Raw genomic sequence first — 71,460 nt, forward strand, 5'->3', positions numbered from 1 at the left:
GTTCAGGGCATTAAGTGTTAGCCAAAGCCCACAGAATGTGCACCAGAGTGAGCCCTAATGGAAGCTATGGATTGAGCAATAACGAGGTATCAATAGTGCTTCATCAGGGGTGACACATGTATCCACCTAAAGATGTTAAGAATGGGGTCAACTTTGAGGTGGAGTGGGGGCATGGGCAATATACGTAACCTTAACACTTGTACCCCCATAATATGCTAAAATAAAATAAAATAAAGAATGGGGTCAACTGACTGGGAAGAGGGGGGTCTGCACCATGAACTCAGTATTCTGTAACCCTACCAGTGCTCTAAAAAATAAACTCTAGTCTTTAAAAATATTTTAACTGCATATGATTATAATTTTATAAAAATTATATGTGAATGTACAAAAATTCTAAAATTAAAGGCTGAATAACAGAATTACAGATCATTCTCGCTTGTTCCTTATACCCTTCTTCATTCGACCCATCTTCAAAGGCACATGTGCTGGCTTATCCTCAGGAGCACATCGCTTTGGGAGTCCCCTTCGGTGCCCACCACGCCCTGTCCACTGTGGAGCTCGGCCCTTCCTGTGCCAGGTGGCTGCGGCTCCTTGGCCGCTGGACCTGAGAGCCGCATAGCCGGGCTCAGCCTCAGGAGAGAGGAGGAGGCCGAGCAGGTCCTGCACGCTGGTCTCAGGGCTGCAGAGGGACAGGGACGGCCGCTCCAGCCCCTCTGCTGCAGACGCTGCGTCTCTCTCTCCTCCAGGCGAGCTGAAACCGAGCACACTTTGCCTCTTTCCTGATCAGGATTTTTGTTCTCACTCTTCCCCACTGCCATGTGAAACTTCACACTCTTCCTCCTAACACCATTTCATCCTAGGTCTTGTCAGCATAACATGCCTTGATGTTTCGTGCCCAGAAAACACTGAACCCACCGTGTCCTCGGTTACAGTGTAAAGAGTAGCGAACTAATGGACAAGAAATAGGGTCTCCCCCGAATCGCCCCCTTTCCTTCACTCACTCACGCAGTCAGCCCGTCCTGGGCACCGCGGTGGCTGGGCTGCAGGCGCCCCACTGAGGGGGGCAGACGACTCCCTGCTCCACTGGGGAAACGCGCTCACCCAGCACGCACGCTGTGCAGACCGCAGGAAAGGGACAAGGATGCCAGGGCAGGGCAGCCAGGGAATGGGGTGAAGAGTGGGAGGGAGCCCCTTTGCTTTCAGAAGCCAGTTGTGGTATCTCATTACAGCAGCCCAGACGGATTAAGACAGAAAATCCATAGCAAGAAGTGGGAGAGCTGCTGTAACAAGTACCCCAAATGTGAGAGCGACTTTGAACCTGGGCCACAGGCAGAGGTTGGAAGAGTCGTGAGGAGCCCGCTAGGAAAAGCCGACACGACTGGGAACAGACCTTTAAAGGCAACTCTGGTGGGAGTTCAAAAAGGAGAGAGGGGGCTGTGAGAAAGCCTCAGTTTTCCTAGAGAACACGTGAGTGACGTGGACGCCACGTGGGCAGAAACACGGTCAGTAAGGCGCTTCTGACAGGGCCTCAGACCAAAATGAGAAAGGCGTTACTGGAAACTGGGTTCAGGCTGGGAGTCAGTCAGCAGGGCGTGCGTGAGAGAAGAACCCATGGGGTAGGACTCTGGGAGTGGCTTTTGTCATATAACTCACACTAGTTGGTCCAATTCTAAACAGGACAGGACTGGAGAGCAGAGCTGGGGGCTTAGACTGTGCACAGGACGGAGCTCCCAAACTCTCACGGGTGAGGGCATCCCCACTGCCTCGGGGACTTTTTCAACACGCCCCTAAAACTAAAGAAATACTTTAAAATTCTGTTTTACGTGATTAGGACCAGACAATACACCTATACAACCTAGAAATACAATGGCAATTTCACCAAATAACACACAGAAATTGAACCAAAAAACAATGTTTGTTTCCTATGCAGATAAGGACAAGAGTTTCACTACTGTGATCTGCCTACCTGTTGGACATATACAAATTCTAAGTTCCTAAAATCTGATTGGACTTAGCCATGCCCATTTCCTGTTTCACACAGATTTCTGCAGGCTTTATTGATTTGGTCACAGCAACTGTTGAAAACACAAATAAGAAAAATGGGATGAAATCCAAAACAATATTGCTTAGTCTAATGTTGAAAGTATAACATACCTGGAACTGGCACTACCTGTCCTGTCCAACAGATGTCACTACACACCCCTCAAATGTTTCGGTTTCCCTAGAGCGAGTCTGCTCCTGGTGAGTTTGGGAAACCTTGGGAAACCACAGACTGGAAACCACAGCAGGAGGCTGTCCAGGAGAGAAGACAAAAGACAAGGAGACTCATGGAGGATGAGGCGTCCGTGGAGAGCACGAAGAAGCTCCTTGGGGATGAGGGAAGGTCCTCCCACCTCACAGGTCAAGATGTTGTGTTGGCCAAAAGCAGATGGAGGCTCCCTGGTGGCTCCGCAGTGCAGCCCTGTGGGACAGACTTTTTTTCTATTGATCCAATAAAACTCAGTTGGTTCACTGCAGAGCCGAGGGCAACAGGAGAAATATCAGAATGAGGAACTGTCTGGGTATTTCAGAGAAGTCACGCAGTGAGATTGCACCAACTGGAGTGGAGAAGCCTTTGTCCACTGGGATTTGTAAGCCTTGCAGTGAGAGGTAAGTGGACAGGATGGGAAGGACGTGACCACTGTCACGATGAGACCAGTCACTGGTGTGTGTGTGTATGTGTGCATCAGAGAGAGAGAGGGGAGAGAGAGAGTGAGACAGAGAGAGAGAGACAGAGAGAGAGACAGAGAGAGAGAGATGACCTGTGGGAAAGACAGTGGATTTCTGGACGGTTGTACTGCCAGGGGGATCCTGCCCTGTCTTACCTTTCAACATTCCTTCCTCACTGTAGTGAGATTCTCTTCATTGCTTTGGGCTTCTCAATGGTCCTGCTAACTCTATAATATAAAACCAGCACTAACGGAAAACATAAGATTTAACCAAAGACTGGACCTAACATAACTTCAGGGCCTGGTGCTCCCAGGTGTTGGGTGGCTGTGTGAGTCACCCTCTACTGACCTCCCGTATCAGCATAAGGGCTCAGGGTCCATGGGGAAAGTTTCCTAAAACCTTCCTGAACACAGACCCCACTCCAGATGGCTCCTCTGGTACATGTTCCATCTGGATTCTGGCTCCTGCTCCTGGCCAGTCCCATCTCCCCCTGCCCACAGGACCAGTTCTGTGCAGACGAGAACAGGACCCAAGTCAAGGAACGGTGGTCTCTGCCTACAGAAGGGCTGCCATGGTTCTTGCCTCCTGGTGTTCACGCCCCTGTGTGGTGTGTCCCACACTGAACTCCCAAGACCTGTGTAAACGTTAGGATACAATGGAAATGCTGGAATATGACGCCCAAGGCTAGATCTCAAAAGATGATGAGTTTCCACCTTGCTCCTTGGATCTCATTCTGGGGAAACCCAGCTGTCCTGTATTAAGGACACTCAAGTAGCCCTATGGAGAATTCCACGTGACAGAGAGCTGCACTCTCCAGCCCACAGCCATGGGAAGGAGCCAGCTTGGAGGAGATCTTGCAGCCCCACCAACCTTCAGAGGACTGCAGTTCCGGCCCGCATCCTGGCTGCAGCCTCATGGGACACAGAGAGCCAACACCAGCCAGCTATCCTGCTCCGGCCTCTGGACCACAGAAGCCATGTCAGAAAATAAGTGCTCATTGTTGTTTTACATCACTAAATTGTAGAGAAATGTTTTAGGCAACAACAGCTAATTAATAGAGATTTTAGTAGCTGGAAGTTGGTGCAGGTGGAACAAATTATGGGGTGTTTTGGCACTGAGTAGTAGGTGGCAGCTAGAAGGTCATTTGGGAGAGTGCCAGGTGAAGCCTGCCGAGCCTTGAGAAAACTGTCAGAGAAGCCGCACGGCCTTTGGGGAGGCAGCAGGCGGGGGCTCCAGGGAAGAGTGGGGTCCCCACACCTGAGCACGGGCTGTCCCTCTGCCCCACTCAGAGCCAAGCCTGCCACATGCTGCATATTCTGGGAAGAAGGTCTCATGTACCTTGTCCCTCAGAGATCTAGGGAAGACTCCGTGAAGAAGGCAACAGGAGACTCAGGAGAACTGAAATGTGGTTGGCTCGTGGATTGTCACCCTCAAAGGGAGAGCAAAGATGAAAGGTCTGGTCGAGTCCCTAATCTGAGGAGATGCCATCCTCAGCCCCTGCAGCCTGGGAGAGAGGCAGTCAATTTCATCTGGGAAGGTTGGCGGGACTTGAAGGAAGATGACACCAGACCTGTGCCCGATGATATATTCCTACTCGACTGGATGGAGCACATAGCGCAGACAGAGGCAGAGCAGGAGCCAGGACCGCGATGCACACTGGTGTGGGACCCGCATGTGGCCCATGGAAGGGGGAGCCCGGGCCCCCAAGGGCAGTGTCACCTGTGAGGAAGAGGCCAGGAGGGTTCAGGGGAGGAGAATATGGGTGGTTAGTCTAACTGTAGAGACGGACTCCCAGAGACAGCTCTCTGGGAAGTCTCTTTCTACAATTCATTCCCTGCAAAGGCAGGGAGGGGACACAGGGTGAGAGACAGGGAGAGATGTTGGACCTGTTTGAATATACCTGGCTTTGTAAATGTGACGTCAGGAGTGTGTCAATATTATTACCTGATTATAAAGCAAAATTAAATTTTGGTAAAAGTGATCCCTGAAAATCAAAAGTAAAATGAAACACGTGGGCCTGTCTGCACATTGATGTCTTTGGACAACCACACAGACAGGAAGGGGTGCTTGGAGTTCCCAGACACAACTCAGCTACATTTCGCATCCTTGCCACTGTCGCTGTGTTCCTCCTGGGGATCTAGTCTGATAATTTGTAAAATACCTATTATTGGGCATATTCTGTGACTAATTCCTGTCACATAGGTTTTCAATTATATTTATTTTGATTACATGGGGATAAACCAACTTGTAATCAGTTTTGTGAATTCTGTTTTCTTTAATAAAATAGGAATGTGTATGTATAAATGTTTATTTTTAAAACAAATGTGAAACCATGTGTACTCTGCAGCAGCTACCTTATATCTCAGAATAACATACTTGAAGATCTTCCCACACAGGCCCATACAGATTCACTTTCTTTATTAACCGGAATGACATTCCATAAAATGACTGTCTCACAATATTTGTAACCAGTTTTCATTGAAGAGAAAGATTGTTTCCAGTTAGTTACTTTTTTTTTTTTTTTTTTTTTGAGACAGAGTCTCGCTTTGTTGCCCAGGCTAGAGTGAGTGCCGTGGCGTCAGCCTAGCTCACAGCAACCTCAAACTCCTGGGCTCAAGTGATCCTTCTGCCTCAGCCTCCTGGGTAGCTGGGACTACAGGCATGCACCACCATGCCCGGCCAATTTTTTTTTTTTATATATATATCAGTTGGCCAATTAATTTCTTTCTATTTATAGTAGAGACGGGGTCTCACTCTTGCTCAGGCTGGTTTTGAACTCCTGACCTTGAGCAATCCGCCCGCCTCGGCCTCCCAAGAGCTAGGATTACAGGCGTGAGCCACCGCGCCCGGCCGCAGTTAGTTACTTTTACAAAAACAAAATGCTACAATAACCATTCTTGGGAAAACACCTATATGACTGTGTAGAATAAAATCTTAGATACAATATTACTCTGCCAATTGATACAATTTAAACATTTATCATTTCACCCAATTGCAACATTGGCTAAACAGTGGTAAACTGTTAACACCCAGCTCTGGCAGAGAACAGTGAAACATGGACCAATAGAGGGAGTGAAAACTGGTACAAATTTTCTAATAGACAATATGACAGGATTTGCATTCCTGAGCATAAAATATCAAAGTCTAAAAATCAGAATAGATACAGTGTTGATGTTGGTTTGCAGTGGTGTGAAGTCTCCCTGAAAGGACAAGGAGTGAGCCAGTCAACGTTCCCTCTTGGGTGTGGGGCCAATGAGTGATCCAGGCAGGAGCGAGAGAAACTATCACAGAGCTCCTTTTCCATGGCTTTGACATGAGGTAGGTGACTATAGTAAGGTGAGGGAGTCAAGAAGCCTGGGGCCAGGCACCCCGGGTGGTGGTGGGCTGGGCTGACCAGGTGGGGTTGGCGCCAGGAGGGCCCAGGGTCTCGGAACCAGGACCCGGGCGCCTGAGAGCAGTGCGGGTGCCTTCGCCTTTTTCCAGGGATATTGACTGGACTTCCGCAGGCAGCGACCTTTGAGGTGTGTGCTCACTTCCACCACTAATGCCTTTCGCAGAAGGCTCTCCTGGGTTGCAGTACCCGCCAACTCCGGTCCCCGGAATCTCTAGGCACCTGGCTCGCGGTGCCCACTGAGTTGCTCTGCCGGGGCCCCAGTGACCCAGGCAGCGAAGGGGGCGCCAGATATCCCCTACCTCCGGGTGGGGGGGGCAGGGAGTGCGCACCTCTGGCAGGGTCACAGCGGTGGGAACTGCCTGTGGCAGGCGGGCAGCACAGGCCTGGGGGCACTTTCTGTGCCAGGAGGTGACAGGAAATGGGGGCCACAGGCAGAGCTCCCTCCTTCCACCTGAGGAACTTAGAAAGGCTCAGGGGTGGTGGAGGCGCCTGTCGTGGAGCATCTGGAGGCTGCCCCCAACAGGCATGGGGAGGAAAGGAGGTGGGCAGGAGGCCAAGAGACACACCCACTGCCCGGAAACTCGGAGGTAGTGAGACACACTCCCAGCCCTCACACGCCACACTCCACACTCTCGCCCACTGCTCCAGAAGTCATCTCTACACATTCCGCCCTGGCAAAATCACAGGGTTCCAATTCCAGGCATCCTCTGGGGCCTGGTGACAGTGATTCTAGTAGGAGTGAAGGAGTGTCGCCTCCAATTTGATTTGCATATCCCTGCTGGCCACTGATGTTGAGCAACTTCACTGGGCTCATTGCCCATTTGTATACTTCTTTGGAGAAATGTCTGTTCAAACTCTTTGCACATACTTATCTTTGTATATTCAGTTGTAAGAGTTCTGTATATATTCTGAATACCTGTCCCCACCAGACAGGTGGTTTACAAATGTTTTTTCCCATTCTGTAAGTTGGCTTTTCACTTTCCTTTTCTCTCTTTATTTCTTTTCTTTCCTTTCTTTTTTTTTTAAAGAAAACGATTTCTTAATTTTCTGTAAAATGAGGAAAATGGCAGAGTCTAGTGGTAAAGAACCAATTTTCCTAATGACAAGCAGAAATACGGAGCTTCAGGCTCCACTTGGATGCAGCCCATCTCAGATGAAGACGAGGTCATTGGCCTTAACCTAGTGATCTCCACCCACCAGCAGGCGGTGGCAGAAGGCAGAGCACCCTGGGCCTACATCCAGAGGGTTCTGCCAAGCCCTCTCCTGTACCACAAACATCAAAGGGCATTCTTGTGTCCCTCCCTGCCACCACTGGCCTGAGACAGAATATAGGTTTCAGTTCCTAAAACGAGTTAAGTTTTAAACAGATAGAAAGTCTATATACATATTTTTTTCAGGCCATTCCCCCTGTTGTTTTTTGTTGATTTTTTTTTTTTTTTGCTTTTAGATTTTCTTTACTCCTCCCACAGATGAATTCACAAATATAAAAACTGATGTACATTTACATTCTGAAGTATAAACCTCCAACAGTCAAGTAATTATACAGTTGATTTTGTCACATGCAAAGTAGATATGTAATATTTACTTGCTATGGAAAGCAGAGTACAAGTTCAAGGGACAAATAATCATTAAACACCGATTAGGTTTAAGAAATGCTGTTGTAAAAATGTACAATAGTACATATGCTTTTGGTAATTACACACTTTTTTTAAAAAGTAAATACAGCTTTTAGATATAAATCTTTCAAAGGTTTTCTTTGAAGAGCTGTGAGGTGACTATGGTATTTCAGATTTGATGACCAGTAATTTGTTAGTAACCTTCTCAAAAAACCAAGCCGGGAGAGGATTATTTACCTTTTTTGTTGTTGCTGTTCCCTCCATGTGGTCAGGTTCATTCTTAAGGAAGGCCTGACGCACAAAGACGATGCATTTCACAAAACTCCTAACACAGGCCTGTGAGCTGTCAACTAAAGACACCACCTCTGATGCGGATAGTTTCAATCAATCCATGTTCTACCAACTTTATACCTTCTAGATCATCTTCTATGATGCTAATCAAATGGCTAAGGCCTTCTTGTTGTTGTTTCAAGTGCTGCTTGATTTCTCATAACAGATCTGCATCTATATAATATCTTTCTTCTGATTTGACTGCCCCAAATGATTCTGCATCCTGATTTGGGACATCACTTCATTTAGTCTGCCCTTGAACTGAGTCGGTGCATTTATTTACACTGGATCGTATCTAGCTGAACTCGCAACTGCTCTTCATCAGCCTGGATGGCATAACCACTCTTCCTTTGAATTTCCTGTTTAATCAGGACCTATAAGGTTCTATGGGAAAGATCCAGGAGTTTCCTCTTGTATTCTGCAATTTTGGCCACGGTTGCAGTTTGATTCTTTTGTAGCTCACTAGTATCTTCAGATATGATATCTAATCTAGTTTGATGCTGCTTAGTCATCTGATCTTGAACCTTCAGTCTTCGGAGCAGCTCTTTGAAACCCACCATTTCAGAATCGGGGTTATCCAGCTTGGCTTGTTCCCAGATGATAGGATCAACACCAGCAGGAGGATTCTGTAAAAGCTGTTTGATTTGTGCTGGAGAAAGTTTTGTTCTAGTAATGGAAAGGGTTATGCCAAGTTGCTGCAGTTGGGTTTTCACATTGGCTTGCTCAAAATGGGCATATAATGGTGTAGCTGAGGCTGGGCATGGTGGCTTAATCCTGTAATCCTAGCACTCTGGGAGGTGCAGGCAGGCAGATTGCTCGAGGTCAGGAGTTTGAAACCAACCTGAGCAAGAGCGAGACCCCGTCTCTACTATAAATAGAAAGAAATTAATTGGCCAACTAATATATATAGAAAAAATTAGCCGGGCATGGTGGCGCATGCCTGTAGTCCCAGCTACTCAGGAGGCTGAGGCAGGAGGATCGCTTGAGCCCAGGAGTGTGAGGTTGCTGTGAGCTAAGCTGATGCCATGGCACTCACTCTAGCCTGGGCAACAAAGTGAGACTCTGTCTCAAATTAAAAAAAAAAAAAAAAAGTTGTAGCTGAAACTCTTCTCGAAGTACCATTTGGAGAACACTCAACAACATAAATGACAACTTCTGTCCTTAAATCGGCAAAAGGAATTTTCTTGTGTGAATTCCACTGGTGGAATGTTATTGTTAAACTATCCTTTGTCTGTTCCCCAAAAGGCCTGCAGTTGATTCCATTTTGCCCAAATAGTGTCTCTCTCATCTCCCAATAGCATTGGAGCAGAAAGAGCACTCGCAGTATTTATCAGTTGGTTGGACTGGGTAGGAGCTTGTGTAGGCTGACTGTAGAGACCACCTCATGTAGTTTGCTGTTGTTGCTTGTATTAAATACTCCAAATCCCAGGCCAGTTCCCAAACCAGTACCTAAAACAGTACTTGCTCCTGTTGTTGTGCCAAACCCAGTACCAAATCCAAAACCTTTGTTCTTAGTACCACCAAAGAGTCCAGTAGTGCCTGTGTTAGCTGGGGCAGAAAAGCTGAATGCTGAGCCTGCTGAGCCATAGATGTTGTTCCAAATTCTTCAATATATTCTTCAAACTGGTTTAAACTCAGCTGTTAGGCTGATATTCACATTGTTGCGGGAGCCTCGATGGCCACAGCGATGCCCCAGGTGCTCGAGGCAGCCTGAAAATTGAAGGCCATGTTAGAGAGCAAAGGGCCGACGCCCATTCCCCCTGTTACATATTGCCTACTGTCAAGTTCACCCTCCATATCCATGTGAGGAGGGGTAATGTAGGCATCTAGCTTCTTCCTGCTGAATTTGGGGCAGTTTTGTAGATGGAAGCTTTATACTTATGTGTGCCACTGCAAAGCTCTGGCGGTATATTTATAACAACAGATTAGCAGGTGAAAAAAGTCATAAGTAACAAGTAAAACAGTGAGGATGGACAAGGTGAAATGGACTGTCCCTTGCACACAGTGTGTGATACAGGGCTGGGCTAGGAAGAAATGGGACCTCTGAGCACACGGTATTTAGCTGTCCCCATCGGTGATCTGAGAGAGCAGCTTCTGTAAATTCAGAAATCATATATGGAAATACTTGCACTGAACTAGGTGAAGGATGACAAACCCAGCAGCAAGACAAATCTACAGAACACGCAACAGCCCAGGGGAATTTTCAGTAAGGAATTGTCCTTCCATCCTATAAACAGAACAAATAACCAAACAAAGATTAGTAAAAATGTCAACATTTTCCCCCTTTTCCTTAAACAGGTACTTACAGATTGCCTAAAAGCCCTCCACTGGGGCTCTTCTTTCATGGGAAACCCCTTTGCTTTCGTATCATGGACCAAGGTTTGCATGTGTGATCATTTCAAACACAGTGTGCTGCTTAGATACACTCATAGGGTCCCTTTCACTTCTCTGTCACCCAGGACAGGGAGCTGAAGGAGGAAAACTCATGCAGAGTGCGGTTAGCACCTGATCCACTCATTGGACATGTGTTTTTACTCTATTTCTTTTTTACTCACGGTTGTGTTACCATACTTACCTTGGGGTGGTATTAGGAAGGGTGTCTCATAAACTGTTCTTAGAGGCTTAACTTAAGCCTGTCTCTGAGGGCTATCCTCATCTGGAGGGGGACAAGTGGCAATACCCTAACCCACTGTCCTGCATCAATTCCAGGATGTATGCGATTTCTATTCTAGATATAAGGCTTTGCTTATTTGTAGGGTTGCATCTGATTCCAAAGAAGGTCTATTATCACTCTGTATGGAGGAGCCTATGAACATCTTGGTGACCTGCAGGATCATTGAGGCCACCCTGTCCAGTCCTGGAGACTTTTCTCTAGGTTTACCAGATACCCACTGGGGGTCCACTCAAAGAAGTTGATGGGAGACCGTAGGACATTGTGCAGCAAATCAAGGTGTAGACAGTAAGAAGCAAATTGTCCCCTGATGGGCACTGCCATGGAGCAGCCAAACACAGTGATACCTTGAGTTGTCAAGCTGTCTCTGCAACTTCCTGTCCTCGGCCCCCCTCACCAGCATGTCATATTCCATGTGCTTGGACTCTTTCCCTAGACTGCAGATGCCCATCATCCCACTGTCCTTCGAGACTTGGTCCTACTCCGTGCTGCTGAACATGCACAGGAATTCAGTGAAGGCCCAGTCCTGGGCCAGCAGCTCCTGGTGGTCGTGGGAGCCCATCTCACAGTGAGTTCCTCCAGATGGATTCTAGTAACTTTAGACTCTCCTGTTCAGGTAGGATAAGCCTCTACCCAGCCTGAAAAGGTTGTTTCTAATACAACTTTAGGTATCTGAGTGAAATGCGCATCATTGAAAAGATGCCCCCCCCCAATATGTTGGCTCTTCGTGGAGCAGGTTGCCTTTCTGTCCTTGGACGGCCCCAAGTACATAAATAGTTTATTGCAAGGAGGGTCCTCCCAAATAAGGACCCCAAATCCATTAAGGCATTACATCCACAATGTGTGCACTCACGTAGGTGCCTCATAAGAGGCCAAACAGAGGCTTTGGGTAGGAGTATGAATCTGGGGGAATTCTGTCTCCACTTAGCTGTGTCATCCCAGATGTCAGAGTCTCAGTCTTTAGTTTTAAAGGATCTAAATCTAGCCAGGATGTCAAGGCCCTGAGGAAGAGATCACTTCTTGCAGCCTCCTTAGCAGCTCTGCCATGGCCTGATTTTTTTTTTCCAGCATGCTGGCCACCTGCTTCATCTCAGCCATGGTCTTATCAGGATCATTATTTCAGTGGAGACCACTTTTCTTCCAAATGGCACTATGAGCATGCACCATCATAAAAATACATTCAGAGTCCCTATAAATGTTTAGTCCTTATAAATATTTACTTTTGCCCTCTGGATAACTAAACAGTTCTTGTTAAAATGAGCTCAGCTTTCTGGGTTGAGGTCCCAGGTGGTGATGCCAACTGCCATGACCACCACATATCCAGCGCTTCCTTCTCCATAAAGCTGCTCCCGTCAGTGAAAAGATCCCAGTAGTGCTCTGGCATCAGCTGCTCTGACAGATCCATCCCGCTGAGACACACAGCCCCCAGAACCTCTGAAGAGCAGGCTGCAAAGGCGCATTCTCTTGGGCTGGCAAAAGGGCGGCAGGGTTGAAGACAGACAATAGACACAGTCTTTCACAACACTTCACGGGTAGCTTTTACTACCAGTAAGCAAAGAGGCCGTCTTCTCAAATATTGTTCAGCGGCTTTGAGAAGTATGTAACTGGCTTGGGATGTCTCCCAGCGTCTATACCAAGACTCTAAGGCTCATTCTTTGTTTTTCATATTGTTTAGGAGTCAGGCAAACCCAAAGTCAGGGCAGTCATAAGCTGTCCCCTCGAGAGCTCCATACAAGGGCTGTACCATTAGTCCAAAATCTGGGATCCAGATGCATTCCTAGGAAGCCCAGGTAAGTAACCTGTGTGTAAAACTGTCCAATTGCAGGTACCACAAGTCCCACTAAGCTCCCATAAAAAGGGAAAGAGAGCCCTTTTAAACCATGAGGCCACTCCAGTCCTGGGATCCTGCCACTAAAATGTACCTGAGTGTCATTCACAGTCATTTGAGCAATATCACTAGTGGCATGTGGATTCTGCACATATCTGTACTCATTGTTATGGGGAATTTAAAATCTCTCTGTAAGGCCTGCGTGGTGGCTCACGCCTGTAATCCTAGCACTCTGGGAGGCCGAGGGGGGAGGATCACTCAAGGTCAGGAGTTCAAAGCCAGCCTGAGCAAGAGCCTGATCCTGTCTCTACTAAAAATAGAAAGAAATTAATTGGGCAACTAAAAATATATATACAAAAAAAAATTAGCCGGGCATGGTGGCGCACACCTGTAGTCCCAGCTACTCAGGAGGCCGAGGCAGTAGGATCGCTTGAACCCAAGAGTTTGAGGTTGCTGTGAGCTAGGTTGATGCCATGGCACTCTAGTCCCAGCAACAGAGTAAGATTCTGACTCAAAAAATTAATTAATTAAATCTCTCTGTTCATCCTGGGGTCCTGTCAGCCCATATGGCCTTACTCACTTTTGGTAGCTGTTTTCTTGCAAATGCTATAATGACATGCAGGCCCCCTGAGGCCCGAACTTCAAAGCACAATAATAATCTCCTGTAGATTTCACCAGGTCCTGGTGTTCCTCTAGCAGGAGCTTGGCAGCAGCCCCAGAGGTGAGCTTTTGCAGCTTCTGAAACAACTCTCATGCTCTTGCTGCTTGCACAGGCCCACCTCCTGTGCTCACAAGACAAGCTCCTCAGTGCCACTTACCTGTGGCTGCCTCACTGCCACCTGGCCCCTCCCCACTGCCACCTGTCTAGGTTACAGAGGGGGGGGGCTGGTGCCAGGGGGTCCTCAGGGCTTCTGCAGGTGAAGAGCCGCCCCACCTTCTCTACTGCTTCTGTCCTGGCACCCATCAAATCCCCGCGGTCGATTTCGCCCGAGGGTGCTGTGGGAAATATTTGGGTGGAAGCTACTAGTGAGGCAGGAGCCTCAGCCCCCTCCTTTGTCATCTGAGCCCTGAACCTGAAAAAAAAATTTTTTCTCTCCTAGGAGTTCTTTGCAATTTGGGCAATGTTCTTTCTAATGTCCTTTTCTATATATAAAAATCACACCGATTGTACATAAATTGTTCTGCTCAGGTATGGATGCCCTGTGGCCAAACTGAGCTTCCAGGTCGGAGAGACCATTCTGGGAACTGAACAGTTTGAGTCTCCTCCTCCCCCACCCACTAATGCTGCCACGGGCTGGTGCACAGGCTGGGAGCAGCAGCTCCAGCACAGTGACAGCAGCTGCCACATAGGCCTCGCCAGCCACACCGTGGGCACAGCACACGTGAACCCCTGCATTGTTGGGCAGGGGCGGACCAGGAGCGGGCCATGCCAGGGAGCTCAGCCACTCTGAGTGTGTCAGTTGCTGCCTGCCCTTCTCCCACAGGACAATGGGCAGTGGCACCCCCAGGACTATGCATTTGAGCTCAGCCTTGGAGATGCCACCTTCACAGGCCCTGGAAGCACAGGACGCACTGGGGACTCTCCGATTCCCTGAGCCCACCTTGATCAAGTCAGCTGCAGACAGCCCTGAGCAGCGCTGCCATGGGAGGGCTGGTGGCAGGGGCCCAGGCCACCATGAGAGCCCTGGAGGTGGGCCACATTAGCAACAGTGTGCGGGGACCAGCAGCTCTCCACTGGCCCCCTGGTCTTGGCTGGGGTCCTTGCCTTTGGCCCAGGAATCTGCACGGGGGTGGGAGGTGGTAAGGAAGGCACCACTTCCAGGCCCACCTGAGGACCTCCCGCAGGAGCCCCATAGCACCCCAACTGCTTCAGTCACTGGCAAGATCCTGTCTCAGGCCAGGCCAGGGGCAGCTGGTTGTCAGGTCCTCCAGCCCTGACAACCGCCCCACTGCCCCGCCCTCCTCCCCTCCTCCCTCCCTCACCTCCCACCCCCATTTCCCTGCTGTGCTTGCCAGTCCCCCTCCCTCCAGGGGAATCTGACTGTTTAACTAAAAAGGCCTTCATTATGATTGTGTTAGGTGATTAAATATGAAATATCTGACCTTGAATCAAACTTAAAGACATTTCATACCCAATAATCCGACAAAGACGGGATCTGTCCCATTTCCCTGATATTTGACAAAAAAATTCCAGTTATAACACAGTATAATTCAAGGTTTCACTTAACAGATGCTTCTGCTCACACTTCAGCACATACATTGGATTTCAATAAAAACCATTGTCTTTAGACATAGGTTTATACTTATAAGTTGACCATTTAGGCAGAATTTATCCCAAGGGACTTTTAGATGGAACTTTCTTATGTTGCAACCAAACTCACAGGTAACAAACACAAACACTGCAGGGAATTCCCAACACAAAATGGCACACCTATCAAACAAATGGAAATCCAAAGGGGAAAGATGCCACCCCAAATGGTACCACAGATGCCCTGTCACAGGGCTGGAAGGTTCAAGGATGCACTTTCACACTGTCAAATAATTAGTTAGTGACAGAGTCAAGACTAAACCAAGTTTTCTAACCCCAAAGATGCACTTCCTTCTAAAGCAAAATTCTCAGGTAGGAAAAGATCTGACAGAATCCTGTCCCACCAGCCTGCTGAAGCCTGAGTTCCCCCCAAGCATGCGGCCACCTGGTCACTGCACTAGAGGTATCTCCTAGTCAACAGCTCTTGCAGAGACTTCCTTCCCCATGACCTTGAGGTCACCTGTGATGAGGTGCCTGGTGATTCTACCCCGTGAGCATTACTGATGGCACAAAGGGTGAACCTACGACTGATGCTAAGCCAGTCAGATGATTTCTAGGTTCTGGAATCTGGATGCAGAGACTGAGTCAGCAGAGAAGCCCAGCTGCAAAGCCAGGTGTGCTCAGGGGCTGAACATGCCATGGACAGCAGCCCAGATGGGCCCTGGGAAGGCAGAGGATTGGGCAGAGAAGCGACCAGGCAGAGCAATGTATAGAGACACAAAAACACAGCCAGAGAGACAGGGAGAGAGAGAGAGAGAAGAGTGGTCCAATAGCTCCCAAGTTGCACAAGGCAGTTGTTTCCCTTCCAAACTGCATCCTCAAATGGCCCCAAGGTCCTTCCAAGAAACCTCCTGTCACCTAGGTTCCTTCATGGGGCTAGTGTTCCTTGCAATTGGATGATCTCCTCTTATCTTAGTTAACAATGTTTGGGTTGCAAAAATTGTAACCCACTCCAACTGGTGAAAGAGAAAGGAAGCAGTGTCATAAACACATAAAGCATGTCCTGGCCCAGTGCAGGGAGCCCCATGGGGCTCAGGAGGGCCCGTGTCTACACTAGCCTTTCCCAGCCTCCCATCTCTTCTCTCTCTGCCCTTGGCTTTGGGAGTGCTACAGAGACTGGCATTCACTACCCTCCATGCACAAGACCTCCCACAGAGGCTGGGTTTCTATGACGGCAGCTGCCAGAGTGGGATCAACAGACCAGAGAGTGGGATCAACACCTGTTCCCCAGACCGAAGTTCTGGGCAGATTTCCCAATGAGTCCTGTCTCCACTGCAATCCCAGTGGCTGAGGTTAGGGCTGCAGGATCATGAGATACGCACCAGGCTTCCCCACCCTGCCAGTCCTGAGAGAAGGCTGTAGTACAGGACAGGGAAGAAACTGCACGACTTGTCTTCCACACTACTCAAGGCAATTTCCAGCCACATTCATTAATTAACTCAAATTGGTTAAAACCATCAACAAAAGCTCTTCATAACAGCTTCCCTCTATTTTACAGTGATAGAAACTCAATCCTTAATACTTCACACGACCCAGACCATTCCTCTTTGGGCAGCTCTAACTACGAATTAGAAACGTTAGCCTCATGTGTAGCCATATCTACCTCTCTAATATGGAAGTATTATTTTATCTGTTAATCTTGGGGTATTCCAGAGCAAAGATATGTTTTCTACTATAGGACATCCTTTTAAAAATGTAAAATAAAGCTATCATGGGAGTTACACTAGCTGAAAATGCTGGGGTTTTCCAAATTTTTATTTTATTTACTTATCTATTTATTTACTTTTACTTATTTATTCTTATTTATTTTTTGAGACAAGGTCTCACTCTGTCACTCAGGCTAGAGTACAGTGGCACCATCATATCTCATTGCAAGCTCAACCTCTTTCCTCAGCCTCCTGAGGAGCTGGGACTACAGGTGTGGGGCACCACACCCCACAAATTTTTTCTATTTTTCCCAAAGACAGGGTCATGCTGTGTTGTTCACACTGGTCTCAAATTCCTAGCCTCATGTGATCCTCCGACTCAGCCTCCCAAAGTGCTAGGACTACAGGTGTGAGCTGCCATACTGGGACTATTGATTTTTTAATTAACAAAAATTGTACATATTTGTATACAATATATGATGTTCCCTTATACAATGACTGTCTTCTGATGTGATTCAAGTCCCCTCTACAATACACTGTTCTCCTTTTACAACTCAATAAATGTGGCACTCAGAACTAAGTGCAGGCCAGCCGTGGTGGCTCACCCCTGTAATCCTAGCACTCTGGGAGGGGGAAGTGGGCGGATCACTCAAGTTCAGAAGTTGGAAACCAGCCTGAGCAAGAGCAAGACCCCGTCGCTACTAAAAATACAAGGAAATTAATTGGCCAACTAAAAATAATAGAAAAAATTAGTCGGGCATGGTGGTACATGCCTGTAGTCCCAGCTACTCAGGAGGCTGAGGCAGAAGGATTGCTTGAGCCCAGGAGTTTGAGGTTTCTGTGAGCTAGGCTGATGCTAGGCACTCTAGCCTGGGCAATAGAGATTCTGTCTCAAAAAAAAAAAAGAAAAAGAAAAAAAAAAGAACCAAGTGCAATAATATTAGCTCCATTTGGGGCAGTAACACCCCACACATTAAACAAAAATTTGGTTTGATGCTCATTAAAATTCCTAAATATCTCTTTGTTCTTCTCCTCCTTAAGACTTGCTTTCTCCTTTTCTACCTGTGAAAGGAAGAAAAGAAGAAAGGCAGGAAGGAAGTAAGTGTGGGAACAATTCCAAAGGATGAAGTGAGAACAATGGAACATGTGCAAGGCAGTGCTCCCATGAAAGCCACAAGTATTATTCAGCAGCATAGTCGATTAATTATAGAAACAAAAACGTTATTATTTTACCTAAAGATGTTCCCACAAACAGATATCTCGTCTGTAACCCAGGGACACAATGGACTTATCTGAACTGTGACTGTGTTCTTCCAAGTGATATTGCCAAAATAGAATTCAGAGCCACTGAGATCCTTTTCATGTCCTGGAAGAAATTTTTTTTTTTTGAGACAGAGTCTTGCTTTGTTGCCTAGGCTAGAGTGAGTGCCGTGGCGTCAGCCTAGCTCACAGCAACCTCAAACTCCTGGGCTCAAGCGATCCTTCTGTCTCAGCCTCCCAAGTAGCTGGGACTACAGGCATGTGCCACCATGCCCGGCTAATTTTTTCTATATATATTAGTTGGCCAATTAGTTTCTTTCTATTTATAGTAGAGACGGGGTCTCGCTCTTGCTCAGGCTGGTTTCGAATTCCTGACCTCGAGCAATCCGCCCGCCTCGGCCTCCCAGAGAGCTAGGATTACAGGCGTGAGCCACCGCGCCCGGCCCTGGAAGAAAATTTTTAACATTATAATAAGACAAATTGCATTCAAGACTCTTTCCTTGGCTGGCGCGGTGGCTCAAGCCTGTAATCCTAGTGCTCTGGGAGGCCCAGGCGGGCAGATTGCTCGAGGTCAGGAGTTCGAAACCAGCCTGAGCAAGATTGAGAACCCCTCTCTACTATAAATAGAAAGAAATTAATTGGCCAACTAATACATATGGAAAAAGTTAGCCAGGCATGGTGGCACATGCCTGTAGTCCCAGCTACTTGGGAGGCTGAGGCAGGAGGATTGCTTGAGCTCAGGAGATTGAGGTTGCTGTGAGCTAGGCTGACGCCACGGTACTCACTCTTCCTGGGCAACAAAGCGAGGCTCTGTCTCAAAAAAAAAAAAAAAGAAAGAAAAAGTAAGACTCTTTCCTTTAGTAAATTATTTTATATATACTGATATACTATATACTGTATACTATATATACACTGATATTTATAAATACCGATATATTATATATATTATATATATGCATATATAATATATATACATATACATATATATATATATATATACTCTGATAAATAAAGATTTCCATTTTCCACAAATCTCAGTGACTTTGGGATTTTGTTTATACCCCATAGAAAGTCAATGGAATTTCATGTCTTCCATGTCAGGCAGTAATAAACCTAGGGACCCTGCGAGACTTCCTGTGGAAACACAGTGTAAATCCCCAGCAATCTGCCTGCCGGTCTCACACCCTGGATGCAAACGCATGTTCTGTGCTTAGGGACTGTGATGTTTTCTGGGTTTGCCCCCACACGGTTCCCCCCTCGGCGTGACTTCACTTGTCCTCAGCCCTGACTACACCTGCTCCCAGTGGAAGTGAGTCCTCACTACAGAGCAGGGCTTACCTTGAAAAGTTATTTTATTCTCCCATGCACAGATAATCAGTATCCAGGATATATAGAGAACTCCTCCAAAGAAATTAAGATACTTCTAATTTTCTTAAGATATAAGCAAATGCTATCAAGAGTTCACAGATGGTGAGGAAGCTTGTGAAAGTGTGCCTCAGCACATCCCAAATAATTATCATGACACAAAATGAAAGAGCAGTGGTATGTCTTACACACACTCATGCTAATAATACAGTTTTCAATTAATCTAATCAAATGCTGGACAATAAATGGACTATCACAGTTGCCTTCACACTTGGCAGCAGTATATATTGAATCCGTTCTCTGACATACAGTCTGACGATAGCTAGTTCAGTGGACAATATGCTCGTCCCACTATGGAACAGTCCCAGAGTGACTTCCAGACTTTCACACATACTCCAAAAACCATAGAGATATGCAGTTGTTCACTGTGGTGCCCTGTGCCAGAGCAAAAAGCTAGCAATAAAATATGCAGCTAACGTACAATATATTTTCCAATGATGGAGAAACATTTCTGTTTCCCTCTCTATGTCCACCTAGAAAGTCTGAACTATCAGAAATGAAATACCCAAAATGCTGGATGAAAAATGTTAAATCTTCCAAATATTTTAATGAGGAGTTCTCACTGACACACAATAGGAATTACTACATAAATCCAGTTTTTCCACACACTTTCAAATATAAACCGAACAACAATTGGGGCAAATTTAACACCACAACCTGTATCCCCAGCTAAACAAGAGGACACAAAATACCTAAATGCATATGATGCTTGGCTGGGAAAGGCATTATTAGGACAATTGGTGAAACTTGAGCAGCTCTGAGCAGAGATGGCAGAGACGTCTGGGTGGGAATCTGTTTGGGTGATGGTCCTGTGGTTGGCAGGAGCGTGTCCTGCTATGCAGGGAAACACAGTAAAGCCCAGGGCTCAGGTGGCATCGCTCAAGATGGGGCGGGGTCAGCACGACAGCTCGCTCTCAAGGGGTCAGGAAGGGAACTTCTCTGTACTGCACAGGCACCTGCTCTGTAAGTTCTGCTTGTTTTAAAATTAATTCTACTAATTAAACGTAGGAATTTAAGGAACACTTAATTTTCAAATATTTATGTAGACAGGCAAATACCTCAATAAATACAGACCTAATCCTGCTGCTGCTACAAAGCCAGGTCCTCCACCGTGTTTCCTCCTCACTCTCTGTTCCCTGTCCTCAGGTCCTCAGGCAGCCTCTTCCTCCTCCTCCTCACCTGCACAGTCACCTCCAGCGCTTTGGTGGGGACATTCACATCACAGAGCCTGACTCTCACTTGAATGCAGGAGTTGGCAGGGAACAGAGTCACAGCAACTGGCTCAGCAGCTCTTGTGCTATTACATTCACTATCATATATGCCCGTGTGTGTGTGTGTGTGTGTGTGTGTGTGTGTGTGTGTGTGTGTGTGTGAGTGTGTGTGTGTTCCCATGGATTTTCTGCCTGGAACTCATAAGTCCCGTAGTGGTTACCCACACCTCCTCCCTGTCCCATCTCACGTCCTTGATATCTCTTCCTCTCCAGTCCACCAAGGTGACCCTCCTGCCCTGCCCCCGGTCCTACCTTTGTGCCTCCAGGCTTTCAGTTCTGGCACATTCCTAGCAGGTGTTCTTTTTTCCACTAGATAAGAAACAGTCAAGCTTAAAGTTGGGCACAAGTGTCACCTCCCATTAAGTCTGCCTCACCTTTCTGTATTGGCCAGGGTTCTCCAGAGAAACAGAAGCAAGAAAATGTGTGTGTGTGTGTGTGTGTGTACATAGAGAAAGGGATGATGAGACAGAGAGGTGGAGAGAGAAACAAGATTTAGTGTAAGGAGGGGCTCATATAACTATGAGGCTGGCAAGTCCAACCTCTGCAGTGTGGGCCGGGAGGCCAGAGCACCAGGAGAGTGGATGGTGCAGGTGCAGTGTGAGGCATCTTCTGGAGACTTCCTCCTTGTTCAGAGAGACTCATCTTTTAGTTGGTTTCAATAAGTCAGCTGATTAGATCAGCCCACCATATTATGGGGAGCAATTTGCTTTACTCAAATTCACCAATTTTAAATATTCATCTCCTCCAAAGCACCTTCCAAGTCGACTCAGCACATCACACCTCCCCAGGCTAAATTGAATACCGTCTCGTGTGTCCTGTGCCCACAGTAAGAGTGTTTCACTGTGTGACAGCAGATTGTTTATTTGTAGCTTGCCAATTCATGAGATTTCAGAAATACAATGTGTCCCTTCATCCTTTATGGATATCTGCTCTAATACAGAGATGAGAATCAATTATGTGACAGACTGAATTACCATGGAGAACAGGAGTTGAGGTAGGTTTGTTCTTCTTACCTGTGGTGCCGCTTTACAGCACAACCATCCGTGGTCAGACACATCTGACCTGGGGCTAAAAGCCACATCCACACTCATCCCATCACTGTGTCACCCCACCCATCCACAGCTGAGGAATCCTCATCACATCCTCATCTCAGTCACTGTGGACACATCTGGGACTGTGGGCAGACGCCAGAGGGAGGAGGGGGTACAGTGGCCCCTGGAGCTGTGGAGCTGGTAGCCTGGGGTGAGGACGGGCAGAGCCCTGAGGCCCTCCCTGCCCCCATGCACGGAGCCCTTCCCCCATGCAGTGAGGAAAGGAGACTACAGCCTCCCACTCCACAGTCTCCATGTGGGGACCAGCACCAGGGGACGACAAACCCCCAGTGCTGAGCCTGTCGGAAAGAGGAGCAGGCCTGGAACAACAACAGGGCCTGTCTCTGCGTGAGGACAGGGACATGGGATGGCAGCCATCTCTGGGTATTGCAGGTGGACAGGAGTGTAGACAGTTGTGGTCTAATGCACTAGAGACTCTACACAGGAGGGCCCTGTGGAGGGCTGTGGGGAGGACGACAGGACAGAGAAGGTGGGACTCAGATGTGAGTGCGGCAGAGCTGGGTGGCCCAGTGATCTGTGCTGGAACACAGACTCCCACCCATGGGGCTGGGTGCAAGAGCCTGGTGGCTTGAATACAGGAGCAAAGCCTTGAATACAGACCAGGCTTAATAACATGTTTTGATGAATAGAATGGGACAGAAGTGACATTGCATGACTTCTGAGACACATGATAAAATGCACTACACCTTTTGTCTGTCCCTTTCTTCTATCATGGTTATCTTAACTGGGCACCTTGTCATCACACTGTAAGGAAGCCAAACAGCCCCATAAAATGGCATTATGTGTGTTCTTCCCTGGGAGGAGGCCACTGGGTAGAGCCTGGCAGCTCCCACCCATGAGCCTGGCAAGTAGGCAAGTCACTGGAGACCAGGAGGGAGGCAGAAGGCTGGCATTAGAGCCCCCGGCAACATAGCTAGGTAAGAGCAGGGTGGCCTGTGTGGACAGCAGGACACTCCAGCCTCAGTCTTGACCCAGACCTGGCCACCAGACTCAGGGCAAGACACAGACAGGAACAGAATCTGCACATAGGTGATTTCATCAGTGTGATTTCTAGATAGTATGTTTAGAAACAGAAGCCAGGATGGAATTCTGGCTGAATATTGTGCAATTGTCACACCTTTCTGTGCATCAGTTTCCACAATTAGAAACTGACAACTGCTACAGAAACAGATGAGATGAGGAGCTCACACAAGCAACCCTGTCCTTGCCCATGCTACGGACTCGCCACTGAGAAGGGTCCTGTCTCAGGCATTAGTCCTGCCTTCCCTCCACTCAGCACAGCCAGGCCGCCCTGAGGAGAGAGGCAGCCCTGCGCCCAGTCCAGGGCCTCTTCCTGTCACTCCTGTCACTCCGGGTCTCTTTGAAGGGAGGAAACAAAGGCCCAGGACCAGGCCCTGCTTATCAAGATTCAGGAGCCCTTCTCAGCCTCAACAGGTGCTGATGCTGTTTTCTCTGTCCCCAGATGAGCCTGCCATTACTTAATGCCCGTTGTGTGGCTCAGTGAGTGGGTGACTACATGAGAGTCTTACAGAGAACTGGCCTGGAGGCTGGAAGCCCCACTGCGGAAGGGGCCAGAGGGCAGGGGCTGCAGCTCGCCTGACTGCCCTAAGGTGGAACTATGAAGGCCTCAGCTGAGCGGGGGCTCTGATAGTTTTTCCACGGAGGAGTAACTTGCAACAGGTCTGGGGAGCCATGAGGATAGAACCTTCTAGGAAACATATAATTGCTGCTAGGACAGCTAAGTGGAGAACCGAGACGGTTTCACTGAGGCCTGAGTGTGCCAGGGCAGGGACCTCTCGCCTTCTAAGCAAAGAAGGAAGGATTCTGAAAGAGGGAGTGGAAATGGGACAGGGCGGGGCCCAGGAGGAAAGAGATGGAGGAAAGGTGGGGTGAGGGGCAGCAAAGAAGCAAATGGACCGCCGCCCCGCCGGCCCCGTCCTCCCGCCGCCCCCCCCCTCCCGCCGGCCCCCCCCCCCCGTCCTCCCGCCGGCCCCCCCCCCCGTCCTCCCGCCGCCCAGCTGCCCCTCCCTCGTCCTCCCGCCGCCCTCCGCCCCCCCTCCTCCCGCTCCCCCGTCCTCCCGCCCCCCCCCCGTCCTCCCGCCGCCCCCCGTCCTCCCGCCGCCCTCCTGCCGCCCCGCCGCCCCCAGTCCTCCTACCCCCCCTCCTCCCGCCGCCCCCCGTCCTCCCGTCCCCGGTCCTCCCGCCTCCCCCCCCCCCGTCCTCCCGCCTCCCCCCCCCCCGTCCTCCCGCCTCCCCCCCCCCGTCCTCCCGCCGCCATAACTGCGTCCCCCGCGTGGAGCGCTGTGGGCGGATGTGGGCGGAGCAGCCCGGGTATAAAAGCGGCGAGCGGACGCGGCGGTGATTCAAACTGCCGGCGGGCTTCTCGGTGTCGGCTGACCTCCGGGCCCGGGTCTCCAATGGCTCCGGCCGCGGCCTCCAATCTGGGTCCGACCTTCCTCGGGCTGGTGCTTCTGCTGCGGGACTCGAGCTCGGATGGGCTGGCCGGTGAGTCCGGGCACGGACCCCAAGCGGACTGGGGGTTGGGGGGTCTTGGATCCCAGTTGGGGTGGCAACTGGTGCCTAAGTGCGAACGGCGGTGAGTAGTGGGGGCCTTGGGCCTAGCGGATCACCAAGGGGGCCGGCACGAATGAGGACCCGGCGTCTGGAAGCCCGGGAACGCGCTCCGGGACTGCGCGCCGCGCTCCGCAGGTCCGCTCCGCGGGCGCCCTCCCGCCGGTTCTGGCCGGTTCCGGAGCCCACGCCCTCTGCTTCTCACCGCCCGCGAGCAGAGGGGCAGAACGGGGGTAAAAAGTCACCGCAGGAGGACTGGAGGGGCAAGAGGTATGGATAAGGCCAGAATCCCAGGTGAAGCGCCCCTGCCCAACCCGTCCCCGCCCTCCGGAGGCTGCAGCTGCCTTGGACAGTGACGGGGGTGTGGTCCGTACAAGGGGCGAGAGTAGCGGGAGATCCCTCAGGCACACGACCACAGACACCCCTGGGACAACCACAGGTGCTACTCTGCTCTCACAAAATGCCCCACACTAACCCTCCAGCACCCCAGGCTCTGTGCCCTTGAACTTCCTGCTGTGCTTAGACCCAGGATATCACCTGCAGGGCAGGGGCTCCCAGACACTTCCCTCCCCTCCCCCACCACTCACTACGCCAATGCACAGGCCACTCCTTTCACTCCCCACCTCAGCCCCCTGTCCCCCCACAGGCCTCCCTCCCCTCCCCATCCATGAAGGGGCCCCCATCCATGAAGGGGCCCTAACACCTCCACCAACTGGCACCTTGTCTCCCTTGCCCAGGGACACATCCAGCAAACACGCCAACCTGCACACAGACCTAAAGTAGGAGGGATGGGAAGGACCTTTCCCCTAGTATGACCCTGGGGACACTGGTAAGCAGAGGCACCGACGTCTGCCCTGGGGTCCCTCACCCCCTATTCTGCCTGCTGGAGCGACAGGATCACACGCAATAGTCGCCTCTTACACAGGAGTCAGCGGAGGTTTTCCACAGAGGGAAGGGACTGGACGCTTTCCTCTCTGCAGTGGTTGGCTCTTTCTCTGTGTCAAGTGCAGTCCCTCTGTAGAGCAAAAGCATGCAAAGACAACCTGCAGACAGTGGGGGACCAGATGCAGCCAGTGTATTAGTTCGCTGACCCCAGATGAGGATATTCACAGTGTCCCAGGGATGGGTGTCCCATCCCCAGGGTGTTGTGTGTCTGCTCAAGGTGAAGAGTGAGAAGCGGTTCCTTCCCTGCCTGAGGCTTCTGGGTGGGGTGGATGAGGTGGGAGTGAGGGTCCTATGGTTTGGGGCCTGCTGCTCCCATCTTTGCTGTGGCCTCCTGGTCCTCATGGGCCAAGCCACACTCCCTGCCCTGGGGACATGCTGGGACAATAGTGTGGTGTCCTGTGCATCGGGACACCTGCTTATGCAACTTCTTTATTCCCTCTGGCCCTGCTCCTGCCAGTCCCAGGAGGATCACCTGTGTCTTGTCACTGCTGGGCCTATCTCCCGAGTGACCTGGTAGGTGAGGAGCCCATCCCATGATGAGCAGCTCCGAGGCTGTGTGGACACTGGTATGGTATGACTGGAGGTCCCGTGTCTACCAGGGCCCAGCCATATTGCAGCCACTTTCAGTGGTGGATTTCCCTGCTGCAAGTGGGAGGGCCTTGCCGCTGGGCACTGGGAGTCCATGTTGTGCTTCCCCGATTAGGAATTGCCGTGAACTCCACAAAGCCCCTTTTCCAACCACAAGTGCCTCTAGGATCTTGGAGTATTCTTGGACACATGGCCTTAAGTGACAGGTCCAGCCACACTCTCGTATTCATATATTGCCTAAGGCTGCTTTCAAGGTGCAAGAGCAGAGTTCAGTAGTTGCAGGAGACATCATATGGCCTGCAAAGCCTAAGATAGTTACCACATTAACTACAAGGGCTGTCTGTCCCTGGTGCAAACTCAGAAAATGTGGAATCTCCATTGAGTGGGTCTATGAACCCAGGACCCCCTTCTGAACAGGGCTGGGACAGGTGTCCATTCATTACCTTGCCCCAGAGGTGCCACATCAGTAACAGGGGCAGCATGCTGTCTCAGTCCCTGGGCAGGAGGTCAGCACACACTGTCTAGTAGGAAGGTCTGGGTGTTTCTTTTTCCCGGTGTGCAGCTCCCAGAGGGAAGGCCCAGATGCCGCTGTGGGGAGGCTGAAGGAGCCACTGCCCTTGCTCGGGGGTTCCAGGGGCCCTCCTGGGAACATGGGCTTCCTGTTATGGGTTCTAGGCCTTAGAAGTGGCTCTATTCTGAAAATAGGGCAGGGAAGCCCAGTTTCTCCCTAAGGTGCTGCCTTCGGCCTCCTGAGCATCCATTCTGTGTTTTGCATTTGTTGTGACCGTGTAAATCTGGCAGTATCAGGGTTGGCTGCCATCTGTTCTGCCTCGTGCTCCCTATGTCCTGTTAGCCATGGGCATGGCCCTCTGTGGCTCTCTAGTCACATCTGTCCATGCACCCTCCTTGGTTCTGACAGTGAAGCGCCTCACTCGGATTACTTCGGCATGTTTCACACTGTTACCACTGGGGGCCATTTCAGGAGCAGCGTCTCCTAGCACCAACCCTGCCTCAGCAACAGGCACCACCGAGCTCGTTCACAAGGCCGGGGCCCTTCGCGCCATGCATTCTTTCTGTGCTTGGTAGGCAAGGGTCCCTCGGGCTGTCCTACCCACCACAGTACAGAGGACATTGTTCTGGGTTCCATACTCCAGCCACTCAGCACGTGCACTGCCCTGAGCCTTTGGATCCCCTCCTCCACCGCCCGCCACACAAGTCCTGCACTTTCTATTTCATGCCGTGTGCACCGTGCCTGTGTCCAAGTTTCCACCAGCACATCCTCATAGCAGATGAGCATCACGCCAGGGCTTTGCCGACGTGTTAAAGCCTGTGACCCATGACAGTGAACTCCCCGTATGTGACCTGCACCCCACCCTCACCCCGCCCTGCCTGCCCAGCATCCCCAGAGCAGCCCCTCCACTCTCCCTCCCGCACCCACGTGGGCTGCTGCTGAAGGTGCTCTGGCACCCAGGCCTCTGCTCCCACCGCAGGCGGGCACCTCCCTGCGAGGCCATGTGCGGACCCGTGTGGGCAGAGGGCAGCTGGGACATGTCTGGGCACATGTGCTTTCCTGTCAGGCACAGACCTCCCTTCCTCCTCCTTCTCAAACAAGGGAGGGACGGTGGCCTGATCTGGTGGACATGACAACCCAGGAAGGGGAATCCTCGCTCAGCCACCCAGCCCTTCAGAGGGAGTCTCTTCCTGTCATAATGGAGTGGTATCTCAGGGTGCCTTTCTTCCTACCCAGCCCTCACCTGCCTTTCTCCTCCACAGAAACTCACTGTCTTTATTGCCCGTTCATCACGGATCATAACTCCACATTTGCAGAATGGTGGTGTAAGTTTCAAAACCTGGATGATGTAAAAAATGTCTGTGCCCCGGATAAGGAAGTAAATGGCACAGTGGCCTGCAAGGATCAGGACCTCACACAACAAGGACGTGATGTTCAGTGCAAGAATTGCATACTCTGGGGTAAGCTTACAATGACTCAGGCCAGCAGAGAGCAGACACTGTGGGAGGTTACAGGCCTTTGTTGCTTTCATGTAAAAAAAAAAAAAAAAAAAAAACAGGGGGAGGGGTTTTGATCTGACCCAATGGGTCGGGGAGCAAACCCAAGATGTCGCAGAGAGAGAACGGCAAAGAGATAGGAAGGGAACAGGGTGGGGGCACAGGATTTGTCAAGGCCAGACCTGATCTTTTTCCCTTGGGGACAGAGCTTACCACCGTGGAGATCAGGATGTCTTCTCATCCTGAAGCCAATGGACACATCACTAACACCTGCACGATAACCATTGATGGAAAAGTTTCACCATCCAGTGAAGTTAAGAACAGAAACCACACACAGCTTCCTGAGGCAGGTGGTCAATTGAAGAACTGCAAGCATGCCCACAAAGTGCTCATCGTCTTGCCTACCAGCTTGACAGAAGACATTGAGTGTGTGTGCTTACTGTGGAACAATACATATGGTAGGTCTCTGGAATTCAGATCTAATTACCCCAGGATGTGCGAAAGAGGGTGAGTGTGTGTGTGTGTGTGTGTGTGTGTGTAAAGAAAAATAATGTACTCATGGTGGGTTTTTCTTAGGGGGAAACAACATTAGTCTGGTCACCATTGTCCTTTTCTCCTCTCATCTACTGACATCTCTTCCTCACTGCATATACTTTTGGTCCATTCATTGTGATTTCCTAAATAGCCTCCAAACTGTGGGCATCATGATGTTTCCAGACTTAGGCTGACTGTTCCCTCCTGCTAGAACCACTTCTCCTTTCCTCTCACCTGGTCTGTTTCTAGAAATCCTTCCAAACCTCGTCGAATGCCAGCTCCAGACACCCTCCCCTACCCCACCCTCAGCCATCCCTTCCTGTTCTGCCAGGGCAGGAGGGATGGGTCATGGGGTCCCCTGGCTTCCCTCAGCAGCGTGGGAGCTCCCAGAGGACAGGACACGTCCCTGCCTCCCATCCTAGCTCGGGACCTGTCCCTGTGGCTGCGACACAGTAGAGAGCACAGACATAAGGGTTACATGAGGACCTGGGATAGCATCAGCTGAGGAGGTGTCTCCTCAAATTTGGGGCTTGGACCAGGGCTTCACTCTCATGTTTTCATTTCAGTACCACCCACCAACGCCACAGGCACTGACCAACCCAGGTCCAGAGTTGCCATCATCATCAGCTGCATCTTCACTTTCCTTTTCATCTCCATCTGGAAAAGGTACACAGAGTGACAGGTGCCGTGGGCAGATTGGGAGGGGACTGGGGCAGGTGGTGAGGTGGGAGGACACAGAAGGGACTCCCAGAGCTCCTGCCCCTCTCCAGGCCCCTCCCATGGGACCTTCTAATTCTGGAATGAGACAGGGGAGAGACACCTCATGTCCCTTGACTGTAGTACCCTGGGCCAGCCCACCCTGAGCTCTGATGAGTTGTCACTGTCACAGGCCAGCAAGAAGGGAGGGCCCACACCAAGGCTTGGGGGGTCTGGACACTGGAGGGGAGCAGCAGCATCAGGGGGTTTTCAGAGCAGGCTCTATGCCCTACAGCCATGCTGGGGGCGAGCAGATAGCAGGACCACGGGCACGGGCAGCACCTCGGTGGCTCCAGGTGATGTTTCAGAGGGAAATAGGTTTTATTTACAAGGAACAGAGGAGAAGAACTGAGTCTAATCCCAGGAGGAGGAGCTGCAATGGCTTTGACACTCCCAATTTCAAAGGCTGGATTTCAGGGCTACACTCCCCGGATCGTGGCTGGGGACACAGCAGCTAAGCTGGAAGGTTGAGAGCAGAGAGTGTCCAGGTCGAGGTTGAGAACAGGCCAGTCCCCCCAGACCCTGGGGTTCCGGCTGGGCCCTGGGCTGTGTCCCTGACACGCAGCCTCCTGCACACTCCAGACCCTGAGCCAGCGGATGAGCAGAATTGACTCTGAGGACAGGTGGGCTGAGCTGTGGCTGGAGTCCCATGGAGTCCACCTGAGCTGGACCAGGGATGGATGGGGACAGTCACATTCAGGGTTGTGGGTGCCATTCCCAGGGTGTTGAGAGGCTGAGAGAAGGGGAGAGAAGGATGTTTGCCTGCAGCCCCTCCTGAGGCCAGGGCGCCATGGAGCCAGGCCCTATCTTGACAGGCCCCGAGGCTGCAGGGCCCATGAGAGGGAGGAGGCACTGCGTGGGGCGAGGACCATCCCTCAGCAGCCTCAGTCCTGAGCCACAGGGTCTGTGGCAGTGCCTGGGCTGATCTGTGATTGGAAATGGGGGTGGAGCTGGGTACAGACTGCAGGCGCCAGGCATGGGGGTAGCAGGGAAAAACATGTCCCTTAGTGACAGGTCCCCTCTGACAGGGAGAGTGACTGGAGATGGACGGCCCAGGAGAACTGGCCCAGGGTCTCCTCAGTCTCCTAAACCAACACTTGTGTCTTTTCTGAAGTTGGAAACAGCTCTGCCAAGCCTGTGTGAGCGTGGCGCGGTTCACACGCTCCTGTCTGGCTGCCATCTGTCAGCACCTGCCGCTGCTGTCCAGACCTCCAGGAGCTCAAGCCTCCGCACATCCAGAGGCTGCCAGCGGCCACAGTGGAACTGCACATCCCACATCTCAGGGTTTTATTCCCTAGTCATGATCCTGTTACACGTTTCCATAGCGTATCAGCCTGTTTCTCTCGGTGCTAAGAAGTGGAGTTTTTGCACTTGAAGTTCTGAGTGGCTGAAAATGAAGTGTCGATAATGAAAGCCCTTTTCTCCTCCCGCTTTGGCTGTGGACAGCAGACACAGGCAGTCCCTGTGCTACAGATGACGGAGTTAATAACTTGGAACCTTATTTCTTTGTCGAATATAAACAGACCCGCTCGGCGTGGTGACGTGTTGTCCCAACATCTTCACGCTCCGGCTGGTCTCATCGTCTGTTTACACACAGCGTCATTTTCATGGTAACTTTTTATTCCATCGTGTGAGTCTGTGTTTACGTTTATGACCAGGTCTCCAGAGCGAACGTCCCCTGCGAGTCCAGGTGAGCCTGTGGTGAAGACACAGGTGATTACGGTAGAAACGAAAGAAATAAGTAAGCCATCGTTCACTAGGAAAACATTTGACTTCAGTCACTCGACTGTAGGGACAATTATAAAGGATAAAGTCAGAAGAAGCGAACACCTGAAAGGTAGTGCTCCCGTGAAAGCTATTTTGTTAAGTGTTTTATCATGAAAGGGTGCTGAGTTTTGTCAAATGCTTTTTCTGTGTCTATTGAGAAGATAACGTGGTCATTGTTTTTACTTCTATTTTTGTGATGAATCACATTTATAGATTTGCGTATGTCAAACAATCCCTGCACCTCTGGGATAAAGCCTGCCTGATCATGATGGATTATTATTTTGATGAGCAGATGAATTCCATTTGATGGCCTTTATTTAGAATTTTTGGCTCTATATTGGCAAGGGATATTGGTTTGTAGTTTTCTTTTTTCGTTGAGTCCTTTCCTGGGTTTCATATCAAGTTGATGTTGGCTTCATAGAACATGTTGAGGAGGAGTCTTTCTGGATGTTATGGAAAAATTTCTGCAGGCTAGCACCACTTCTTCTTTGTAGGTGTTGTAAAATTCAGGTGTGAAACCATCTCGTCTAGGACTCGTTTGTGGGTGTGGTTTTTTTGGAAGAATTTTTATTGCTGCTTCAACTTGAATACTTGATAACCATCCCCGTATAGCCATCTGATGTTTGTCAAAGTAGACAAAAACATACACTGGGGGAAAGAATCCCTAATCAATAAATGGTGCTGCGAAATTGGATAGCCACATGTAGAAGACTGAAACAGGATCCAAACCTCCTACCTCATACAACAATCAAGTCACGACGGATAATAGATGTACAACTAAAGCACGAAACCATAAGAATTCTAGAAGAAAATGTTGGAAAAACTCATAGACATCAGCCTCGGTGAAGAATTTATGAAGAAGACCCCAAAAGCAATCACAGCAATAAGAAAAATAAATGAATGGGAACTGATCACATTAAAAAGCTTGTACACAGCCAAGGAAACAATCATTGAAGCAAACAGACAACCAACACAATGGGAGGAAATATTTGCGTGCTATACATCTGATACAGGGCTAATAACTAGAATTGATAAAGAACTCAAATAGAGAAGAAAAAAATAAACAACCTCATTAAAAATTGACCAAAGAACATGAACAGACCAAAGTATTTGTACCTCCATAAGATTCTCAAATAAATAAATAAAAATATTAAAGAAGAATTTTTTAAGAAAAATTATATTCAAGATTGTTTCATATAGCAATTTTTGTACTGCATAGATATTTAAATAAAGATCTCAATTTTCCACAAAATCTAAATGAATTTGAGATTTTGCTTTATACCCCAGTAGAGAGTCAATGGAATTTCATGTCCTCCATGTCAGGCAGTAATAAACCTAGTGATGCTGTGAAGACTTCCTGTAGAAACACAGTGTAAATTCCCAGCAGTCTGCCTGCGGGGAATTTACACCTTGTCCTCATACCCTGGATGCAAACGCATGTTCTGTCTTAGGGACTGTGATGTTTTCTGGGTTTGCCCCCACACAGGTCCCCCTCAGCATGACTTCCCTTGTCCTCAGCCCTGACTGCACCCGCTCCCATTGGACGTCAGTCCTCACTACAGAGCAGGACTTACCTTGAAAAGTTACTTTATTCCCCCATGCACAGATATCAGTATGCAGAATATATAAAGAACTCCTTCAAGGAAATCAGGACATATCTAATCCTCCTAAGATATAAGCAAATGTCATCAAGAGTTCACGGATGGTGAGGAAGCTTGTAAAATGTGTGTGTCAACATATCCCAGATATGAACATAACACAAAATAGGAGAAGAGTAGTGTATACCTTACACACTCATCATACTAACACATTTTTAAAATCTGTGTAACCAAATAGTGGACAATAAATGGACTATTAGAGATCTCTTCATTGTTGGGAGGAGTGTGTGTTGAAGAGATCCTCTGACATATAATATGACACTGCTTGTCCCACTGCAGAACAATCCCTGAGTTACCTCCAGGCTTTCTAACATACTCCAAAAACCATAGAGACATCTGGTTGTTTCCTCTGGCATTGAATGCCACAACAAAAAACTAGCAATAAGCCGGGCGCGGTGGCTCACGCCTGTAATCCTAGCTCTTGGGAGGCTGAGGTGGGAGGATTGCTCAAGGTCAGGAGTTCAAAACCAGCCTGAGCAAGAGCAAGACCCTGTCTCTACTATAAATAGAAAGAAATTAATTGGCCAACTGATATATATAGAAAAAATTAGCCGGGCATGGTGGCGCATGCCTGTAGTCCCAGCTACTCGGGAGGCTGAGGCAGAAGGATTGCTCGAGCCCAGGAGTTTGAGGTTGCTGTGAGCTAGGCTGACGCCATGGCACTCACTCTAGCCTGAGCAACAAAGCGAGACTCTGTCTCAAAAAAAAAAAAAAAAAAAAAAAAAAACTAGCAATAAAATATGCAACTAAGGTACAATATATTTTTCAATGTTAGAGAAAGATTTCTATTTCTATATCCACCTAGAAAATCTGAACTATGAAAAATGAAACTACCAAAAATGCTAGATAAAAAATGTGGAGTCTTTCAAATATTTTAATAAGGATGTCTGATTGACACACAATAAGAATTACCACATAAATCCAGATTTTTTCCACATACATTCAAAATTACACAGATCAACAACTGGGGCAAATTAAACACCACAACCTATATCTCCAGCTAAACAAGAGCATAGGAAAGACCTAAATGCATCAGATGCTTGGCTGGGAAAAGCATTAGGACAATTGGTGAGAAGGAAACATGGTGGAGGACCTGGCTTTGTAGGAACAGCAGGATTGGGGCTGCATTTATTGAGGTATTTGCTTCTTTAAGTGAAATTTAAGTGTTCCTTAAATTCCCATCTTTAACTTGTAGAATAAATTTTAAAACAAGCAGAACTCACAGAGCAGGTGCACAGGCAGTGCAGAGAAGTTCCCTTCCTGACCCCTAGAGAATGAGCTGTCACACTGACCCCTCCCCATCTTGAGTGATGCCACCTGAGCCCTGTGCTTCTCTGTGTTCCCCTGCACAGCGGGACACACTCCTGCCAACCATGGGACCATCACCCAAACAGATTCCCACCCAGACGTCTCTGCTCAGAGCTGCTCAAGTTTCACCAATTGTCCTACCTTTGTGCCTCCAGGCTTTCAGTTCGGGCACATTCCCAGAAGGTGTTCCCTTTTGCACTAGCCAAGAAGCAGTCAAGCTAAAAGGTGGACACAAGTGTCATCTCCCATTAAGTCTGCCTCAACTTCCTGTATTGGCCAAGGTTCTCCAGAGCAACAGAAGCAAGAAAATCTGTGAGTGTGTGTGTGTGTGTGTGTGTGTGTGTGTGTGTGTGTGTGTGTGTGTTTGTGTGTACACAGAGAAAGGGATAATGACACAGTGAGGCAGAGAGGGACAAGAGGGAGACTTATTGCAAAGAGTGGCTCACATAACTATGAGGCTGGCAAGTCCAACTTCTACAGTGCAGGCCGGGAGGCCGGAGCCCCAGGAGAGTGGATGGTGCAGATGCAGTGTGAGGCATCTTCTGGAGAGTTCCTTCTTGTTCAGAGAGACCCATCTTTTAGTTGGTTTCAGGAAGTCAGCTGATTGGATCAGCCCACCATATTATGGAGAGCAATTTGCTTTACTCAAATTCACCAATTTAAATGTTCATCTTCTCCAAATCACCTTCCAAGTTGACTCCTCACAACACACCTCCCCAAGCTAAATTGATCACCCCCTTGTGTGTCCTGTGCCCACAGTAAGAGTGTTTCACTGTGTGACAGCAGATTGTTTATTTGTAGCTTGCTTCTTCATGAGATTTCAGAAATACAATATGTCCCTCCATCTTATAAATATCTGCTCTAATATGGAGATGAGACTCAATTATGTGACAGACTGAATTGCCATGGAGAACAGGAGCTGGGGAATGTTCATTCTTCTTATGTGTCTCGTCACCTTACAGCACAAGCATCTGTGGTCAGACACACCTGACTCCGTGCCCGCAGCCCCATCCACTCACATCTCATCGCTGTGTCACCCCACCCAGCCACAGCTGAGAAACCCTCTTCACATTCTTGTCACAGTCCCTGTGGACACATCCAGGACTGTGGGCAGATGCCAGTGGGAGGGAAGGGTCCCTGTGAACCTGATAGACTGAGGTGAGGACGGGCAGAGCCCTGAGGGCCTCCCTGCCCCCGTCCACGGAGCTCTTTCCCATCCAGTGAGGGAAGGAGACTACGGCCTCCCACGCCCCGGTCTACATGTGGGGGACGAGCACCAGGTGACGACAATCCCACAGTGCCGAGCCTGTGGGAAAGTGGAGCAGGCCAGGACCAGGCACAGGGCCTGTGTCCGCGTGAGGACAGGGACAGGGGATGGCCCGCATTTAGAAGTTGATGCAAGTCCTAATTCTAGTTTTAGCATTTGCTTCTTGTGTTTAATTGGTTAGTATGGTAGATGCAGAAATTCAAGCATTGTACAGAAAATATACATCATATTTTGGAAATATTCTTAACTATAACAGAAATTCTCTTGATATAATATTTAGTAAAAAATAAGCAAAAACATTGCATAGACATTAACCGTTCACACATATTGATGACAAATGGATCCTACACCTAAATGTAAAATACAAATCTATCAATCCTGTAAAAGATAACATAGAGAAAATCTAGAAGATGTCAGATTTGGAGAGGAGGTTTTGGACAAAAAAGAAAAAAATTAATCCATTAAAAAATCCTATGTTAGATTTCAGAAGTTTTAATTCTCTGAAACTAAGAGGATGAAACAAAAAGCCACGAGTGAGGAGAAAACATTTACAAAATGTATATCGGATAAAGGACATGCACCCAAAATATACAAGGAACTCCTGAAACTCAACAATAAGAAATAGGTAACTTCAGGCCGGGCGCGGTGGCTCACGCCTGTAATCCTAGCACTTTGGGAGGCCGAGGCGGGCGGATTGCTCAAGATCAGGAGTTTGAAACCAGCCTGAGCGACACCCCGTCTCTACCAAAAATAGAAAGAAATTAATTGACCAACTAAAAATTAGCCGGGCATGGTGGCACATGCCTGTAGTCCCAGCTACTCAGGAGGCTGAGGCAGAAGGATCGCTTGAGCCCAGGAGATTGAGGTTGCTGTGAGCGAGGCTGACGCCATGGCACTCACTCTAGCCTAGGCAACAAAGTGAGACTCTGTCTCAAAAAAAAAAAGAAAGAAGAAATAGGTAACTTCATGCTTAAATAAACAAAGCCTGTGGTGTGAGATACGCAGATGTGCATCTCCTCTGACTGAGGGGGGCAGACGACTCCCTGCTCCAGTGGGGAATCACGCACACCCAGCACGCACGCTGCGCAGACCGCAGGAAAGGGACAAGGATGCCAGGGCAGGGCAGCCAGGGAATGGGGTGGGGCGTGGGAGGGAGTCACCTTGCTTTCAGAAGCGGGACGAGGAAGGTCGTGCTGAGAAGGGGACATTCCAGTCTTGGCTTGATGGAGGTGAGCGTCCCAGGCAGGAGGCACAGCCCGTGTCCGGGGCCTGGAGCGTCCGCGGGAGAATCCAGGAGGCTCCAGTGGCCGCAGCAGCAGGAAGGTTCGTGGAGAGGTGTGTGGGCAGGTGAGGGCGGGGGTGGCGTTAGGACCAGTGTCCCACGCAGTGTCTCAGCAGGCTGGGCCATCCGAGGGTGAGAGCAGAGAGGACACATGACACAGATACCATTACAAAAGGGCCACTCTGGGAGTCAGGCCTTCTGGAATGGTAGTTAGGATGCCTGATAATCTGCCACTCATAAGAGCAATGAGAACATGTGCAAAATGGTCCACAGTCAGCTTTGTCACAACTCTGAAAATTAAATGAACCTTATATCAATCTGGATAACATTTATTTAAAAAAAAAAAAAGGAAGGATGAATCAAAGTGAGGCCAATGAACTTTGAGTCATGTTACCTTGTCTTATTCCTGCCCCCAACTCAGGGAAGCAAGGAAAACAAGCAACCTCACAACCATGATTGGTAGTAACCCCAGTGGCCTACCCTAGCCCACAGGGGAAACCCTGGGTTTAGAGAGTTTTGAAAAGCTCCAGCCCCAGAGAGCAATATTCGACCTATGTGCATCTACTGGAAAGGCCCCATTCATAGGGCTTGTTATTCTCTAACCTCACTGAAGACTCACTCTACAGAAAAAGTGCTAACTGCAGAGCACCACTCAAGAACAGTCATTGCAATTGTATAACATCATAGCTGTGTGAAGCACAAATACCACTTGATGCAGAGAAAAGGCTAGGGTAAAAAAATAAAAGGAAGATTTGGGGAATCTGATGTCCATAGGACCTGGCACATGCCCTGAAAAAACTTGAGAAGGCACAAATCTCTATTTTGGGCTGTGCTTGAGTCTCCCTGCAACAAGGAAGTGAGGACTAAGGCAGAGTTATCAGCTTCTTTCCTCAGTGTTGCAATTGGGCCACATCCCATACACAATCCCTTGAGAAAAGGGTAAAAGCTTATTTGTTCAAAGCACTTATGTAAATTTCTGTTCAAGTAGTAGTTGACCTCTAAGCTAACTGAGCAGAGTCTTTAGGGGTGACAGAAAACAGAGAGTACAGACTTCATAGAATCCACACAGGAAAGTCACTGAACACACAAACCTCAACCACAACCAACCTTGAAGAGAGAAGATAATCTAAATTACAGACATTCCACATTATATTATTTTAAATATTCCCTTTGAGGTCCAAATTATAAGATACACAGAGAACCAGGAAAGTATCCTCATTCACAAAAAGGAGAACGGTCAATAGACACTCTTCCCAAGGGAGCTCAGACACTCGCCTTACTCGGAGTCCCTCAGAGCTGACACACTCAAGAGCAGCCTACGGGGAGGAGCTCTATTCCACTTTTCTCATTTCTACTGGGAGAGGCCCCAGCAGAGGGGGTGCTGTAGGCTGAATGTTTATGTTCCCCCAAAACTTCATGCATGGAAACGTGTGTTAGGAGGTGGAGATGTTGGAAAGCCATCAGGTCATGAGGGGGAAGGCCTCGACAATGCGTTAGTGACCTTATAAGAAGGGACTCCAGAGGCCCCTTGTCCCCATCTGCCATGGCAGCAAGAACACAGCTGTCCAGGGACCGGACACCAGGCCCTTCCCACACACACCTGCCACAGCCTTGGTTTTGGACTTGCCAGACATCAGAACTGTTAGAAATCAATGTTTGTACGCTGAGCGGCCCAGTTGTGGTATCTCATTACAGCAGCCCAGACAGAATAAGACAGAAAATCCATAGCAAGAAGTGGGAGAGCTGCTGTAACAAGTACCCCAAATGTGAGAGCGACTTTGAACCTGGGCCACAGGCAGAGGTTGGAAGAGTCGTGAGGAGCCCGCTAGGAAAAGCCGACACGACTGGGAACAGACCTTTAAAGGCAACTCTGGTGGGAGTTCAAAAAGGAGAGAGGGGGCTGTGAGAAAGCCTCAGTTTTCCTAGAGAACACGTGAGTGACGTGGACGCCACGTGGGCAGAAACACGGTCAGTAAGGTGCTTCTGACAAGGCCTCAGACCAAAATGAGAAAGGCGTTACTGGAAACTGGGTTCAGGCTGGGAGTCAGTCAGCAGGGCGTGCGTGAGAGAAGAACCCATGGGGTAGGACTCTGGGAGTGGCTTTTGTCATATAACTGACACTAGTTGGTCCAATTCTAAACAGGACAGGACTGGAGAGCAGAGCTGGGGCCTTAGATTGTGCACAGGACGGAGCTCCCAAACTCTCACGGGTGAGGGCATCCCCACTGCCTCGGGGACTTTTTCAACATGCCCCTAAAACTAAAGAAATACTTTAAAATTCTGTTTTACGTGATTAGGACCAGACAATACATCTATACAACCTAGAAATACAATGGCAATTTCACCAAATAACACACAGAAATTGAACCAAAAAACAATGTTTGTTTCATATGCAGATAAGGACAAGAGTTTCACTACTGTGATCTGCCTACCTGTTAGGCATATACAAATTCTAAGTTCCTAAAATCTGATTGGACTTAGCCATGCCCATTTCCTGTTTCACACAGATTTCTGCAGACTTTATTGATTTGGTCACAGCAACTGTTGAAAACACAAATAAGAAAAATGGGATGAAATCCAAAACAATATTGCCTAGTCTAATGTTGAAAGTATAAAATACCTGGAACTGGCACTACCTGGCCTGTCCAACAGATGTCACTACACACCCCTCAAATGTTTCAGTTTCCCTAGAGCGAGTCTGCTCCTGGTGAGTTTGGGAAACCTTGGGAACCCACAGACTGGAAACCACAGCAGGAGGCTGTCCAGGAGAGAAGACAAAAGACAAGGAGACTCATGGAGGATGAGGCGTCCGTGGAGAGCACGAAGAAGCTCCTTGGGGATGAGGGCAGGTCCTCCCACCTCCCAGGTCAAGATGTTGTGTTGGCCAAAAGCAGATGGAGGCTCCCTGGTGGCCCCGCAGTGCAGCCCTGTGGGACAGACTTTTTTTCTATTGATCCAATAGAACTCAGTTGGTTCACTGCAGAGCCGAGGGCAACAGGAGAAATATCAGAATGAGTAACTGTCTGGGTATTTCAGAAATGTCACGCAGTGAGATTGCACCAACTGGAGTAGAGAAGCCTTTGTCCACTGGGATTTGTAAGCCTTGCGGTGAGAGGTAAGTAGACAGGATGGGAAGGACATGACCACTGTCACGATGAGACCATCATGTGTCTCATGTGTGTGTCTGTATGTGTGCATCAGAAAGAGAGAGGGGAGAGAGAGAGTGAGACAGAGAGAGAGAGTGAGACAGAGAGAGAGAGTGAGACAGAGAGACAGAGAGAGAGACAGAGAGAGAGAGAGAGACCACCTGTGGGAAAGACAGTGGATTTCTGGATGGTTGTACTGCCAAGGGGATCCTGCCCTGTCTTACCTTTCAACATTCCTTCCTCACTGTAGTGAGATTCTCTTCATAAGTACCAGCCAGTTTTTCTTGGTGGTAAACATTGGATTGTTTCCTTCAGGAATTTATTACTCTATACTAATAAGCTTCTCCACAGCACAGGAGACTGTCACGAGAGCAAACAGACGGTCTACAGAATGGGAGAAAATATTCGCATGTTACAAATCCGATAAAGGGCTAATAACTAGAATCTGTATAGAACTCAGGAAAATCAGCAAGAAAAAAATCAAACAACCCTATCAAAAAGTGTGTAATGGACATGAACAGAAACTTTTCAAAAGAAGATAGACTAATGACCAGTAAACATATGAAAAAATGCTCAACATCTCTAATCATCAGGGAAATGCAAATCAAAACCACAATGAGCTATCACTTCTCTCCAGTGAGAATGGCCTTTATCAAAAATTCCCAAAACAATAAATGGTGGCGTGGATGCAGAGAGATAGGAACACTCCTACACTGCTGGTGGGACTGCAAACTAGTGCAACCTCTGTGGAAAGTAATATGGAGATACTCCAAAGATCTACACGTGGAACTACCATTTGATCCAGCAGTCCCATTACTGGGCATCTACCCAAAGGAAAAAAAGACATTCTATAAAAAAGATACCTGCACTCGAATGTTTATAGCAGCATAATTTATAATGATGTGGAAACAACCCAAGTGTCCATCAATACATGTGTGGATTTAAAAAATGTGATATATGTATCCCATGGAGTTCTACTCAGCCAGAAGATCAATTGTGATCTAGTACCTCTTGTATTATCCTGGATAGAGCTGGAACCCATTCTGTTAAGTGAAGTATCCCAAGAGTGGAAAAACAAGCACCACATGTACTCACCAGCAAATTGGTAATAACTGATCAATCCTTGTGTGCACATATAGTAGTAACATTCATTGGGAGTCGGGCAGGTGGGAGGGGGAGGAGGGGACGGGTATATTCACACCTAATGGGTGCGATGTGCACTGTCTGGAGGATGGACATGCTTGAAGCTCTGACTCAGGTGGGGCAAAGGCAGTGTTTGTGACCTAAACATTTGTACCTTTGTAATATGCTAAAATTAAAAATAAAGTACTTGATGGTCTACAAATCTCAGTGACTTTGGGATTTTGTTTTATACCACAGTAGAGAGTCAATGGAATTTCATGTCCTCCATGTCAGGCAGTAATAAACCCAGTGACCCTGGGAGACTTCCTGTGGAAACACAGTGTAGTTTAGCAGCAGTCTGCCTTCGGGTCTCACACCCTGGACGCAAACACATGTTCTGTGCTTAGGGACTGTGATGTTTTCTGGGTTTGCCCCATGCAGGTCCCCCCTCAGCATGACTTCCCTTGTCCTCAGCCCTGACTGCACCTGCTCCCAGTGGACGTCAGTCCTCACTACAGAGCAGGACTTACCTTGAAAAGTTACTTTATTCCCCCATGCACAGATATGGTCCATGTTCAGAATATATAAGGGAACTCCTACACATAAGTAAGAATACATCTAAGTCTGCTAAGATGTGGGTGAAAGCCATGAGAAGTTCACAGAGATGGTGAAGAAGCCTGTGGAATGTGTGTGTCAACACATCCCAGATAATGAGCATAACACAAAATACAGGGCAGCGGTATGCCTTACACGCCAGCATACTAACACATCTGTGGATCTGTCTAACCAGATGGTGGACAACAAATGGAATACCAGACCTCTCTTCCTTGTTGGCAGGAGTATACATCGACTAGACCCTCCGATGTGTAATCTGACGACATCCAATTCAGTGGACAATGTGCCCTTCCCGATATAAACAATCACAGAGTTAGTTCCAGGCTTTCAAACATACTCCAGAAGGTATACAGATATCTGGTTATTTACTGTGGTGCTGTATGTTTTAGCAAAACACCCGCAGTAAAATATGCAACTAAAGTACAATATATTTGGTAATGTTGGAATAAGCTTTCTGTTTCTCTCTCAGTCTGTGTAGAAAGTCTGAACTAGCAAAAATAAAACAACCAAAATGCTGGATAAAAATATTAATGCCTTCAAATATATTAATGAGTTCTGGTTGACACACAATAGTAATAACTAAATAAATCCCGATTGTCCCACATTTTTAAAAAAGTTCACAGATCAACAAATGGGGCAAATTAAACACCACAACCTGTATCTCCAGCTAAACAAGAGGACACAAAATACCTAAATGCATCAGATGCTTGGCTTGGAAAGGCATTATTAGGACAATTGGTGAAACTCGAGCAGCTCTGAGCAGAGACGTCTGGGTGGGAATCTGTTTGGGTGATGGTCCTGTGGTTGGCAGGAGCGTGTCCCGCTGTGCAGGGAAACACAGTAAAGCCCAGGGCTCAGGTGGCATCACTCAAGATGGGGAGGGGTCAGCAAGACAGCTTACTCTCTAGGGGTCAGGAAGGGAACTTCTCTGTACTGCACGTGCACCTGCTGTATAAGTTCTGCTTGTTTTAAAAGTTATTCTACAAGTTAAACAAGGGAATTTAAGGAACACTTAATTTTCACAAAATGACGTAAACAGGAAAATACCTCAATAAATACAGTCCTGGTCCTGCTGTTCCTACAATGCCAGGTCCTCTGCCGTGTTTCCTCCTCACTCTCTGTTCCCTGTCCTCAGGCAGCTTCTCCCTCCTCCTCATCACCTGCACAGTCAGCCCCAGGCCCTTCCGTGGGGACATTCAAATGACAGATCCTGACCCTCACTTGGATGCAGGGGCTTGCAGGGTATAGTGTCACACCAAAGGGCTCAGCAGCTGCTCTGATATTAGGTCAACTATCTCACCTGGGAGTGTGTTCGTGTTTGTGTCGTGTGCGTGTTTCTGTATGTGAGTGTATGTGTGTGTGTGAGTGTGTGTGTGTGTGTGTGTGTGTGTGTGTGTCTGTTCCCATGGATTTTCTGCCTGCAACTCATGACTGCCACAGTGGTTTCCCACACCTCCTCCCTGTCCCATCTCACCTCCTGATCTCTTCCTTTCCAGTCCCCTAAGGTCACAGTCCTGCCCTGCACCCTGGTCCTACCTTTGTGCCTCCAGGTGTTCAGTTCTGTCACAGTCCTAGCAGGTGTTCCTTTTTCCACTAGATAAAAGCCAGTCATGCTTAAAGGTGGGCACAAGTGTCAGCTCGTGTTAAGGCTGCCTTTCCTTCCTGTCGTGGCCAGGATTGTACACAGAAACAGAATCATAGGATCTGTGTGTGTGTTTGTGTGTGTGTGTGTGTATGTGTGTGTGTGTGTGTACACAGACAGAGAGAGACAAAGAGACAGAGAGGCAGAGAGAGAAAGAGAAAGAGGGAGATTTAGTGTAAGGAAGGAGCTTCCACAACTATGAGGCTGGCAAGTCCAACCTCTGCAGCGTGGGCCAGGAGGCCAGAGCCCTAGGAGAGCGGATGGCGCAGATGCAGTGTGAGTCATCTTCTGGAGAGTTCTTCCTTGTTCAGAGGCAAGTCCTTCAGGTTTTTTTGAGACTTTAACTAATTGGATCATGCCCATGATATTATGGGGAGCAATTGGCTTTACTCAAATTTCACCGATTTAAATATTCTTCTCAGCCAAAGTACCTTTCACGTTGAATCGTCACATCACACCTCTCAAGCTAAACCAATCACTCCTTGGTGTGTCCTGGGCCCACAGACAGTAAGAGTGACTCACTTGTGTAGTGAGGCAGAAGTCCTGTGGGCGGATCTTGAGGCAGGAATCCCGTGGGCGGATCTTGAGGCAGGAGTCCGCTGCACCCATCGGCTCTAAACAGCCTGCACTTGGCAGCCGGGATTCGGGCTACAAACAGCTGACTGCCTGCCGGCCTCTGGGTCTCCTGCTTCGGGGTCTCTGCTGTTCTTCTTGCCCAGGTCTCCAGTGCCCGGGTCTCCAATGGCACCGGCCTCGGGCTCCAAGTTGAATCTGACAGTCCTCAGACTTCTGCCTCTGCTGCCGGTTCTGCCTCTGCTGCCGGGCTCGGCCTGGGCGGGACGAGCAGGTGAGTTGGGGATGGATCCCAAGCCGACTGAGGGCAAACGCGGTGGCGGGAGGCTGGGATCCAAGTGGGGGTGACAAATGGCTTCCTTGGCGCTAACTGGGGTGAGTAGTGGGGGCCTTGGGACGAGGGGAAGACGATGGAGATCCTTGGACGGAAGGGGAGTGACAGGGAGTCCTTGCACGAATGAGGGACCCGGCTCTGGAAGGCGGGGAAAGAGCTCCCCGACCTCGCCGCGCTCCTGAAGTCCCCGCGGGCTCCCTCCAGCAGGTTCCAGGTGCAGCGCCCACTGCTTCTCACCACGGGCACCCAGAGGGACAGAAAGAGGCAAAAAAAAGTCTCTTGCCGGAGGAAAAGGATGGAAGGGGCAGGAGGAGGAGGAAGGAAGGGGCAGAGGGCAGCAATCCTAGGGGAAGCCCCCGCCCCCAACCGTCATCACCCTTTGGGAAGGTGGAGCTGCCATGGACTGAGACCAAATGTGGTCAGGACCAGGCGCCAGGGTGGGGGAAGATCCTGCAGAGACACGACCACAGACACCCCTGGGACAACCACAGGCCCTGCTCTGCTCTCACAAAATCCCCCACACTAACCCTCCAGCACCCCAGGCTCTGTGCCCTTGAACTTCCTGCTGTGCTTTGCCCCAGGATATCACCTGCAGGGCAGGGGCTCCAGACACTTCCCTCCCCTCCCTCCCCACTCATTTAGCCAAAGCACAGGCCACGTCCTTTCACTCCCCACCTCAGCCCCCTGTCCCCCCACAGGCCTCCCTCCCCTCCCCATCCATGAAGGGGCCCTAACACCTCCACCAACTGGCACCTTGTCCCCCTTGCCCAGACACACCCAGCAAACACGCCAACCTGCCCACAGACCTAAGATAGGGGGATGGGAAGGAGGTCATTCCCCCAGTATGACTCTGGGGACGCTGGTAAGCAGAGACACCCACGTCTGCCCTGGGGTCCCTCACCCCCTATTCTGCCTGCTGGAGCGACAGGATCACATGCAATAGTCGCCTCTTACACAGGAGTCAGCAGAGGTTTTCCACAGAGGGAAGGGACTGGACGCTTTGCTCTCTGCAGCTGTTGGTTCTTTCTCTGTGTCAAGTGCAGTCCCTCTGTAGAGCAAAAGCAGGCAAAGACAACCTGCGGACAGTGGGGGCCGGATGCGGCCACTCTCCTACTATGCTGACCCTAGATTAGGATATACACAGTGTCCCAGGGATGGGTGTCCCATCCCAATGTGTCCTGTCTGAGCTGCAAGGTGAAGAGTAAGAGGCAGGTCCTTCCCTGCGTGAGGCTTTTGAGGGAGGTGGATGAGGTGGGAGTGAGCGTCCTATGGTTTGGGGCCCCCTGCTCCCATCTTTGCTGTGGCTGCCTGGTCTACATGGGCCAAGCCACACTCCCTGCAGCCACAGGTGTGAGCCCTGGGGAGGTGCTGGGACAGTGTGGTGTCCTGGCCTGGGAACACCTGCTGGTACAGCTTCTTTGTTCCCTCTGGTCCTGCTCCTGCCAATTCCAGGAGTATGACCTATGTATCGTCACTGCTGGGCCTGTCTCCCCAGTGACCTGGTAGGTGAGGATTCCATCCCATGATTAGCAGCTCTGAGGTTGTGTGGTCACTGGTATCCCATGGCTAGAGGCCCCATCTCTTTAGGGCCCAGCCATACCTGAGCCACTTTAAGTGGTGGCATTTCCCTGCTACAAGTGGGAGGGCCTTGCTACTGGGCAGTAGGAGTCCATGTTGTGCTTCCCCAATTAGGAATTGCCATGAACTCCACAAAGTCCCTTTTCCAACCAAATGTGCCTCTAGGATATTGGAATATCCTTGGACACATGGCCCCAGTGACAGGTCAGATTGCTGCGGGCATAGCCCTCTGTGGCTCTCTAATCAAGTCTATCAGTGCACCCTCCTTGGTTCTGGCAGTGCAGTCCTCACTCAAATTATTTCAGCATGTTTCAAGCCCTTTGCTACTGGGGGCCATTTCAGGAGCAGCGTCTCCTAGCGCCAACCCTGCCTCAGCAACAGGCATCACCGAGCTTGTTCACAATGCCGAGGCCCTCTTCCTCCTCAAACAAGGGACAAGCAGTGGCCTTGATCTGGTGGACATGACAACCCACGAGGGTGAATCTTGCCTTGGCCACCCAACTCTTTAGAGGGAGTCTCTTCCTGTCACAAGGGGGGACAGTATCTGGGGGTCCATTTCTCCCCACCCAGCCCTCACCCGCCTTTCTCCTTTACAGAAACTCACTCTCTTTCCTATGACTTCACCATCACGCCTAAATTCACACCTGGCCAACACTGGTGTGAGGTTCAAGGGCGAATGGATGGAAAGACTTTTCTTCAGGGTAACTGTGGAAACAAGAATTTCAAACCCTGTGGCCTGCTGGGGAAGGAAATAAATAGCAAAAACACTTGGGAAGAACAGATGGAAACACTGAGCAATGTGGTGGAGGAACTCAGAAAGGAACTGCTTGATTTTCAACTGGAGAATCACACACCCAGAGGTAAGTTCACAAGGCCCAGGGCAGCAGAGAGCAGATACAGGGGTAGGTAACAGGCATTTGTTCCCTTTATGTAAAAAAAAGGGAGAGGGGATTTTGGTCTGACCCAGTGGGTCCGGGAACAAATCCAAGATGTGGCAGAGAGAGCACGGCCGGGAGACAGGAAGGGAACAGGGTGGATGCACAGGACTTGTCAAGCCCAGACCTGATCTCTTTCCCTTGGGGACAGAGCCTCTCACCGTGGAGGTCAGGATGTCTTGTCAGCGTGAGGCCAATGGACACACCAATGGATCCTGGCAGTTTGGTTTCGATGGACAGGTGTTCCTCGTCTTTGGCTCAGAGAGTAGAAAATGGACACTGACTCATCCTGGAGCCAGACACATGAAAGAGAAGTGGGAGGATGACACGGATGTGACCAAGTTCTTCTATAACATCTTGATAGGAGACTGCATGATGCTGCTTACAGACTTCTTGACACATTGGGAAAAGCTGCTCCAGACAACAGGTAAATGAGAAAACTAAACATGGGAGCTTCCTTGGAGTTGAGATCTAATTACCCAAGCGAGAGAGAGAGAGAGAGAGAGAGAGAGAGAGAGAGAGAGAGAGAGAGAGAGAACAAAAATTATCCACTCATGCTGTGTTCTTCTTGGGAGGATAATGACATTAGTCTAGTCACTGTCCTCATTCTCCTCTCACCTCCTCTCTTCCTCACTGCACATACTTTTGGTCCATTTATTGTGATTTTCTAAATAGCCTCCAAACTGTGGGCATCATGATGTTCCCAGACTTAGGCCTGACTCTTCCCTCCTGCTAGAACCACTTCTCCTTTCCTCTCACCTGTCTGTTTGTGGAAATCCTTCAAAACCTCCTCAAATGCCAGCTCCAGACACCCTCCCCTACCCACCCTCAGCCATCACTGCCTGTTATGCCAGATATAAGCAAATGCTATCAAGAGTTCACAGATGGTGAGGAAGCTTGTGAAATGTGTGCTTCAACACATCCCAAATAATCAACATGACACAAAATAAAAGGGCAGTGGTATGTCTTACACACATATCATGCTAATACAGTTTTCAATTAGTCTAACCAAATTCTGGACAATAGAAAGACTATCACAGATGCCTTCACACTTGGCAGCAGTATATATTGAATCCATTCTCTGACATACAGTCTGATGATAGCCAGTGCTGTGAACAATATGCTTGTCCCACTATGAAACAATCCCAGAGTTACTTCCAGACCTTCAAACATACTCCAAAAGCCAGATACGCAGTTGTTTACTGTGGCGCCATATGCCAGAGCAAAAAGCTAGCAATAAAATACGCAACTAACGTACAATATATTTTCCAATGTTGGAGAAAGATTTCTGTTTCTCTCTCTATGTCCGCCTAGAAAGTCTGAACTACCAGAAATGAAATACCCAAAATGCTGGATGGAAAGTGTTAAATCTTCCAAATATTTTAATGAGGACTCTCATAAATCCAGATCTTTCCACACACTTTCAAAAAGAAACTGAACAACAATTGGGGCAAATTAAACACCACAATCTGTATCTCCAGCTAAACAAGAATATAGGAAATACCTGAATACATCCGTTGCTTGGCTGGGAAAGGCATTATTAGGATAATTGGTGAAACTTGAGCAGCTCTGAGCAGAGATGGCAGAGATGTGTGGATGGGAATCTGTTTTGGTGATGGTCCTGTGGTTGGCAGGAGTGTTCCGATGGATTTTCTTCCTGGAACTCATAAGTCCCGTAGTGGTTACCCACACCTCCTCCCTGTCCCATCTCATGTCCTTGATATCTCTTCCTCTCCAGTCCACTAAGGTGACCCTCCTGCCCTGCCCCCGGCCCTACCTTTGTGCCTCCATGCTTTCAGTTGTAGCGCATTCCTAGCAGGTGTTCCTTTTTCCACTAGATAAGAAACAGTCAAGCTTAAAGTTGGGCACAAGTGTCACTTCCCATTAAGTCTGCCTCACCTTTCTGTATTGGCCAGGGTTCTCCAGAGAAACAGAAGCAAGAAAATGTGTGTGTGTGTGTGTGTGTGTGTGTGTGTGTGTGTGTACATAGAGAAAGGGATGATGAGGCAGACAGGCAGAGAGAGAAACAAGGAGATTTAATGTAAGGAGGGGTTCATATAACTGTGAGGCTGGCAAGTCCAACCTCTGCAGTGTGGGCCGGGAGGCCAGAGCACCAGGAGAGTGGATGGTGCAGGTGCAGTGTGAGGCATCTTCTGGAGACTTCCTCCTTGTTCAGAGAGACTCATCTTTTAGTTGGTTTCAATAAGTCAGCTGATTAGATCAGCCCACCGTATTATGGGGAGCAATTTGCTTTACTCAAATTCACCAATTTTAAATATTCATCTCCTCCAAAGCACCTTCCAAGTTGACTCAGCACATCACACCTCCCCAGGCTAAATTGAATACCGTCTCGTGTGTCCTGTGCCCACAGTAAGAGTGTTTCACTGTGTGACAGCAGATTGTTTATTTGTAGCTTGCCAATTCATGAGATTTCAGAAATACAATGTGTCCCTTCATCCTTTATGGATATCTGCTCTAATACAGAGATCAGACTCAATTATGTGACAGACTGAATTACCATGGAGAACAGGAGCTGAGGGAGCTTTGTTCTTCTTACCTGTGGTGTAACTTTAGAGCACAAATATCCGTGGTCAGACACATCTGAATCTGGGGCTACAAGCTACGTCCACACTCATCTCATCACTGTGTCACCCCACCTATCCACAGCTGAGGAATCCTCATCACATCCTCCTCTCATTCACTCTGGACACGTCTGGGACTGTGGGCAGACGCCAGAGGGAGGAGAGGGTACAGTGGCCCCTGGAGCTGTGGAGCTCATATTCTGGGGTGAGGACGGGCAGAGCCCTGAGGCCCTCCCTGTCCCCATGCACAGAGCCCTTCCCTCATCCAGTGAAGAAAGGAGACTACAGCCTCCCACTCCACAGTCTCCATGTGGTGAGGACAACAGGACAGAGAGGGTGAGACTGAGACATGAATGCGGCAGAGCTGGGTGGCCCTATGATCTGTGCTGGAGCAGAGACTCCCACCCATGGGGCTGGGTGCAGGAGCCTAGTGGCTTGAATACAGGAGCCTCTATTCAAGGCCCTGCCCTGAATACAGACCAGGCTTAATAACATGTTTTGATGAATAGAATGGGACAGAAGTGACACTGCATGACTTCTGAGACACGTGATAAAATGCACTACACCTTTTGACTGTCCCTTTCTTCTATCATGGTTATCTTAACTGGGCACCTTGTCATCACACTGTAAGGAAGCCAAACAGCGCCGCAGAATGGCGTTATGTAAGTGTTCTTCCCTGGGAGGAGGCCACTAGGAAAGGCCTGGCAGCTCCCACCCATGAGCCTGGCAAATAGGCAAGTCACTGGAGACAGGAGGGAGGCAGAAGGCTGGCTTTAGGGCCCCTGGCAACATAGCCAGGTAAGGGCAGTGTAGCCTCTGTGGACAGCAGGACACTCCAGCCTCAGTCTTGACCCAGACCTGGCCACCAGACTCAGGGCAAGACACAGACAGGAACAGAATCTGCACATAGGTGATTTCATGGGTGTGATCTCTAGATTTTATGATTAGAAACAGAAGCCAGGATGGAATTCTGGTTGAATATTGTGCAACTGTTACACCTTTCTGTGCTTCAGTGTCCACAATTAGAAACTGACAAATGCTATGGAAACAGATGAGATGAGGAGCTCAACCCTGTCCTTGCCCATGCTACGGACTTGCACAAATGAAGACCCGGTATCTGGTAGCCCGGGAACGCGCTCCAGGACTGCGCACCTTGCTCCGCAGGTCCGCTCTGCGGGCGCCCTCCCACTGGTTCTGGCCGGTTCCAGAGGCCACGCCCGGAACCGGCCATCAGCTGGCGATGATGCTTCTCATCGCCAGCTAGGAGAGGGTCAGAAAGGGGATAAAATGTCACCCTAGGAGGACAGGAGGGGCAAGAGGTATGGATAAGGCCAGAATCCCAGGTGAAGCGCCCCTGCCCAACCCGTCCCCGCCCTCCGGAAGCTGCAGCTGCCTTGGACAGTGACAGAGGTGTGGTCCGGACCAGGGGCGAGAGTAGGGGGTGATCCATCAGGCACAGGACCACAGACACCTCTGGGACAACCACAGGCCCTGCTCTGCTCTCACAAAATCCCCCACACTAACCCTCCAGCACCTCAGGCTCTGTGCCCTTGAACTTCCTGCTGTGCTTTGCCCCAGGATATCACCTGCAGGGCAGGGGCTCCCAGACACTTCCCTCCCCACCCTCCCCACTCATTTAGCCAAAGCACAGGCCACGTCCTTTCACTCCCCACCCCAGCCCCCTGTCCCCCCACAGGCTTCCCTCCCCTCCCCATCCATGAAGGGGCCCTAACACCTCCACCAACTGGCACCTTGTCCCCCTTGCCCAGGGACACCCAGCAAACATGCCAACCTGCCCACAGACCTAAAGTAGGAGGGATGGGAAGAAGGTCATTCCCCCAGTATGACTCTGGGGACGCTGGTAAGCAGAGACACCCACGTCTGCCCTGGGGTCCCTCACCGACCTATTCTGCCTGCTGGGGCGACAGGATCACACGCAATAGTGCAGTAGTCGCTACTTACACAGGAGGCAGCAGAGGTTTTCCACAGAGGGAAGGGACTGGACGCTTCCCTCTCTGCAGCTGTTGGTTCTTTCTCTGTGTCAAGTGCAGTCCCTCTGTAGAGCAAAAGCAGGCAAAGAGAACTTGCAAATATTGGGGAACCAGATGTAGCCAGTGCATTAGTTTGCTGACCCTAGATCAGGATATTCATAGTGTCGCAGGGATGGGTGTCCCATCCCCAGGGTGTTGTGTGTCTGCTCAAGGTGAAGAGTGAGAAGCGGTTCCTTCCCTGCCTGAGGCTTCTGGGTGGGGTGGATGAGGTGGGAGTGAGGGTCCTGTGGTTTGGGACCTGCTGCTCCCATCTTTGCTGTGGCCGCCTGGTCCACATGGGATAAGCCACACTCCCTGCAGCCACAGGTGTGACCCCTGAGGAGGTGCTGGGACAGTGTGGTGTCCTGGGCATCGCGACACCTGCTGGTGCAGGTTCTTTATTCCCTCTGGCCCCGCTCCTGCCAATCCCAGGAGGATCACCTGTGTCTTGTCACTGCGGAGCCTATCTCCCGAGTGACCTGGTGGGTGAGGAGCCCATTCTGTGATGGGCAGCTCCGAGGCTTTGTGGACACTGGTATCCCATGGCTGGAGTTCCCATGTCTACCAGGGCCCAGCCATATTGTAGCCACTTTCAGTGGTGGCATTTCCCTGCTTCAAGTGGGAGGGCCTTGCTACTGTGCACTAGGAGTCCATGTTGTGCTTGCCCAATTAGGAATTGCCGTGAACTCTACAAAGCCCCTCTTCCAACCACATGTGCCTCTAGGATCTCGGAATATCCTTGTACACATGGCCCTAGTGACAGGTCCAGCCACACTCATTTATTCACATATTGTCTAAGGCTGTTTTCAAGCTACAAGTGCAGAGTTCAGTAGTTGGAGGAGACATCATATGGCCTGCAAAGCCTAAGATAGATACTATATTAACTACAAGGTCTGTCCATCCTTGGAGCAAACTCAGGAAATGTGAAATGTACACTGAGTGAATCTATGAACCCAGGTTCCCCTTCTGAGCCTGACTGGGGACAGGTGTCCATTCATTACCTTGCCCCAGATGTGCCTCATCAGTAACAGGGGCAGGATGGTGCCTCAGTCCCTGGGCAGGAGGTCAGCACACACTGTCCAGTAGGAAGGTCTGGGTGTTTCTGTTTCCCGGTGTGCAGCTACCAGAGGGAAGGTCCACATGGCTCTGTGGGGAGGCTGAAGGAACCACTGCTCTTATTGGGGGGCTGTAGGAGCCCTCCTGGAACCCTGGTCTCTCCTGTCATGGGTTCTAGGCCTGAGAAGTGGCTCAGTTCTGAAAACTGGGCACGGGAGCCCAGTTTCTCCCTAAGGTGCTGCCTTCAGCGTCCTGAGCATCCATTCTGTGTTTAGCATTTGTTGTGACCATGTAAATCCGGCAGTATCTGGGTTGGCTGCCATCTGTTCTGCCTCTTGCACCCCATGGCATATACTTGTGGGTATAGCCCTCTGTTGCTCTCTAATCAAGTCTGTCACTCTGCCCTCCTTGGTTCTGAAAGTGCAGTGCCTCACTGAAATTATGTCAAGATTTTCAAGCCCATTGCTACTGGGAGCCATTTCAGGAGCAGCGTCTCCTAGCGCCAACCCTGCCTCAGCAACAGGCACCACCGAACTCCTTCCCAAGGCCGGGGCCCTTCGTGCCGTGCATTCTTTCTGTGCTTGGTAGGCAAGGGTGCTGCGGGCTGTCCTACCCACCACAGTGCCGTGGTCATCGTTCTGGGTTCCACGCTTCAGCCACTCAGCACGTGCACTGCCCTGAGCCTTTGGATCCCCTCCTCCACCGCCCACCACAAGGCCTTCATTTTCTATGTCATGCCGTGTGCACCATACCTGTGTCCAAGGTTCAAGGAACGCATTCTCATAGCAGATGAGCATCACACCAGGGCTTTGCCAACGTGTTAAAGCCCGTGACCCATGACAGTGAACTCCCCGTATGTGACCTGCACCCCACCCTCACCCCGCCCTGCCTGCCCAGCATGCCCAGGGCAGCCCCTCCACTCTCCCTCCCGCACCCACGTGGGCTGCTGCTGAAGGTGCTCTGGCACCCAGGCCTCTGCTCCCACCGCAGGCGGGCACCTCCCTGCGAGGCCATGTGCGGACCCGTGTGGGCAGAGGGCAGCTGGGACATGTCTGGGCACATGTGCTTCCTTGCCAGGCACAGACCTCCCCCTCCTTCTCCTTATACAAGGGACAAGCAGTGTCCCTGATCTGGTGGACATGACAACCCAGGAAGGGGAATCCTGGCTTGGCCACCTAGTCCTTCAGAGAGTCTCTTCCTTTCACAATAGGGGGACAGTATCTGGGGTCCGTTTATCCTCACCCAGCCCTCACTGCCTTTCTCCATTACAGAAACTCATGTTTCTTGTAATAACTTCACCAGCATTCTTAACTACACACTTACACCAGAGAAGTGTGAGGTTCAACGCCACGTGGACTGCAGCAACACGATTGTCAAAACCCTCAGTCCCCCAGAAAAGGGAATAAATGGCACAAAGGCCTGGGTAAAATGGATAGAAACAGAGAGAGACCTGATAGAGAACCTCATACAGGAAATTCTTCAGCTTCCAGTGGAGAAACACACAACCAGAGGTAAGTTTAAAAGGGCCCAGGGCAGCAAAGAGCAGATTCTGGGGCAGTTACAGGCATTTGTTGCTTTCTTATTGAAAAACATAGTGGGGAGGGATGTTTGACCCTACAGGTCCAAGAGAGCAGGGCCAGGGGATAGGAAGGGAATAGGGTGGAGGCACAGGATTTGTCATGACCAAAGCTGATCTCTTTCCCATGGGAACAGATCCTGTCACCCTGGAGGTCAGGACACCTTGTTACCGTGAAGCCAATGGACACATCAGGAGACCCTTTCAGTCAATCTGTGATGAACGGATGTTCAAAAAAAATGAATTCATGAACAGATCATGCTCACTGGTTCACGATGCAGTCAGTCAAAGAAAGATGTGGAAGAATGACAGGAATGCGACCATCTCCATAAAAGACTTAAAGAGAGAGTTTGAAGACTTATTGATCCTCAATGAAAGTAAATATGGTAGCTCTCTGAAGTTCAGATCTATTTATGCAAGCATGTGAGAAAAAGTGTATGTGTGGGTGTGAGAGAGAGTATGTGCGTGCAAAAATGATCCACTCATGTTGGGTTTTTCTTGGGTGGATAATGACATTAGTCTGGTCACCACCCTCCTTTCTCCTCTCACCTCCTGACATCTCTTCCTCACTGCACATACTTTTGGTCCATTTATTGTGATTTTCTAAATAGCCTCCAAACTGTGGGCATCATGATGTTTCCAGACTTAGGCCTGACTGTTCCCTCCTGCTAGAACCACTTCTCCTTTCCTCTCACCTGGTCTGTTTGTGGAAATCCTTCAAAACCTCCTCAAATGCCAGCTCCAGAGACCCTCCCCTACCCCACCCTCAGCCATCACCGCCTGTTCGGCCAGGGCAGTAGGGATGGGTTGTGTGGTCCCCTTGCGTGGGAGCTCCCTGAGGACAGGACACATCACTGTCTGCCCTGCTAGCTCAGTACCTGTCCCGGCAGCTGCCACACAGCAGAGGGTGCAGATGTCTCGGTGGCAGGAGGACTTGGGGTAGCAGCAACTAAGGCTTCTCCTCAGATGTGGGGACTGGACCGGGGCTGTCACTCTCCTGTTTCCATTTCAGTACAATCCACTGAGGCCCGAGGCACAAGACAAAACAAGATAAGAGTCATCATGACATCCATATCCTACTTCGTTGTGATCTCCATCTGCTTTCTGGTCATCTGCAATAAGTATGTAAAGTGACAGCTGCTGTTGTTAGATTTGGGAGGGGAGCAGGGCAGGTGGCGAGGTGAGAGGACGGGGAAGGGACTCCCAGTAGGCCCTAGTTCTCCTCTTTTTTGGAATTTTCTCTTCCTAGAATGAGGGGGAGGGAAGCAAGACCTCCTGCCCCTTGACAGTAGTACACTGGGTCACCCAGACCTTAGTTCTGATGAGTTGTCATTGTCACAAGCCAGCGGGGAGGGAGGGCCCACACCAAGGCTTGGGGGGTCTGGACACTGGAGGGGAGCAGCAGCGTCAGGGGATTTTCAGAGCAGGCTGTGTGTCCTATAGCCATGCTGGGTGGCGAGCAGATGGCAGGACCACGGGCACGGGCAGCACCTTGGTGGCTCCAGGTGATGTATCACAGGAAAATAGGCTTTATTTACAAGGAAGAGAACAGGGGAACTGGATCTAATCCCCAGGAAGAGGAAATGCAATGGCCTTGACACTCCCAATTCCAGAGGCTGGATTTCAGGGCTGCACTCCATGGATCGTGGCTGGGGACACAGCAGCTAAGCTGGAAGGTTGAGAGCAGAGAGTGTCCAGGTCGAGGTTGAGAACAGGCCACTCCCCCCAGACCCTGGGGTTCCAGCTGGGTCCTGGGCTGTGTCCCTGACACCCAGCCTCCTGCACACTCCAGACCCTGAGCCAGAGGATGAGCAGAATTGACTCTGAGGACAGGTGGGCTGAGCTGTGGCTGGAGTCCCAGGGTCACAGCTGAGCTGGACCAGGGATGGATGGGGACACTCACATTCAGGGTTGTGGGCGACGTTCCCAGGGTGAGGAGAGGCTGAGAGAAGGGGAGAGAAGGATGTTTGCCTATAGCCCCTCCCGAGGCCAGGGCGCCATGGAGCCAGGCCCTCCCTGTGGACAGACCCCGGGGCTGGAGAGCCCATGAGAGGGAGGAGGCACCGAGCGGGGCGCGGACCATCCCTCAGCAGCCTCAGTCCCCAGACACACAGTCTGTGGCGAGGCCTGCGCTGATCTGTGATTGGAAAGGGGGGCGGAGGTAGGTACGGGCTGCAGGTGCCAGGCCTTGGGGTAGTTAGAAAAACGTGTCCCTTAGGGACAGGTCCCCTCTGCAGGGGGAGTAACTGAGGAGTGATAGCCCAGCAGAACTGGCCCAGGGTCTCCTCAGGCTCCTAAACCAACACTTGTGTCTTTTCTGAAGGTCGAAGCCGCTCCTGCCAAGCCCCTGAGAATGTGGCCTGGTTCCCACCCCCCCTCTGGCTGTTGCCTGTCCAGCACTTGCTGCTGCTGTCCAGACCTCCAGGAGTTCCAGCCTCTACAAGTCCAGAGTGTATGATGGACTGCACTTTCCACATCTCAGGGCCTATATCCCTCTGTCATGATCCTTTTGCACTTTTTCTTAATGTATCAGCCAGTTTCTCTTGGTGCTAAGTAATGGAATTTTTGCACTTAAAGTTCTCACTGGCTAAAAATGAAATGTCAACGACAGCACTTTTGTGCTCACACTTTGGTTGTGGACAGCAGGCACAGGCTGTCCCTCTGTTACAGATGACTCGACTTACATCATTCCATACTAACCAGCAGACTCCCAAGGCTCCTCACGAGGACAGTTTATAATTTAATAAATAAGTTAATAACTCAGAAACTCATTTCTTCGGCCAAACATAAACAGACCCGCACGGCGTGGTGAGGTGTTGTCCCAGCATCTTCACGCTCTGGGCTGGTCTCATCATCTGTTTCTGCCCAGTGTCACTTTCATGTTAGCCTTGTATTCCATCCTGTGAGTCTGTGTTTGCCCTTATGACCAGGTCTCCAGAGCGAACGTCCCCTGCGAGTCCAGGTGAGCCTGTGGTGAAGACACAGGTGATTACGGTAGAAATGAAAGAAATAATTAAGCAATCATTCACTAGCAAAGCATTGGACTTCAGTCACTCGACTGTAGGGACAATTATAAAGGATGAAGTCAGAATCAGGGAACACCTGAAAGGCAGTGCTCCCGTGAAAGCTATTTTGTTAAGTGTTCTCATCATGAAAGGGTCCTGAGTTTTGTCAAATGGTTTTTCTTTGTCTATTGAGAGGGTCATATGGTCTTTGTTTTTACATCTATTTGTGTGATGAATCACATTTATAGATTTGCATATGTCAAACAATCCCTGCACCTCTGGGTAGAGCCCACCTGGTCGTGATGGATTATTCTTTTGATGAGCAGCTGAATTCCATTTGGTGGATTTTATTTAGCATGTTTGCATCTATATTGGTGAGGGATATGGGTCTGTAATTTTCTTTTTCATTGAGTCCTTACCTCACTTTGGTATCAACCTGATGTTGGCTTCATAGAACATGTTGAGGAGGGGTCCTTCCTTCTTGATGTTATGAAAAAATTTCTGCAGATTAGCACCAGTCCTTTGTAGGTCTAGTAAAATTCAGGTGTGAAACCATCCAGTCAAGGACTGGTTTGTGGGTTTTTTTTGTTTTGTTTTGTTTTGTTTTGTGGAAGATTTTTTATTACTGCTTCAACTTGAATACTTGATAACTATTCCTATATAGCCCTCTGATGTTTGTCAAGGTAGACAAAAACATACACTGGGAAAAAGAATCCCTAATCGATAAATGGTGCTGGGAAATTGGATAGCCACATGTAGAAGACTGAAACAGGATGCAAACCTCCCACCTCACACAACAATCAAGTTACGATGGACAATAGACATAAAACTAAAGCATAAAACTATAAGAATTAGAAGATAATGTTAGAAAAACTCTTATAGACATCAGCCTAGGCAAAGAATTTATGAAGAAGACTCCAAAAGCAATCACAACAATAAGAAATGAATGGGACCTGATCACATTAAAAAGCTTGTACACAGTCGAGGAAACAATCTTTAAAGCAAACAGATAATGTACAGAATGGGAGAAAATATTTGCATGCTATACATATGATAAGGGGCTAATAACTAGAATCGATAAAGAACTCAAGCGAATTGTCAAGAAAAAAATCAAACAACCTCATTAAAAAGTGAGCAGAGGATGTGAACAGACCAAAATATTTGTATCCCCATAATATTCTCAAATATATAAAAATATTAAAGAATTTCTTAAGAAAAATCATATTGAAGATTGCTTCATTTAGCAATTGTACTGTACTGATATTTGAATAAAGATCTCAACTTTCCACAAATCTTAGTGACTTTGGGATTTTGTTTTATACCCCAGTAGAGAGTAAATGGAATTTCATGTCCTCCATGTCAGGCAGTAAGAAACCTAGTGACCCCAAGAGACTTCCTGTGGAAACTCCCAGCAATCTGCCTGCAGGTCTCACACCTGTCCTCACACCCTGGACGCAAATGCATGTTCTGTGCTTAGGGACTGTGATGTTTTCTGGGTTTGCCCCACACGGTCCCCCCTCAGCATGACTTCCCTTGTCCTCAGCCCTAACTGCACCTGCTCCCAGTGGACGTCAGTCCTCACTACAGAGCAGGGCTTATCTTGAAAAGTTATTTTATTCCCCCATGCACAGATATCAGTATGCAGAATATATAAAGAACTCCTTCAAGGAAATTAGGATATAGCTAATCCTCCTAAGATATAAGCGAATGCCATCAAGAGTTCACAGATGGTGAAGAAGCCCGTGAAATGTGTATGTCAACATATCCCAGATATGAACATAACACAAAATAGGAGAAGAGTAGTGTACACCTTACACACCCATCATACTAACACATTTTTAAATCTGTGTAACCAAATAGTGGACAGGAAATGCACTATTAGAGATCTCTTCATTGTTGGAAGGAGTTTGTATTGAAGAGATCCTCTGACATATAATATGACGACAGCCAGTGCAGTGGACACTATGCTCGTCCCGCTACAGAACAATCCCAGAGTTACTTCCAGGCTTTCAAACATGCTCCAAAAACCATAGAGACATCTGGTTGTTTCCTGTGGCATTCAATGCCATAACAAAAATCTAGCAATAAAATATGCAACTAAGATATAATATATTTTTCAATGTTGGAGAAAGATTTCTTTTTCTATGTCCACTTAGAAAATCTGAACCACTAAAAATAAAACAACCAAAATGCCAGATAAAAGATGTTAAATCAGGCTGGGTGCTGTGGCTCATGCCTGTAATCCTAGCTCTTGGGAGGCTGAGGCGGGTGGATTGCTCAAGGTCAGGAGTTCAAAACCAGCCTGAGCAAGAGCGAGACCCCGTCTCTACTATAAATAGAAAGAAATTAATTGGCCAATTGATATATATATAAAAAATTAGCCGGGCATGGTGGCGCATGCCTGTAGTCCCAGCTACCCGGGAGGCTGAGGCAGAAGGGTCACTCGAGCCCAGGAGTTTGAGGTTGCTGTGAGCTAGGCTGACGCCAAGGCACTCACTCTAGTCTGGGCAACAAAGCGAGACTCTGTCTCAAAAAAAAAAAAAAAAAAAAAAAAAAGATGTTAAATCTTCCAAATATTTTAATGAGGACGTCTGATTGGCACACAATAACAATTGCCACATAAATCCAGATTTTTCCATATACATTCAAAAACAGATCAACAAATGGGGCAAATAAAACATCACAACCTGTATCCCCAGCTAAACAAGAGGACAGGAAATACCTAAATGCATCAGATGCTTGGCTGGGAAAGGCATTATTAGGACAACTGGTGAAACTTGAGCAGCTCTGAGCAGAGATGGCAGAGACGTCTGGGTGGGAATCTGTTTGGGTGATGGTCCTGTGGTTGGCAGGAGCGTGTCCTGCTGTGCAGGGAAACACAGTAAAGCCCAGGGCTCAGGTGACATCACTCAAGATGGGGAGGGGTCAGCGTGACAGCTCGCTCTCAAGGGGTCAGGAAGGGAACTTCTCTGTACTGCACGTGCACCTGCTCTGTGAGTTCTGCTTGTTTTAAAATTTATTCTACAAGTTAAACAAGGGAATTTAAGGAAAACTTGATTTTCAGAAATTGATGTAAAGAAGCAAATACCTCAATAAATACACTCCCAACCGTGCTGCTCCTACAAAGCCAGCTCCTCCACCGTGTTTCCTCCTCACTCTCTGTTCCCTGTCCTCAGGAAGCTTGTCCCTCCTCCTCACCTGTACAGTCACCTCCAGTCCCTTTGGTGGGGACATTCACGTCTCAGATCCTGACTCTCACTTGAATGCAGGAGTGGCAGGGAGCAGAGTCACAGCAAAGGGTTAGCTGCTTTCCTGCTGTTAGAGCCACTATCCTACCTGCCAGTGTCTCTGTGTGTGTGTGTGTGTGTGTGTGTGTGTTTGTGTTCCGATGGATTTTCTGCCTGGAACTCTCCCATACCTCCTCCCTGTCCCATCTCACCTCCTGACATCTCTTGCTCCACAGTCCCCTAAGCTGAGTGTCCTGCCCTACACCCTGGTCCTACCTTTGTGCCTTGAGGCTTTCAGTTCTGGCACATTCCCAGAAGATGTTCCTTTTTGCACTAGCTAAGAAGCAGTCAAACTTTAAGGTGGGCACAAGTGTCACCTCCCATTAAGTTTGCCTCAACTTCCTATATTGGCCAGGGTTCTCCAGAGAAACAGAAGCAATAAAATCTGTGTGTGAGTGTGTGCGTGTGTGTGTACATAGAGAAAGGGATGATGAGACAAAGAGCCAGAGAGAAAGATGGAGATTTAGTGTAAGGAGGGGCTCACACAACTATGAGGCTGGCAAGTCCAACCTCTGCAGTGCAGGCCGGGAGGCCGGAGCCCCAGGAGAGTGGATGGTGCAGGTGCAGTGTGAGGCATCTTCTGGAGAGCTCCTTGTTCAGACAGACCCATCTCTTAGTTGGTTTCAGAGAGTCAATTTATTAGATCAGGCCCACCGTATCATGGGAAACAATTTGCTTTACTCAAATTCACCGATTTAAATGTTCCTCTCATCCAACGCACCTTCCAAATTGACTCATCACATGACACCTCCCCAGGCTAAATTGATCACCCGCTCGTGTATCCTGGGCCCACAGTAAGAGTGTTTCACTGTGTGACAGCAGATTGTTTATTTGTAGCTTGCAAATTCATGCGATTTTGGAAATATCATGTGTCCCTTTATCCTTTATAAATATCTGCTCCAATATAGAGATGAGACTCAATTATGTGACAGACTGAATTGCCATGGAGAACAGGAGCTGAGGGAGCTTTGTTCTTCTTTAGTGTGGTGTCAATTTATAGGACAAGCATCTGTGGTCAGACTCACTTGACATTTGGCTGCAGCCACAACTACACTCAACTCATCACTGTGTCACTCCACCCATCCATAGCTGAGGAATCCTCATCACATCCTTGACTCAGTCACTGTGGACACATCCAGGACTGTGGGCAGACGCCAGAGCGAGGGAAGTGTCCAGAGGCCTCTGAAGCTGTGGAGCTCGTGGCCTTGGGTGAGGACAGGCAGAGCCCTGAGACACTGTCTGACTCCATCCACAGAGCCCTTGCCCCATCCAGTGAGGGAAGGAGAGCAAGGCCTCCCACTCCACAGTCTCCATGTGGGGACCAGCACGAGGTGAGGACAATCCCACAGTGCTGAGCTGTAGGAAAGTGGAGCAGGCCTAGACCAAGCACAGGGTCCGTCTCTGTGTGAGGACAGGAACATGGGGTGGCAGCCATCTCTGGGTATTCCAGGTGCACAGGAGGGTAGACGGTTGTGGTTTGATGCCCTAGAGTCTCTATCCAGGGGGTCCTGTGGAGGGCTGTAAGGAGGACAACAGGACAGAGGGGGTGGGACTCAGATGTGAGTGAGGCAGAGCTGGGTGGCCCAGTTATCTGTGCTGGAGCAGAAACTCCCACCGATGGTTGCAGGAGCCTGGTGGGTCCCTGGGAGGAGGCCACTGGGAAAGCCTGGCAGCCCCCACCCATGAGCCTGGCAAATGGGAAAGTCACTGGGAGACCAGGAGAGCACCAGAAGATTGGCATTAGAGCCCCAGGCATCTCGGCCAGGTGAGAGCGTGGTTGAGCCTTTGTGGACAGCAGGACACTCCAGCCTCAGGCCTGACGCAGGCTCCCGGCCACCAGACTCAAGCCAAGACACAGACAGGAACAGAATCTGCACATAGGTGATTTCATCAGTGTGATCTCTAGATTGTATGATTAGAAACAGAAGCCAGGATGGAATTCTGGCTGAATATTGTGCAATTGTTACACCTTTCTGTGCATCAGTTTCCACAATTAGAAACTGACAACTACTATGGAAACAGATGAGATGAGGAGCTCACACAAGCAACCCTGTCCTTGCCCGTGCTACGGACTCGCCACTGAGAAGGGTCCTGTCTCAGGCATTAGTCCTGCCTTCCCTTCACTCAGCACAGCCAGGCCGCCCTGAGGAGAGAGGCAGCCCTGCGCCCAGTCCAGGGCCTCTTCCTGTCACTCCGGGTCTCTTTGAAGGGAGGAAACAAAGGCCCAGGACCAGGCCCTGCTTATCAAGATTCAGGAGCCCTTCTCAGCCTCAACAGGTGCTGATGCTGTTTTCTCTGTCCCCAGATGAGCCTGCCATTACTTAATGCCAGCTGGGTGGCTCAGTGAGTGGCTGAATACATGAGAGTCTGACGGACAACGTGCCTGAAGGCTGGCGGCAGCAGTGCGGAAGGGACCAGAGGGCAGGCGGCTGCAGCCCCTACACCCTCACCACCATTACCCAAAGTCGGAACTATGAAGAGCCTGACCTAAGCTGGGGCTCCGACATTTTTTCCACGGAGGAGTAATTTTGGTTTGCAACAGGTCTGGGGCGCCATCAGGACAGAACCTTCTAGGAAACATATCATTGCTGCTAGGACAGGTAAGTGCAGAACTCAGAAGGTTTCACTGAGGACTGAGTGTGCCAGGGCAGGGACCTCTCGCCTTTTAAGCCAGGAAAGAAGGAGTCTGAAAGCGGGTATGGAAATGGGACACGGTGGGGGCCCTGAGGGAAAGAGATGGAGCAAAGAAGGGGTGAGGGGCAACAAAGGAGCAAATGGACCGCCGCCCCGCCGGAAATTGCGTCCCCAGCGTGGAGCACTGTGGACTGAGCAGCCCGGGATATAAAGCAGCGAGCGGACGCCGGCGGTGATTCGAACTGCCGGCGGGCTTCTGGGTGTCTGCCGACCTCCGGCCCCGGTCTCCAATGGCTCCGGCCCGGCGTCCAAGTTGGGTCTGACCGTCCTCGCGCTTCTGCTTCTGCTGAGGGTCTAGAGCTCGAAGGGGCGGACCGGTGAGTGGGGCATGGACCCCAAGCGGACTGGGGGCTGACGCCGGGTAGGGCGGGAGGGCTTGGATCCAAATGGGTCGACAACTGGTGTCTTGGTGAGTAGTGGGGGCCGTGGGCCGAAGGGCGGTGCCAAGGGGGGCCTTGCACGAATGAGGACCCGGCTTCTGGAAGGCTGAGAACGCGGTCCCGGAACCGCGCCGCACTCCTGAGGTCCCCTCTGCGGCTCCCTCCCACTGGTTCCCGCCCCGCCCACTACCTCTCACTGCGGGCACTGAGAGGGCGGAAAGTGGCTAAAAAGTAACTGCAGTTGGATGGAAGGGGCGAGAGGGCTGGAGAGGGCAGGAATACCAGGTGAAGCCCCCACCCCACCCGTCCCCGCCCTGGGGAAGCTGAAGCTGCCCTAGAGGACAACAAAGGTGTTATTAGGACCGCGGGGAGGGAGGAGCTGGGGGGGAGGGGGAGGAATTCCTCAGGGACACGACCACAGACACCCCTCGGACAGCCACGGGCGCTGCTCTGTTCTCACAAAATCCCCCACACTAACCCTCCAGCACCCCAGGCTCTGTGCCCTTGAACTTCCTGCTGGCTTCCACTCAGGATATCACCTACAGGGCAGGGGCTCCCAGACACTTCCCTCCCCCACTCATTGTGCCAAAGCACAGGCCACATCCTTTCACTCCCCACCTCAGGCCTCCTGTTCCCCCATAGTCCTCCCTCACCTCCCCATCCATGAAGGGTCAGTAACACCTGATCCTCCAATTGGCACCTTGTGCCCCTTGCCCAGGGACACACCCAGCAAACATGGCCAACCTGCCCACAGACCTAAGATAGGAGGGATGGGAAGGACCTTTACCCCAGTATGACGCTGGGGATGCTGGCAAGCAGAGACATCCACCTCTGCCCTGGGGTCCCTCACCCGCCTATTCTGCTTACTAGAGAGATGGCATCATATGCAATAGTCGCTACTTACACAGGAGTCAGCAAAAGTTTTCCACAGAGGGAAGGGACTGGACGCTTCCCTCTCTGCAGTGGTTGGTTCTTTCTGTGTCAAGTACAGTCTTTGTAGACCAAAAACAGGAAAAGACAACCTGCAAACAATGGGAAACCAGATGTAGCCAGTGTATTAGTTTGCTGACCCCAGATAAGGATATTCACAGTGTCCCAGGGATGGGTGTCCCATCCCCAGGGTGGTGTGTCTCACCTGAGATGAAGAGTGAGAAGCGGGTCCTTCCCTGCCTAAGGCTTCTGGGTGGGGTGGATGAGGTGGGAGTGAGGGTCCTATGGTTTGGGGCCTACTATTCCCATCTTTGCTGTGGCTGCCTGGTCTACATGGGCCAAGCCACACTCCCTGCAGCCACAGGTGTGAGCCCTGAGGAGGTGCTGAGACAGTGTGGTGTCCTGGGCATCGCAACACCTGCTGGTGCAGGTTCTTTGTTCCCTCTGGCCATGCTCCTGCCAATCCCAGGAGGATCACCTGTGTCTTGTCACTGCTGGGCCTATCTCCCGAGTGACCTGGTAGGTGAGGAGCCCATCCCATGATGAGCAGCTCCAAGGCTGTGTGGACACTGGTATGGTATGACTGGAGGTCCCGTGTCTACCAGGGCCAGCCATATTGCAGCCACTTTCCGTGGTGGCATTTCCCTGCTGCAAGTGGGAGGGCCTTGCCTCTGGGCACTGGGAGTCCATGTTGTGATTGCCCAATTAGGAATTGCCGTGAACTCTACAAAGCCCCTTTTCCAACCACATGTGCCTCTAGGATCTTGGAGTATTCTTGGACAGATGGCCCTAAGTGATAGGTCCAGCCACACTCATGTATTTATATATTGTCTAAGGCTGCTGTCAAGCTACAAGAGCAGAGTTCAGTAGTTGTAGGAGACATCATATGGCCTGCAAAGCCTAAGATAGTGACCACATTAACTACAAAGCTTGTCCATCCCTGATGCAAACTCAGGAAATGTGAGATGTCCATTGAGTGGGTCTATGAACCCAGGACCCCCTTCCGAGCAGGACCTGTGACAGGTGTCCATTCATCACCTTGCCCCAAAGGTGCCTCGTCAGTAACAGGGGCAGGATAGTGTCTCAGTCCCTGGGCAGGAGGTCAGCACACTCTGTCCAGTAGGAAGGCCTGGGTGTTTCCTACTTCTTGGTGTGCAGCTCCCAGAGGGAAGGCCCACATGGCTGGTGGAAGGCTGAAGGAGCCATTGCCCTTACTGGGGGGCTTTAGGGGCCCTCCTGGGACCCTGGGCTCTCTTGTCATGGGTTATAGGCCTGAGAAGTGGCTCTGTTCTGAAAACTGGGCAGGGGAGCCCAGTTTCTCCCTAAGGTGCTGCCTTCAGCCTCCTGATCATGTGTTCCATGTTTAGCGTTTGTTGTTGAGACCATGTAAATCCGGCAGTATCCGGATTGGCTGCCATCTTTTCTGCCTCTTGCCGTGGGCATGGCCTTCTGTGGCTCTCTAATCAAGTCTGTCGCTTTACGCTCCTTGGTTCTGACAGTGCAGTGCCTCACTCAGATTATTTCAGCATGTTTATGCCTGTCACCACTAGGGGCCATTTCAGGAGCAGCGTCTCCTAGCGCCAACCCTGCCGCAGCAACAGGCACCACCGAGCTCGTTCACAAGGCCGGGGCCCTTCGTGCCGTGCATTCTTTCTGTGCTTGGTAGGCAAGGGTCCCACGGGCTGTCCTACCCACCACAGTGCAGTGCACATTGTTCTGGGTTTCCCACTCCAGCCACTCAGCACGTGCACTGCCCTGAGCCTTTGGATCCCCTCCTCCACCGCCCGCCACACAAGTCCTGCATTTTCTATGTCATGCCCTGTGCACCGTGCCTGTGTCCAAGGTTCCACGAATGCATCCTCATAGCAGATGAGCATCACGCCAGGGCTTTGCCAACGTGTTAAAGCCTGTGAACCATGACAATGAACCCCCCTTACGTGACCTGCATCCCACCCTCACCCCGCCCTGCCTGCCCAGCATGCCCAGGGCAGCCCCTCCACTCTCCCTCTCGCACCCACGTGGGCTGCTGCTGAAGGTGCTCTGGCACCCAGGCCTCTGCTCCCACCGCAGGCGGGCACCTCCCTGCGAGGCCATGTGCTGACCCGTGTGGGCAGAGGACACCTGGGGACATGTCTGGGCACATGTGCTTTCTTGCCAGGCATAGACCTTCCGCTCCTCCTCCTCAAGCAAGGGAGGGACGGTGGCCTGATCTGGTGCACATGACAACCCAGGAAGGGCAATCCTGGCTTTGCCACCCAGCCCTTCAGAGGGAGTCTCTTCCTGTCACAATGGTGGGGGGCAGTATCTGGGGGTCCGTTTCTTCTCACCCAGCCCTCACCTGCCTTTCTCCTTTACAGAAACTCATATTTCTTGCAGTAACTTCACCATCACTTTTACCCTCACACTACACCAGCGATGTGTAAGGTTCAACACCACGTGGACTGTGGCAACGTGAAAGTCAAAGCCCTCAGACCCCTGGAAAAGGAAAGAAATGGCACAAAGGCCTGGCAAAAACGGATAGAAACTTGGAGAGACTTGGACGAGTACATCGCACACACAGGGCTTCAGGATCCACTGGAGAATTATACAACCAGTAGTAAGTTTTAAATGGCCCAGGGCATCAGAGCGCAGATACTGGGCAGTTATAGGCACTTGTTGCTTTCATGTTAAGAAACATGGTGGAGGATGGATGCTTGTCTGACCCTATAGGTCCAGGAGAGCAGGGCCAGGAGATAGGAAGGGAACAGGCTAGGGACATGTGATTTGTCATGACCAAAGCTGATCTCTTTCCCATGGGGACAGATCCTGTCATCCTGAAGGTTACGATACTTTGTTATCGTGAAGCCAATGGACACATCAGTGGACCCTTTCAATCACTCTGTGATGAACTGGTGTCCCAACAAAATGGATTCATGAAAGAAATGTGCACACGGGTTCACAAGGCCGTGAGTGACAGGATGATGTGGAAGGATGACATGAATGTGGCCACCATCCTGACAGAAGATTCCAAGAGAAAGCCTGAAGACTTATTGATGCTCAATGAAAGTAAATATCTTAGCTCTCTGAAATTCAGATCTAATTACCCAAGCATGTGAGAAAGAGAGTGTGTGTGTGTGTGAGTATGTGCATTCAAAAATGATCCCCTCATGTTGGGTTTTTCTTGGGTGGATAATGACATTAGTCTGGTCACCACCCTCCTTTCTCCTCTCACCTCCTGACATCTCTTCCTCACTGCACATACTTTTGGTCCATTTATTGTGATTTTCTAAATAGCCTCCAAACTGTGGGCATCATGATGTTTCCAGACTTAGGCCTGACTGTTCCCTCCTGCTAGAACCACTTCTCCTTTCCTCTACCTGCTCTGTCTGTGGAAATCCTTCAAAACTTCCTCAAATGCCAGCTCCAGACACCCTCCGCTACCCCAACCTCACACATCATCTCCTGTTCTGCCAGGGCAAGATGGATGGGTTGTATGGTCACCCAGCTTCCCTCAGAAATGTGGGAGCCCCCAGAGGACAGGGCATGACCCAGTCTCCCCTGCTAGCTCAGGACCTGTCCCAGCAGCTGCCACACAGCATGGGTACAGAAGTGAGTGTTGCAGGAGGACTTGGGGCAGCAACAGGTAAGGAGGCGGCTCCACAGATTTGGGGCTCGGACCATGGCTGTCACTCTCCTGTTTCTTTTTCTGCATCACCCACCGAAGCCCCAGGCACAGCCCAAGCCACAGCCAAGGCTACCAGGTCCATCAGCTGCAGCCCCACTCTGCTCCTCACCTGGTCCATCCTTCTGGCCATATTGAGTAAGTGCCTGGAGTGACAGGTGGTGTGGGCAGATTTGGGAGGGGAACAGGGCAGTGGTGAGGTGGGAGGACGGAGAAGGGACTCCCAGAGCACCTTCATCTTGTCCCTTCCACGAGAAGAGAGCAGGGAAACTGGGTCTAATCCCAGAAAGAGGAGATGCATTGGCCTTGACACTCCCAATTCCAAAGGCTGAGCATCGAGGCTGCACTCCATGGAACATGGTTGGGAACACAGCAGCTAAGCTGGAAGGTTGAGAGCAGAGAGTGTCCAGGTCGAGGTTGAGAACAGGCCACTCCCCCCAGACCCTGGGGTTCCGGCTGGGCCCTGAGCAATGTCCCTGACACGCAGCCTCCTGCACACTCCAGACCCTGAGCCAGCGGATGAGCAGAATTGACTCTGAGGACAGGTGGGCTGAGCTGTGGCTGGAGTCCCAGGTCACAGCTGAGCTGGACCAGGGATAGATGGGGACAGTCACATTCAGGGTTGTGGGTGACATTCCCAGGGTGAGGAGAGGCTGAGAGAAGGGGAGAGAAGGATGTTTGCCTGCAGCCCCTCCCGAGGCCAGGGCGCCATGGAGCCAGGCCCTCCCTCTGGACAGGCCCCGGGGCTGGAGAGCCCATGAGAGGGAGGCACCAAGTGGGGCGTGGACCATCCCTTGGTAGCCTCAGTCCCCAGTCACAGCATCTGGGCGGTGCCTGCGCTGATCTGCTCTTGTACATAGGGGTGGAGCTGGGTACAGGCTATAGGTACCAGGCATGGGGGTAGCAGCGGAAAATGTGTCCCTTAATGACAGGTCCCCTCTGACAGGGAGAGTGACTGGGAGGGACGGGGCAGGAAAACTGGCCCAGGGTCTCCTCAGTCTCCTAAACCATCACTTGTGTCTTTACTGAAGGTGAAGCTGCTCTCTCCAAGCCCCTGTGAGGGCCTGGTTCACACCCACTTCTCTGGCCACCACCTGTCCGGCACCTGCCGCTGCTGTCCAGACCTCCAGGGGCTCAAGCCTCCGCACATCCAGAGGCCACCAGCGGCCACGATGGAATTGAACATTCCACATCTCAGGGTTTTATTCCCTAGTCATGATCCTGTTACATGTTTCCATAACATATCAGCCAGTTTCTCTCGGTGATAAGAAAGGGAGTTTTTGCACTTGAAGTTCTGACTGACGGAAAATGAAATGTCGATAACAGGAGCCCTTTTCTCCTCCAGCGTTGGCTGTGGATAGCAGACACAGGCAGTCCCTGTGCTGCAGAGCACTTGACTTACATCATTTCATACTAAACAATGGCCCCCACGTTTCCCAATAAGGACAGTTATAATTTAATGACGAAGTTAATAACTTGGAAACTTATTTCTTCAGGGAAGAAACAGACCTGCACGGGCGTGGTGAGGTATCGTCCCAGCATCTTCACTCTCTGGGCTGGTCTCATTGTCTGTTCCCACACGGTCATTTTCATGGTGAGGACTGAACTCTGATCTTTTTCTTTTGCTAAAAACTCTTCCCTAAGGAGGCCAGCTGGGTCAGGCTGACAAATGGTAAATTCCTACTAAGCGGCTTTTGTTAACCAAATAAAGCAGTGGTTTACTTCCCAACCTGATTCTGGTATGGCACTAACATCACCTAAAAGATAGGAAGCCCCTGTCTTAACTCAAGCATCCTAGCAGGCGCCTATTGTAAATTTAAAATGTCCTCCTGTCTGGACCTCCCAGAGTGCTCATACCCTTATCTTAAAGTAAGCATATCCTTTCTGGTCTTCTAGATAAAGTCTAACTCTCTCAGCCAATTGCCAGCCAAAGAATCTTTAAACCCACCTGTAACCTGTAAGCCCCCCGCTTCGAGATGTCCCACCTTTTTGGGCCAAACCAATGTATGCCTCTCATGTATTGATTTGGGACTTTGCCTGTAACCCCTGTCTCTCTGAAAATGTATAAAACTGAACTGTAACCCAGCCAGAGCGAGTCCACTTGCCCAAGGTCTCTTGGCAGTGGCTCCGGGTCATGGTCCTCAAATTTGGCTCAAAATAAATCTCTTTAAAATTATTTGACAGACATGATGGAGACTCAGACTTTTGGGGGGAGGGGAGGAAATGGGCATTTATTGAAATCTTAAAATCTGTACCCCCATAATATGCCGAAATAAAAAAAAAAGTCAACAAAAAAAAAATTATTTGACAGAGTTTGGCTTTTTTCCGTGGACAATGGTAACCTTTTATTCTGTCGTGTGAGTCTGTGTTTGCCTTTATGACCTGGTCTCCAGAGCAAACATCCCCTTCGAGTCCAGGTGAGCCTGTGGTGAAGACAAAGGTAATTACAATAGAAACGAAAGAAATAATTAAGCCATCATTCACTAGGAAAGCATTGGACTTCAGTCACTCGACTGAAAAATCTTTTTTGAAAGATTTTTCATTGCTGCTTCAACATGAATACGGCCATCCCCATATAGCCATCTGATGTTTGACGGCGGCGGCGGCAACAGGGCCAGAGCTTTCCCGGCTCCTCAGAGGGCCAGAAGGGCGCGGGGCTCGCTCCCTTGCCGCGCCGCCGCCCCGCTGCCTCCTGCAGCCGCTGCAGCCAGTGGGGACTGCGACCACGAGGACCGGAGCAGGCGAAGGCCACCTTGTGGAGTTTCAAGAGTTCTTTATATATTGGGGGTGCATGTCCTCTATCAGATATACGTTCTGCAAATGTTTTCTCCCCACCTGAGCTGCTTCTTTCATCCTCTTAGTTTCAGAGGATGAAAACTTTTGCAAAGCCAAATATTTTTATTTTAATGAAATCTAACAGCACTTTTTTCAGGATTAATTTTTTCTTCCTGTGTCTAAAACCTCCTTGCCAAAGCTGGGATCTCCTAGATTTTCTCTATGTCATCTTCTAGAGGATTGATAGCTTTGCATTTTTCATTCATGTCCAGAGACGCAGCTCCTGATGGCTGCCACAACCTCACATAGCCAGCCTCAGATGGATGCCTGGTCATGATCGGGAGACAGAAAGTGCATACTTTCTGTTCCTCCGACATGACGTGGCCCCCAGAACCTTTACTGCCTTCCTTATACGGTTTTCCTTTGCCTCTCAGAGAAACCCACCCAGCTACTGGCATATAAGTCTGCACTCTGTTCCTAATAAACGAGACGTGATCAGACTCCTGTCTTGTCTCCGTTTCTTGTGTCTTATGCCTTTCCCAGGTCCCACTCCCTCCTCCGAGGACCCCACTAATAACTGGTCCTGCGGGTCGGGACAAGTGGCGCCCATGGTGGGGCTCAGATAGGAGGGATGCAGTGAGGACACGGACGCGTGGCACTGAAACTCGTAGGGACCGAGCAGCTTAAAGTGAAAGTGCCTTCCACCACCGCGGGAGCCTGCCGCGCTGGAGTAAAAGGTGGGCGAAAAATGGGTCAAGAACTTAGCCAACATCAATTGTATGTAACACAATTGAAGGAAGCCTTAAAGACACGAGGAGTAAAGGTTGCAAAGGCAGATTTGTTTAGATTCTTTGATTTTATAGAGGATGTGTGCCCCTGGTTTCCCCGAGAAGGCACCATAGATTAAAAAAGATGGGCGCGAGTAGGAGACGCCCTCCAAGATTTTTATAGTACATTCGGGCCAGAAAAGGTCCCAGTTACCACATTCTCTTACTGGAATTTGATCAGAGATCTTTTAGACCAGAGACATTGTCCTAATGTCATGGCCGCAGTCGCTCAAACCGAGGAGATTTTGCAAGCCGGATCCAGGGCAAATTCCAATGTAGACATTACAGAGCCCTCCCCTAAGGAAGTAGATCTTAGATCCTTGGAGAGAGATAGTGAGGAGAGTGACAAAATTCAAAGAGTTGCCAGCTCCTTGGGCGGTGTGGATTCGGCAAAGGAGAGCACCGAGCTAAAGCTATACCCCGAGCTTGGGGCTGCCAAAGATCAGAGCAAAGACCCGG

The 71,460-nt window shown here is 49.9% G+C and overlaps 1 protein-coding gene and 1 pseudogene across 2 annotated transcripts; one reads left to right on the forward strand and one right to left on the reverse strand.

The window, feature by feature from the left end:
- Positions 1–8,065: 8,065 nt before the first annotated feature.
- Positions 8,066–11,135, reverse strand: LOC105858055 (nucleoporin p54-like; annotated as a pseudogene).
- A 32,215-nt stretch (positions 11,136–43,350) lies between these two features.
- LOC105858054 (uncharacterized) lies at positions 43,351–57,730 on the forward strand. Of its 2 annotated transcripts, none has more exons than XM_076002869.1 (7): positions 43,351–43,625; positions 45,860–46,123; positions 46,350–46,625; positions 53,138–53,377; positions 53,580–53,828; positions 54,455–54,563; positions 55,766–57,730. In XM_076002869.1, the coding sequence occupies exons 1-7, from the start codon at positions 43,520–43,522 to the stop codon at positions 55,791–55,793; spliced, it is 1,272 nt and encodes a 423-aa protein (XP_075858984.1). In that variant the 5' UTR covers positions 43,351–43,519; the 3' UTR covers positions 55,794–57,730. The 2 variants fall into 2 exon arrangements, with proteins under 2 accessions (XP_075858984.1, XP_075858985.1); XM_076002870.1 differs by having other exon boundaries at positions 43,352–43,625; positions 53,580–53,819.
- Positions 57,731–71,460: the final 13,730 nt, after the last annotated feature.

Source organism: Microcebus murinus, chromosome 5, assembly GCF_040939455.1.
Source record: "Microcebus murinus isolate Inina chromosome 5, M.murinus_Inina_mat1.0, whole genome shotgun sequence".
NCBI lineage: Eukaryota > Metazoa > Chordata > Mammalia > Primates > Cheirogaleidae > Microcebus > Microcebus murinus.

Excerpts from the sequence above, each read along its gene's own strand:
- LOC105858054 (XM_076002869.1), top strand. The coding sequence starts at position 43,520 with ATGGCACCGGCCTCGGGCTCCAAGTTGAATCTGACAGTCCTCAGACTT. Across the intron at positions 46,626-53,137 it reads AAAGCTGCTCCAGACAACAG|AAACTCATGTTTCTTGTAAT; the intron begins GTAAATGAGAAA and ends TCTCCATTACAG. Across the intron at positions 53,378-53,579 it reads GGAGAAACACACAACCAGAG|ATCCTGTCACCCTGGAGGTC; the intron begins GTAAGTTTAAAA and ends CCATGGGAACAG.